The following is a 71,378-nucleotide window of genomic DNA, read 5'->3' on the forward strand; positions in this document are numbered from 1 at the left end:
TCGTCTTTGACGGTGACAGATTGGGGCGCGACAGTCCTTCCCGTAATGTGAAAGCCCAAATACTTCCATGGCGCTGACAGCTGGATCTTTTCTTCAGCAATTTCAAACCCTGCAGCTTTAATGGCCTTAACAGTTTTGGAAAGTGTGATCTGCAGATAAGCTTGTGTTTCAGCGCAGATCAAGACATCATCCATATAATGCAGGATGATCGCTTCAGGGAACAGCTTTCTGACCGGCGAAAGCACCTGGGCCACAAAAGTTTGGCAGAGCACTGGAGAATTTTTCATTCCCTGGGGCAAAGTGGCCCATTGGTATCTCTTATAAGGCTCCGCCCTATTGATGGAAGGGACGGAGAACGCGAATCTGGGGGCATCTCCGGGATACAATGGGATGTTGAAAAAACAGTCCTTGATGTCAATGACTGCGAGCTGCCAATCCCGGGGAAGCATGGAGGGTGAGGGAAGGCCAGGCTGCAGGGGGCCCATGTCCTCGATTACCTCATTGACCCTGCGCAGGTCTTGGAGCAGGCGCCATTTGTCTTTGCCAGGTTTTTTAATAACAAAGATAGGAGTGTTCCAGGGGCTGGTGGAGGGTATTAAATGCCCCAGGCGGACCTGCTCCTCTACTAATTCATGGAGCGCTTTTAATTTCTCCTCCACAAGGGGCCACTGGTCCACCCACACTGGAACATCGGTCTTCCAATTCAGCGGTGGGGAGGTGCGCTCCGCAGTGGCCCATACTAAAAATCCCATGCAGGGCTAGGGATATCGAGGCGGGCACCCCATTGGGACAAAACGTCCCTGCCTAATAACATGATGTTAGATGAAACAACAAAAGGCCGAATGGTGGCAACCTGTCCCTCAGGGCCCTCCACACTTACCAGGTGTTTGCTGCGCATGGAGTTGACAGCTCCTCCCACTCCGGAGATTGTGCCACAAGGAGGCACCAACTCCCAGTCGCGGGGCCACTTTGACCGGGGTATGATGGTGACGTCTGCCCCGGTGTCTGCCATCAGGTCCAGTTTGATGGACTTTCCCTGAAGCGATAAAACAGTCTCAATCATTGGTCTGGATTTGCAAACATTTTGTGTGAGGAAGACAAAATTGTCTTCCCCGGAGTCATGTCCAGCGAAATAGTCCTGTGCTGGTGGATCGGTGAGGTCGGCCACGTCGAGGAGGTACATGGCAGCGAAGGGGAGCCCCTTGGTGATGGTGCAAGGTGGTTGATGGCAGACGACCGAGACGGTGACCTCGGACCCCGGCTGAAAACACACCACTTCAGGAACGACGGTAACACGGTCTGGTGTGAGCCTGCAATCTCCGAGTATTAACACTGTTACCTCACAATTACGGTAAGGGGGTTCCAGGAACCCAGCGGGAACTCTCACCAGGTCCTCATCCTGGAGAGTCACAGTGATGGAGCTTTTGAGGACCCGGTGAGTGTCTGAATCTAAGTTGCGGATTCTACGGAAGAGGCGGAGCCCGTCGTCGTGGCTCCGCCAACCCTCCGGAACTGTCCGCTGGGCCACCGGTCCTCCCGGATGGTGGGGAGGCCTGGGCGCTGTGAGGGGCCACTTGTTGTCCTTGCGCGGCCCCTCCCCGCGCTCCGCGATCCGTTTCCCGCCTGCTGATGGTAGGGCATCGGGTTCCTGGGTATTGGTCTTGGGGAGGGTGTGTACGAGTAGTGTGGTTGCTCCGGGGGCCAGTATGGGCAGTTGGCTTGTATGTGGCCCATCTGGCCACACCCGAAGCACCGGATGGTGTTCATCGTCAACATCGCCTCCCCAATCCCCTTACTTACTGCAAGGGCGACAGTGGTCTCGGTGGAGGCGGCTTTCGTGCAGGCCTCCACCATCTGTGCAATGGTGGGTTCGGGGTCCTGAGGTAAAGTCCTTAATATCTTCTTTGTCTCGGCTGTCGCGTTGGTCATGGCCATCTTTCTCAGGAGCTCTTCCCTCGCTGCAGGATGGTCTATCTGCCGGTCGATGGCCTCCCTCAGCCGGTCCACGAATTTTATGAAAGATTCCTCTGGGCCCTGGGTAATAGCTGAAAAGTTCTGGAGCGGGGTTTTCCCATCGGGGATTTTTAACAGTGCCGCTCGGCCAGCCTCCTTGATGTCATCTAGGACCTCCGTGGGTAACAGTATTTGGTCCTCTGGCTGGCTGAACTCCCCCTCCCCTGCCAGGGCTTCTATGGCTTCCTCTCCCTCTCCAATTGCCTCTGCTAAATTGTGTTTTTTCAGAAGAGGCTTGAGGAGCTTTTTCCATTGAATGTCCCACAATAAAAGCTCGGTGGGAGTGAGCAGGGACTTGGCAATATATTTAACGTCATGCTGGACCAATGTATGGCCCGAGAAAGTGAGGTCCAATACATTCTTAAAGAAAGGAGAGTCTCGACCATAGTCTTTGGCAGCCTTCCTCAGTTCTTTAATCTCCACATATGGGAGTTGCTCCCAGTGTGGCCGCTGCCCCCTGGTCCTCACCACAGGTGCTGCGAACGGCCCCAGATCTTTTGCGAATTCCAAATCCCCATCCTTAATTGCCTCTGCCCTGATCCGGGCCCACCCACCTCCCGGCCTAGGTGTGGGCCGGGGGCTGTCGCTGTCCTCATCCTCATCGGAGGATGAGGCAGGACGAGCAAGGGCTCGGACCTTCCCCTTGGCCGGTGGGCTTCGGTGGCATGAAGCCCGGCAGGCCAAGATGGCCTGCTTCCGGCCAGGCCGACTTCCGGTTCCGGTGGCGTGGGAACCAGAAGAGGCCTGAGGGGCGGCGTGGCCAGGCTCACCCACCGGGGTGTGGCCTTCCGGCAGGGGGTTCCCTCCCACCGGGGCGTGGCCTTCCTGCAGGCCGGTCCCTCCCACCGGGGGCCCACCCAGGGGTGTGGCCATGGGGGCTGGAGGGGCGGGTCCCGACGACGTAACAATCGACGCGGTGGTAGGGGCGGGACCCGACGCAGGGGCGGCACTCGACGGGGGTGGAGCCTGAGGGGGACTGGCAGGGGCCCGAAGGGAGTGAGGAGGTGGAGAGGAGGCGCCATTTTGTCCCTCGGTGGCGGGCTGCTCGGCCATGTGGCCGGCGCCATTTTGTGAGGTGTGGTGACAGAGATCAGGAATCGAATAACATGGTTTTAAACTGGGTACAGGGGTTTGAGGGCTTTGGGGAGAGGAAAGAGTCGCACTGGGATGGCCAGTCCCAGGACGAGGAGAGGACAGAGTGGGGCGGGGAGCAGCAGGGAGACGGTAGCAGCCCTGTGCCTGGTTATGGCAGGATCTGCTGCCCGACCCACCCTTAGGGGAAACCGAGTTAGGAGTGGGGGGGGCGGAATGAGGGTTAGGAGAACCGGGGACCCAACTCTCACCCTTTTGTTTAAATAAAGTGTAAATAGAATGAAAAAGTGGAAAAAAATGCCCCACAGAAAAATTCCCCTTTACTTGTAATGCGTATAACAGTTTCCCAATATTTCCCCAGAAAATAAGAGAAGAAAAATCATCCCTGGAGGTGTCAGGGAAGTTATCGAAAATAAGATTAACAAAAGCCTTAAGGTCCCTCTTTTTAAAAGAAATGTTCCCCGAAACAAGGGAGGATTTAACGTGGAGGTAAAAATCCCGCCGGGCAGGAGACAGGCGGTTGCCCATTCTCACTGCAGAAAAAAGGAAATCCCCAAAGAGACAAAGAGAGAAACGAAAAGGAAAAGAGACAGGGTCGGGTGCCAGACAGGGCACCAGGAACTCACCACAAAGAAGACCGCTGTCAAAACGAAAAAGCCTCTGAGGGGGAGAGGAAGCGCTGCAGGTCTCGTCCCGTTCGGAGTCTGCTCCCAAACTCGAAGTCGAACCAGGACGAGGTGTCTGCAGCCCGCGAGGTAGGCGATCTTCTTCAACGAAGAGCAGCCGCTCGTGGAACTGGCGGCGAACGGCGCTTTTCGTCCTTGGGCAGCCGGATCACAGAGCCGAGGCAGCCGAGGAGACGCTCTGCGGCTGACTCCTGAGAGGGGCCAGTCTGTTCGGGCGCCAGTTGAGGCTTCTGGGTCTCTGACCACTCTGCTTGTCAGAGAGCCGAGTCCTCGGAAGCCGGATAGCGTAATGAAATCTTCCTCTATGAAGGCGGGACGGCTCACAGGCGGCTTTATTTCCAGGAGCGTTTATTGAGGAACAGCAATTCAGGGAGCGAAGGGAAAACAACCACTCCGGGAGGGAGCTCGCTCTGAGAGCCTCGAACAGGGGGCGGAATCGGGATTATAACTGGGACAAGAGAGGGAGGGTCCAGGCATGAAGCGTTCAGTGAAGGAAGGCTTCGGGGGCAGAGTCAGGGTCGAGTGGCAGGGTTATAACCAATGAGGGTAAGGGGAAGGAGCGGCTTCAGGGAAGGAACCAATGGAGGTATAAAGAACAAAGAATTTTCTAGCACCAAGGGATGACAGACATACTGATTGATAACAGGGGAGGCGGGGAACTACACACCTGTCACCTCCCAAGGTAATTGGGGGGACAGTTTCCCAAGTCCCCTCCCACATGCCACAGTTCCCAAGGCTGCCATGGCCTTCAGAGCATGAAGGTGGATTTTGCATCCCTGTGGCCCGATGCCGACTCTCGGGCCAGGAGTCCCCGTGGCTGCAGCAGCGAGGGTGGCTGAAGGGTTCCTGCCTGCCTGGGGGCATTGCTGCAGGGGCCACTGCTGTCAGGGCCCCCTCTCTGCTGGGGACAGCTCTGCTCCTGGGGGCCCTGCCCTGTCCCTGCCCAGGAAGCCCAGCAGTGCCCAGTGCCAGGAGTGGTGTCAGTGGGAGCCCCTGTGCACAGGGACCCCAGCCATGGGGTGGCCGTGCCAGCCCCCCCCAGGCACCTCCAGCCCCGGGAACCCAGAACAACTGGAAACCACAACTGTGCAAACGCTGCATGTGCTCAAGGAATTACAAAGAGAAGTGAGCTTTTGAAAATTAACAGTATCTCTTCTCCAAAGATCGGCAAAACCTTGGATTTACAAACATGTTTTATTGTAACAATCCTTATAACAGCAACAATCTTCAAAACATATTTACATGGGATCCTATAGCCTACCAACCTTCAAAACATATTTACAGAAAAGCTCTAGGCTTGAGAACATATTTACAGAGGGGTCACATCTGTGGCCATCATCTCCACCACTTGTGGAGGAAAGGCAGCAGCAGTGCTGGACTCTGGTGCCAGCACTGGGCCCAGCTGGGCTGGGAGCTGGGCCCAGGGGCTGGCAGGGCCGGCAGGGCTGGCACGGCCCCAGGCAAGCGCAGGGCAGGCCAGGGGTGCTGCTTGTGCCACCACAATCCATGGCCCCCTGTGGGCACCGTGTCCCCGAGCGGGGCCATCCAGCCCAGCCCCAGCCTGGTGTCAGGGGACACACTCTGCCTGTGGGCAGGGCATGGGAGGCATCTGCTTGTCCCGCTCCTGGGGCTCCATCTTCAGCCAAGGACCATGGGCTCCTCCTCATCCTTTTCATCAACTTCCATGTCCTCGATGGTGTCCTCCACATCTACTTCCATGTCCTCGATGTTGTCCTTCTCATCAACGTCCATGTCCTCAGCCGTCTCTTCTGTGTCCACCTCCATCATTTCTTCCCTGTCCAGCACCATGTCCACTTCCATCTCCTCCACGCTGTCGCTGGCAGTCTGCAAGAGGCAGCACAATCTCTTGGTGGGGTTCCTGTCCCACACCATCCATTCCCACATGGCTGCAGCCTGCCCAAGCAGGGTGCCCGTCCCTGGCCTGGCAGTGTACCTGAACTGGGGCAGCAGTGCACATCCTGCTGGGATTGGCTTCAGCGCAGGCGGCAGGAAAAGGCCAGGCGGCAGCCAGAGCTCAGCACTGATGGGCAGAGCGAAGAGGGAGTGAGCGCTGACGGCTGGCAGCAGGTGAAGTGTCTGCTGTGCTGTGATCCAGGTCCTGGACCTTCCACCTGAACACTCTGGGAGCTGTGATGTCACAGAAGTTTCAGGGCCATTCCACATGGGGAGATGGGGACCATGGAATGATCAAATCCTTGAATGGTTTGGCTTGCAAGGGCCCCTAAGGATTATCTGGTTTCAACCTGAGCAACCTGCCACCACACCAGGTTGCTCTGGAGCCTGTCCAGCCTGGCCTTGGATGTTCCTGGGGATGGGGCATGTACAGCTTCTCTGCGCTGGTCCCTGTGACAGGGACAGGCACCCTCACAGTAAAGAACTTCTTCCCATCATCAAATCTCTTCCAACTCTTGCAGTTTGATCCCATTCCCCCTTGTCCTGTCACTGCAGTTTGTTCCTGACAAAGTATGCTCTACCACTTCCCGGTATTTCAGGCTGTTCCTGCAGGGTTACACGTGTGGCTGAACTTGCAGACAGGAGAGAGAAAAGCCAAGCTCCCAGACAGAGAAAATGGGGAAAGTGAAAGCAGGGAAGAGAAAAGAGGAAAAAGATAGATATGGCAGAATTTGGGTTGGGTGGCCTGTGGGATTGATGCCTTTCATCAGAGGCCAGTGTCCCTGGTGCGGTCAATTACCGCCTCTTGCTGAGATTGGTTGCTGGGTTAGGAGCTCAGCAGCGCTGACAGCAGAGCCCTGTCCTTTGTGATCCCTTTGGGATGGCAGTGGAAGTGCCCTGAGTGCACATTCAGTGGCACCTTCATGGCTTCTCATGCCTGGATGCCGAAAGGAAATTGGCACGGTGGCTTCTCTGAATGGCATTTAGTGCTTTGAAATATCTGCAGCAAGAGGTGTGAAGTTGCTTTCTGAGCCTCTCCCTTGGCATCAGCTGTGAGGGCTGAGGGCTGGCCTGAGCCCGGTGCTGTGTCCCGCTGGGAGCAGCCCCACAGCCTCAGCTGCGCACCGGGCACTGCCAGAGGTCCTGGAGATCACCCCAGCCCTGCAGCCACCTCTGTAAAGGGGCTTTAAATGTCAGCGGGTGCTGACTTTCCCCTGGGACCCTTGGTTTAGTTCCTGTGGGGAATTTCTCCCCAGGATTGCGTGGGATTAGCCACAGCCCCATGTGCTGGGGATGCCTGGGCAGTGTGGGGCTCTGAGGGCAGCTGCCCGGGCAGGGGCTGAGCTCGGGGCCCTGTTGGGCTCATGGCCCCCAGCAGCAGCAGCCACAGGGCCCAAAGCCCCCCGGCCCTGCCCAGCACAGCCTGCCCTGCCCCTCCAGCTGGCCCCCGAGTAGGGGACAGGGGCCAGTGGCCGCTGGCAGCAGCAGCAGTGGGGGCAGGCTGAGGATGCCCTGGCTTGGCTTTTGTCTCTTGAGCAATCCGGGCCCAGGGCAGTGCAAAGCAGGCTGGGGAGCAAAGCCCAGAGCCTTTGGAGGCTGCAAGCCTTAAACACCAGCCCCTGCAGCCGCCCAGATCCAGGTGCCACAGTTCCCAAGGCTGCCATGGCCTTCAGAGCATGAAGGTGGATTTTGCATCCCTGTGGCCCGATGCCGACTCTCGGGCCAGGAGTCCCCGTGGCTGCAGCAGCGAGGGTGGCTGAAGGGTTCCTGCCTGCCTGGGGGCATTGCTGCAGGGGCCACTGCTGTCAGGGCCCCCTCTCTGCTGGGGACAGCTCTGCTCCTGGGGGCCCTGCCCTGTCCCTGCCCAGGAAGCCCAGCAGTGCCCAGTGCCAGGAGTGGTGTCAGTGGGAGCCCCTGTGCACAGGGACCCCAGCCATGGGGTGGCCGTGCCAGCCCCCCCCAGGCACCTCCAGCCCCGGGAACCCAGAACAACTGGAAACCACAACTGTGCAAACGCTGCATGTGCTCAAGGAATTACAAAGAGAAGTGAGCTTTTGAAAATTAACAGTATCTCTTCTCCAAAGATCGGCAAAACCTTGGATTTACAAACATGTTTTATTGTAACAATCCTTATAACAGCAACAATCTTCAAAACATATTTACATGGGATCCTATAGCCTACCAACCTTCAAAACATATTTACAGAAAAGCTCTAGGCTTGAGAACATATTTACAGAGGGGTCACATCTGTGGCCATCATCTCCACCACTTGTGGAGGAAAGGCAGCAGCAGTGCTGGACTCTGGTGCCAGCACTGGGCCCAGCTGGGCTGGGAGCTGGGCCCAGGGGCTGGCAGGGCCGGCAGGGCTGGCACGGCCCCAGGCAAGCGCAGGGCAGGCCAGGGGTGCTGCTTGTGCCACCACAATCCATGGCCCCCTGTGGGCACCGTGTCCCCGAGCGGGGCCATCCAGCCCAGCCCCAGCCTGGCGTCAGGGGACACACTCTGTCTGTGGGCAGGGCATGGGAGGCATCTGCTTGTCCCGCTCCTGGGGCTCCATCTTCAGCCAAGGACCATGGGCTCCTCCTCATCCTTTTCATCAACTTCCATGTCCTCGATGGTGTCCTCCACATCTACTTCCATGTCCTCGATGTTGTCCTTCTCATCAACGTCCATGTCCTCAGCCGTCTCTTCTGTGTCCACCTCCATCATTTCTTCCCTGTCCAGCACCATGTCCACTTCCATCTCCTCCACGCTGTCGCTGGCAGTCTGCAAGAGGCAGCACAATCTCTTGGTGGGGTTCCTGTCCCACACCATCCATTCCCACATGGCTGCAGCCTGCCCAAGCAGGGTGCCCGTCCCTGGCCTGGCAGTGTACCTGAACTGGGGCAGCAGTGCACATCCTGCTGGGATTGGCTTCAGCGCAGGCGGCAGGAAAAGGCCAGGCGGCAGCCAGAGCTCAGCACTGATGGGCAGAGCGAAGAGGGAGTGAGCGCTGACGGCTGGCAGCAGGTGAAGTGTCTGCTGTGCTGTGATCCAGGTCCTGGACCTTCCACCTGAACACTCTGGGAGCTGTGATGTCACAGAAGTTTCAGGGCCATTCCACATGGGGAGATGGGGACCATGGAATGATCAAATCCTTGAATGGTTTGGCTTGCAAGGGCCCCTAAGGATTATCTGGTTTCAACCTGAGCAACCTGCCACCACACCAGGTTGCTCTGGAGCCTGTCCAGCCTGGCCTTGGATGTTCCTGGGGATGGGGCATGTACAGCTTCTCTGCGCTGGTCCCTGTGACAGGGACAGGCACCCTCACAGTAAAGAACTTCTTCCCATCATCAAATCTCTTCCAACTCTTGCAGTTTGATCCCATTCCCCCTTGTCCTGTCACTGCAGTTTGTTCCTGACAAAGTATGCTCTACCACTTCCCGGTATTTCAGGCTGTTCCTGCAGGGTTACACGTGTGGCTGAACTTGCAGACAGGAGAGAGAAAAGCCAAGCTCCCAGACAGAGAAAATGGGGAAAGTGACCGCAGGTGTCTTGGTTTGACAAGACAGTAGTTTGTGAAGGAGGGCAAAGCCTCCTGTGCAAGGAGAAGGCAAACCCCCCTCCCTCCAAATTACCAGGATCTTTAAATCAAAAGGCTCTCAGGCAAAGATATGGGAATGGGAGTAACAATTCTTTACTAGGAGAAAACTAGATAACAAAAAGGCAAATGCAATTGGTACAAACAAAAACTAGTGATAATGTCCACAACCTGAGGAGTCGGGGTGTTGGTAGTAGTCTGGTGGAAATGATAGCTGCTCCTCTTGCAGTGGCTGATGAATTGCAGCTGTAGTGGTGATCTTTAGAAGGGTATAGTTTTCCTCTGAAGATCTGGTGGCAGTGGGGCCGGTCTTCCTCTGTGCCGGGGTTGCCTCCGAGCTCCGCCGGAGCTTCCCCAAAAGCCCTGACTACCAAGGCCATTGCAAGGGGGAAGGGAAATAGGACAATGGGAGGATATATTACAATAACATCACTATACATTTTTACATCCACATAACATCTACCTCTTAACTGTGAGAGCCAACTGTTACATGACTCATCTATAACACACAGAACCAGGAGAGAAGGCACTGTTGCCATAACAGCTGAAACAATTCCTAACAAATCTCCCACATATCTGCACATTTATTGGATATGCCCAGGGCTCCTGAGGATGTACATCTCTGACTTTATTCCTCTTTGCATGCAGTCAAACTGGCAGTGTCTGCCCACCAGCAGAAGCTGCTTCAAGCTGGGAACACGCCTGGTGGTGCTGATTTCCAGAGGCTTCTGTGTCCCAGGAGAAGATAAGGAAGGAGCAGACTGAAAGGTGCTGGCGCTGCTGCTGCTCTGTGCCAGAGAGCCCTGGCTGGGCAGGGCACGGCGCTGCAGGCTCTTTCTCCTGCCAGAGCTGGGCACACCTGGGAACAAGGCATGGCAACTTGTGGGGACACCAAGGGCTTTGTGGGGGCTGCATTGCTCGGCACACACCCAGGCCATCTGTGGCACAGAGTTCTGGTGCATAAAAAGATAAAGCAGAGGGAAATAGCTGGGAAAGGTTTCATTTTGACCTTTCTTACCTGCTCAACAGAAGTGGCCAAAATGAGAGTTACAGAGCAGGGCCTGATCCCTTCTCCTGCAGGAGGGGCCCTGTACTGGCTCCTGCCCAGGGCCGGTGCCCATGTGCTAACATTCAGCTGACTGGGAGCAGAGCTCCTGTGGCTCTACAGGGATGCACCAAACCCAGTCCAGTTACCTGGTACACATGCAAAGCTTCATAAAAAGATTAGAGTGGAAAAATGTAACTGTCATGATCACTGTATTTTACTATGTTTACATGCTGTATAGGACCGCAATTTTATGTATTTGTGGTATTTTCACACATTTTAATCTCCGAAATACTGTCAGATACACTTTGATTCCTAATGGAAGGTCTTAAAATATTAATTTAGCCTATAAAATGAAGTTACTGACATTAAATAATATGTACTTTGTAGTCTAGAAGAGCACAGTAATAGTGTGAGTAATTATGATTGCTTAAGCACAATTGGCTTGGGTCTGTACAGGAATGTGAAATTTTGCAAGAAGAGAATATTTTCACTAGGTTTTGTAAAATATTTGAGAAACACTTCTTGTTTGAAATAATATGTTTCTGACAACCTTTTACTTAGGATTTTGAGGAAGGTTCTTACTTTTGAGAGCAGTACAATTTCACATTTTAAGAATAATGTAAGCAGCTGATGAACTTTAGAATTATTGCAGGCCACATTTAGTCTTTCAGAAAGTATTAGTGATATGTATCTGATTCAATGCATCTTTTAGCCAGGTTTTGTCGGTGTAGGAAAGCCTGGTTGTAAAGCTCCCATTGTTGCCATTACAGCATTTATGTGCTGTAAATCATGTAAAAGTCTCCATTTTCCTGATTTCTTTTTTATTACCAAAATAGGGTTATTCCAGGGGCTGAATGATTCTTCAATATGACCCACTTGCAATTGTTCTGTGACTAATTCTTGCAGGGCAGTAAGCATTTCAGTAGTAAGGGGCCACGGATCAACCCAGACAGGTTTATCTGTTAACCATGTCAAGGCTACAACTGGACATTCACCACCCTGCATCACAGTGGCTCCTATTAAAAATCCATAGTAATTCTGTAATAATAGTAATTAAAAATCACAGTAATTCTGAGGGTCTGATGTTAGCTTGTTGGCCATCGGGATGTTCCACATTAATTACAATGGCTGACAAGCCACCTGTTGTAGAACCACCCAACCCCATAAGTCCAAAACTTGCACGAGTGAGAGGCCACGATTGAGGCCAACACAGTCACGAGAGTATTGTAACATCTGCTCCAGTGTCAATCAAACCTGTTACCGATACGGTCCCTGGATGATATCCACTGGCTGTGAGGATGCATGTCTTTTCTGGATGGTTCTCCGTTACTTTCTCAGTCCGGAACACTTGAGGTACTTACCGTATTGGGAACAAAACTCACAAAGGCTACAAGCTGAGTGATGCAAGTTCCTTTCTGAATAGTAATAGGGCAGTCATCAATTCATATCATAGCATGACTCTGTCCTAAATAATCAACATCAATAAGTCCTAAATGCACATGAATACATTTAAGTCTAGTACTTGATATCCCTATCAGAAATGCACTCAATCCACGTCCTATTGGGCCATAGGTGTCATGGGGCAATTTGCAGATTTCTTTTGTCAAAATAGTTACTGTGTCGGTGGTGGGTACATCAATCCCTGTGGACCCACTTGTTGCTCCTGAATACTGTTTGCAAATGGGTAGCTTTGCAGTGCCGGGAAGGCCCATAATTGCTGTTAATGGTCGTCAGGTTATTTGTGTCCCCACACACCCCTTTGTGTTCTTCTTCCCATTTCCCTGCAACAGCTGACCATTTGCATGATACTTACTCTTACACAGTGCCCAAATTTAGCACAATGATTGCACATTGCTGCTTGCATTTGACTTAGATGTTATTTTCTGGGTATTACACTGTGCCTTTACATGCCCTTGCTGTCCACAATTACAGCATTTCGGTGGTGGTCTTAGAACTGCAGCAAGAGCTGCCATTTTGTGCTCTACTGAACCAACTTTTGAGCAAGCAGTAACCATTTCAGACAATGTGGGCTCCCCAGGTAAGGTGTCAATAATTGTTCTGCAGTCTGGGTTTGCACATTCTTTCACCAATTCTATACACAATCTATGTCACAAAGGTTCATTATCTACCTGTTTTTCAATAGCTGCAGCAAGCTGTTCCACAAACTGCAAAAATGGTTCTCTCATCCATTGTTGTATAGTAACATATCTCTGTTTTGGAGCTGCCATTTCCATTGTTTTAATTAAAGCACTCATGCCTATTTGCTGAGCTTGTGTCAAAATTGAAGGATCTCACCTTGCCTGCAAATCTGGGTTAGCAAAAGGCCCAGTGCCCAATAAGGCATCAACACCCACAGCATGAGTCGTGTTGAAGCAGCTGCATATTTGTTAAAGCTGTGTGCTCAGCCACTCACCTCCAAGTTTCTTGAAACACACCATACTGTACTGATTGGAATAAAACTGTAGCAAGATGCATGATGTCATAAGGTACAAGCATACTCATTAATTACATGTATTAATTGCATTACCTCTGAGGAATTAATACCAAACTGAGCCACTTTCAATTGGAGATCTTGCACAACCTTCCAGGCAAAGACATGATGACTGTCATCCTGCCCTGTTCCAGGAACTGCTTTAAAAACTGGAAAAGCCATAGGATTATCACAGGCAACATTTGCCTTAACACTCTACTCCTGAGCTACTTTTGGGGCACCGAATCTTTCTATTAGGTCCCAATTTTTTTCTTCAGCTGCTTTCTTCCTAACAAATTCCCAAAACTTCTGAGGCTGTCATGGAAGCACAGTTACTTGACACAGAGGCAAAGTCCATGGGGCAGTAGGGCTAGATCTCTTAGAAGCTGAACTGTCAACAGTTCCCTGCCCCAACTCAGGTGTTACTGCGGGTGACTCTTCACTTGATTTGCTGTCACTGTCCGGCAGTGGAGGATACGACCTTGCAAACTGTTCATGAAGCTCAGAGGGGGGCGGGGGGCAAATGGCTGGGCTAGAGTGGAGGGGTGTAGGTCTTAGATTCAAAGAAAAAACATAAATTTCTAACCTGGTAGAAGCTTGAGAAAGTGTTGAGAAAGAATGTAAGTAAGTTCTTTATCTCTCTTGTTGTTCACATTGTTTATAATTAGGTTTTACTACTATACGTCATCCACTGCACACCAATAGGTGAGATGTTTTCACTTCAGGACCAATAGAGCTGGTCTGCAGAAAGCTCTGTATAAAAGAGAGATGTATTTTGAAATAAATCAGTTACAGTCTCAGCCTTCTGAACAAAGTCTATTCATTCCCATCCTGCCTCAACAGCGTCAGAGGGGAGCAGGGGGCAGACAGCTGGGTTTGTCTCTCTGCTAAAGACATTTCAGCTAACTGGCGCAGTGGTGCAGTGTATAGAGGCAGCGCTGAAAGCTGCTGTGCAGGTGTGAGATAAAGAGGCTTAGGAGTCTGAGAAGGAGATACTTTGGCAGTCTGCCCGGAAGCCTTAGCAGCGTTCCCAAAAGCTTCAGCATCCAGCCCAGAAGCTCTGGCAACTTTCCTGGAAGCTTTGCTAGCCTGCCTGGTAACTTCCATGGGCACCTGCACCTTCTTCAAGGATGTATTCAACAAGTTCCCCATCAAAGGCCCCATCTGACTCATCCCTCCCATCAGACTCCTTTATCAACCCCAAATCTTCATCCACGTTGTACTCTGCTTGTTCCCGCTGTTTTCCATTACTTTAATGCCTCAAAAGGCGATCTCCAAGTAACAACTAGATTGACAATAGTTTTATCTCCCGCTCAGATGACTTCCCACAGCTTGTCCCTGACTTTTTTCCAGCTTTTAACACTAAATGCTGTGTCAGGATCAGTGGCAAAATCCTATGATCTAGCCCACAGCAATATACTACAAAGGGCATAGTCTGAAGTAGTAATTCCTTTATTTCTTAACAAAGCTTTCTATGTAGCCAAAAGAGTCTCTTCCTCTTTAGATTTATTTCCCATTATTACTAGTTGGTGCCCCACCTGCTTCCAGGTGCCTTGATAGGAGAAAATCAGGTCTGGACTTGCCTGTGGCTTCCACCCGCCACTCTCAGCTGCACCGGCGCCGCCTCCCCCGCTACTCCCCAGCGGGTCAGGGCTGCCAGTCGCTGGGACCCCGCGTGGCTCCAGACCGACCACGCTGCTCAGGCTGCTGCTCCACGCGGTGGGCACCAGCTGTCACTGGTATATACACTGCATCGTGAGGCGGTCGCCACACAAAGCACAGACCACAGGCGGTCTCAGATGGCAACTCTTTATTACCGAACATGGCTGACCTTTTATAAACTTTCTAGTTGTTTATACTTCTTCTACCCCAACTATTGGCTACAAAAAATCAACATAACACCACCGGTGAACAGTAACATGACTTTAGTTAACTTTCTAAAAATGCTTTATCCGGCTGCAGTTCTCTCCTTATCTTTCTCCAGTTCTTCTCTTCTCTCAGCCTCCTTGGTAGCAGCCTTGGAGAGAGCTCTTGATCAGCTTCTTCTTGCCTCTCAGCTTCTTTTCGCTCCTTCAGCTAACAGGCCTGCTGTTAGCCCCTTCCACAGTAATTCATCCATGAGGGGCAGGAAACAAGTAGAGCAGAATAGGATTAAAAAGCCTAGTGATTAATTAGAATTGGTTAAAGTCTGACAGATGATGACACCAAAATTAATCATCCTAGAGTGTAGCCTACATCACACTACTCGCATTTCTATATTCAGGAAACATGTTTTCTTCCTTTTACGCTGTCTTAATTTAAAAGCTGAAAGATTCAAGAGGAATTACTACATCCTCCAATGAGTCCATGAAGTTTCCTCTGAATGATCTCCTTAGTGTTACTGCAGTCTACTATTCAAGTACACAGGGACAACTGTCACAGTAATCTCATTAAAAATGTGTGCTTTGTTAAAATAACCATCACAAAAATCAGTCATAGTAAGGCAGGTAAGACAGAATCAGTATTGATATTGAAAATCTATTATGGATGCAGAGAAAGGCAGAATCCAAAAACTTCAGAAGTGTGTATATAATATACTCATTTAGTTGAAAAAAACTTATACATGTTTATTAGAACAAGTTTGGGGTTTTTTTTAAATCTCATTTTTTCTACTTTGGATAGCTTTACCTCAGCAGTCCACGAATTATTTTTGCTGTATTAAACTAGTGAAACAAGGATATTTAGTCTAGATTTTTAAATTCCAGAAGGAAGTATTATGCAGTGTTACAAATGAAAAGCTACGTTAGGTTCCTAATTTATCAGTAAAATACCTAACTGCAGAATGGTATCAGCAAGAAATTCTATTACTTTGGAAGAGCAGGGTGGTATGTTAGAGAACTCTACCTTTCCAGACACTGGAGAAGGAGTAGCACAGGGGCTGGAATAGCTACTGCTGTCTGCAGGCTTCACTGAGGACTGAGCTGATCTGTCATCTGAGGATTGGCTGGAGAGCAAAATGTCATTTTCTTTGTACTTCTTTGGCTGGTGGAGTGCAGGAGAAGTAGATTTCACCGAAACCCTACAAAGGACATACCTTGAGTTTCACAAGCAGTCACTGAACAACTTACATCGACCTGTCAGCCTACTGCATGACCACATGTATTACAGCAACTACAAAATCTATTAAAGCCTAACTAAACTCATACTGACCATTCATTGCTGTTTAATGCTACTGTTAAACTTCTTCTGCTACTTCTCAAACATCACAATTCATGGACAATATTCCTGACTGCTCTCTCAAACAGCAGCCCCAGGTATGAAATATTTCTCTTTGGGATTACAATGCAGCATACAACAGTATAACACCTTCCAGCTGTACTTCCGCTGTTTCCACCTCCTATTACTAGCAGAAACTTTAGTGATACTTGTATACATAAACTGCAACCTACAGTGAGGAGAAGACCTCAGCATCTTACTTTTCAGCATGAGAGGAGTCAGACAATTCTGTTTCTGTTGAGCTTTTTCTGCTGCTGGTTGACTTCCATGTAGATGCCAAAGGAAATTCTTCAGAAGTCACAGGCCTTGGTCTCTGGCCAATTCCTGAAGGCTGCTGCAGACCTGCAGACTGTTCTTCAGCACTCAGAACAGCTGTAATTGCTCTTACAGTTGTTTCATCAACCTGAGACTGCAGCTTAGAAGGAGCTCGCATACGACGCAGAAACAAGCTGTGCCACTTCTGCCTGAGTTGCAGCAGCATACCAGCAGCCTGTAATAAATTCCAATCCTGTTAAATACTGATGAAAATTAGATCACACAGGCAAGAGAACCCTGTCTTTTCCCTATCAGGCAGCACCTGGCATTCTAATATAAACAGGGCCCACAATTAAAGGCAAGACTAAGGTCTTGGGGAAGGGGAATAATCCATATTTAAACTAAGATGTTAATTTGCTTTCTTTTCCTTGGGTACAAGGTCATTTTGGAAACATTTCATTTAGCTCTGTACTAAACTTAGCTTTGTATTGTAATTCCACAGACTTTTTTTTCCCTTCTTTTCTTTCAAGAAAACCCAGTTTTTTCATGCTTTATGCCCTTCCTTGCAAGTCAGTCTCTACTCATGCACTCTTCAGTCATAGTTGATGGAAAAGAGCTCTAAGTGATATTTTTCTTACATAGACACCTGGTCAAATGTAATGACTAAATTCAGAAGATTATTGTCTAATTCTGCTACCAGAAATGCTTCCATTACAATAAATTTTAAAAAATCACTCTTCTGGACATGACTACGAGAGAGAGTATTATTATTAGAGTTGGTAAAGTTGTGTGTTTCATGACCCATAAACTACCTCCTACCACAGCCACAGCTCCTCAATGACATAAAGACTTCTATTTCAAAGAGGATTTGAAATTTATCCTTCCAAAATCTGACAGCAACTTTCTCTCAGCAACTTCAGCTTCAAGTGCTCCTTTTTTGATCTGATTTTGGTTATCCTCTCAGAGAAAGAAGAACACAATATGCCAATGTGACTGTTCTCTCAGCTCCGGTTCAGATTTTGGCTTATCCCAGCTTGTGCTATGGCCTGATGGAGCACCATGCAGGCAGGACAGGAGGCCAGAAGGAGCAGAAGGGCCCTTATGCTGTCACTGTCACCTGCAGCTTGCTGTCCCTTGCACCCATCATTTTTTGTCTGCCAGTCTCTTCAGAATCTGCTGACTTGTGGAAAGAGACAAAACTGCCAAGCTCAGATATAAAACATCATATTGCCCAGAAAGTTTTTGAAACAGACCCAACAGCATCTGGATTGCTGAGGCTTTCCTGCTCCCTTTTGTGAGAGACAGGACACCCACACCAATATGGAGGAAGAGGGATGAGCACTCTCACTGTTGACTTAGGTGACTATTCTCTTTCTTTCTGCTGACAGGTAAAAGAAGAGAAAGGTATGGGTGATAGGTGATCAAACACTGCAACTTGGATTTTGAATACACAAATTCATGCAACAGACAACTCTGTGCCAAAGGGGATTGAAGCCGTTTAATTCTTAATAAGCTTGTGAAGTAAAGGTTAAATCACAGAGTACCTAGTTCGAGAGACCCAAATGGACCATGACATTCTTGGAGAAAATTCTTGGCTACTCAAATGTTACAAAAACCTTTTCACATCTTTTTACAATTCCTCTACATGAAGCAAACCCAGGAGTAATTTCTTACTTACTTCAGGGTCCAGTTTGAGATGGAGCCATTCATCCAGCTTCAGCAGTGCCAGATCAGCAGATGTCCTGTCCTCATTCTCACTGTCACTGCTATCATTAGATACCCCTCCCCCTGAATTAAAGACAAAAGGTTCATTAGAATTTCCATTTTTTTTCTACTATTATTTCTATACAAAAACCCACATACTACTGTATTACCAGCAATATTTTTCCTTCTAAAATTGACTTTCAATGTAAACATTTGTAAAACTACCTCTTCTTTTCTGCAAATACACTGCAAAGTCTTTGCTCCAGATAGCAGCAATCAAGTAGCCAGACCTGCTGAAGGTCCTACTATGTAAAAACCTGGATTGATATGATGTGACCCAACTCATGTACCTTCACCAGTATTCACAGGCCACTATACAACTTTTGCCTAAAGCTGTTTGCAAAATCACACGTGCCTCTATTTCCTAGTAAAACAGCAGAGTTAAAGACCTAGTAAGAAAAAAAAAATATATATATATGGCTATTAATTAGGATTCTTTATTTTTCTTAAGTGCAATTCAGTCAGCATGAGCACTACTCTAAGGTTCACAGTTTAAAAGCAAGACAGGAAAGCTTTAGAAATAAGTTGGACTTTTAGTCTGATTCAAACTATGACAACTAGAAGCAGTTATTTTTGCTCCCATTCCAACAGGACTCAATTTAAATGAGAAGTAAGAAGGAAATGTATATATATTCCCTATTACTTACAGTTAATAGTACAGTTAACTGAAATTAAAAATTATCAGTAGAACATATCTTGAAAATGTATGTGTTAGCTAGAAGCAACATGACTTGTTTGCCATACTGACTGTTTCTAAATTATTCTGTTTGAATAATCTGGTTCAATGTATCAAATAAAGTAGTCTGTAGAAAAAGAACATGCATACTACACTTCTCAGTACCAGTACTACAGTTCTCATTAGACATTGTGGCTGCGTTCTTTCCTTACAAACTACACTGCAGTTTCTGAGACCCTACAACTGTGTAATTTATGGACTTGAATAGGTAAGGAATCCCAAAATGGAGAGATTTGTTACAGAACCAACAAACTCTTCCTGAATAGCTACAGGAATTATAACAGGCGCTGTTTCCAGAATCAGACAATACATGTATTAAATATTACTGGAAAATAAGCTCTGCATGTCACACGCTGATGTATACCAATGGGAACATCCCAAATCCAGACTCCAGTGTACCTCGAAAGGATGAAGATGCCTGCAAGGCATTACTTGGTAGTCTGGCTGGTCCACAGAAGAGGGCCACGGTGACAGGTGTCACAACAGAGCAGCACCTGATGTTTGCTGTCTTGTGAGCTCTTGTCATTTCATCATATATAAGCCAGTCTGTGGGGAGGGCCTGGATGGCTGCAGCTTGTCCATTTGCTGGGGCAATCTGTGCAAGAGCAGGTAACTGTAATTAATGTAAATTTGAATGTATTTTTCATTTTATCCAGAGACACTGTGGATGCCTCAACCTGGCAGTGCCCAAGGCCAGGCTGGGTGGGGCTCTGAGCAACCTGGACTAGTGGAAGGCGTCCCTGCCCGTGGCCAGGGTTGGAATGAGATAAGCTTTAAGGTCCCTTCCAACCCAAACCATTCTCTGATTCTGTATTTTGAGAATTAAATACATCTACAATTATATACATATAAAAATATACATGCACTTAAAAAAGTGTGAGAGAATTCAATCAGATTCATCAATTATCCTACCATGATAAAACAAAATATGCTGCTTTAAAAAGAAATGTTAAAAAAAAGTATCAGAGAAAAACTTGCTTTTAAGAATAGGGATCATTGTATCTTTAAAACAATTTTATAGCAGGGCAGTTTTTTTGCCTTTTTGCCTTGTTCCATCTAGAGAAAGGACTAATTGAAAGGATGAAAAAATGAATCAACTCCAGTTCTATCAGCTGGGTAGAACAGTATTTTCTAAAGCTGTAGTGTTAAATGCCTATACTGCTTTTGAAGTACTGACAAATAGGAAAAGACATTTCTAAAACACGTGACAGATTTTAGTGCCCTTTTTTTTGAACTATGAATTCCAAGTGTCTTTACCTTTTTATACTGAGACTGACCAAGAACAGAGGTAGGATGAAATCGCACTTTCTTCTCCTTTGGTTCCGTCAACACCAGGCTGTCTCTGTCTACATGCACAAGATTGGGATACATCCCGGCCACTAAGGCACCTTTAATTACAGCCCAGTTCTCAGAGTTAGTATTAACATCTCTAATATCAGCTCCTCCTCTGGCTCTCACGAAACCTGACAAATGAAAGAGACAAAACAGTGCCATGTTACCTTGTGTTTGCCTCTCAAAAGGAGTCAGAAACTAAAGGTGAAATAAATGACTTTTTTGTTGCATTTTTCACCACTGCCAACCTTAACAGCACCAAGAAGAAACCATTACACTGAAATCCTTCCTGATAAGGGGTTTCATACTGACACAGAATACCACTATTTTCTACAATATAAAGACATTTCCTATGGGAATAATTCATTAAAACATGAAATGCAGTGGCATGTGGAGATGAGGGTGCTTTCAGTTAGATCAGCCACAATTCCTCATCTGCACCATACCCTGCATGAATGTGTGCATGACGGTGTATTTCAAATTAAGGAAAATTACACCAGTGAACACGATTTTTGTTACAATTTCTATATGCTTGACTTTAAAACAATATTAAAATTGTTTCCAACTTCTCTACCTGAGGCTCTAAGCTGGCCAAGCACCTGTGTTCTCATTCCTGCAATGATTTCCATTGTGGCTTGGGATAGGAAGTTCTTTTCACAGAAGGCTCTCTCCCATCCGTCACTGCGTGCCTTCTGCCATGCCTGAAAATGTTTTCACATTTGCCTACTAATTTGAAGGACTTAAACTAAAAACTTCATTTTCTTTAAAGATTACATTTATGTCAATAAAATAAATGCAAAACCCACTCTAAAAGTTAATGTATCAAGCCAGATTATTTTTTCTGTTCAACAATTAGATTCTCTTTATGTGCTCACTCCAGTGATGATTATGTCAAGTTAAAACAATAAATAAAGATCATTACATTAAGATCATGATTCAAAGTTCAGTGTAGTAGGATGCAAAGAGGCACATTGTTGAAACATTCCAAATTTTCTAAGGTTTGAAACAAAACATACTACAAAAAGGGTTCCCTCACAAATTTATGAGTCCAATACACAGGAAAGGCACTAGGCAAAAAGAAACAGTCTGCCACTCTACATCCAACTGGTACATCTGCATTTTGCTTGGGTGATGTGCTGTGATTAGTACTCTCTGAAATGAAAGACTACCTGGAAAACCCTGAGCAGGGCCATGTGGTCACTGAACGTCCCGGCAGCAAAACGCTTCCTGCACAGCACGGCTGCACGCTTTTGGGAGGCCAGCGTGGGCAGCACAAAAGGGTCTTGGCAGGCAAGAGCACAGGCAATGGTCAGAACAGGATCCAGGCACTTCAGAACTACAGCATACAACACCATTTTACCGAGGTGTGGCTCTACAGGTAATTCAGTCAGCTGATAACCAAGCTCAGTGAGATCTTCCCAAGGGTCCATGGCATCTATGGTCTGTTCATAAACAAACAAACAAACAAATAAAGGAGAGGGGGATGGGTACAGTGGACAAAATCAATTTACAGTGAAAGCAAAAAGGATGTGAATAATGGACATTAACTAGACTTGTTTCCAAACACTGAAGAAGCAAGTCAAACTATTAACAGAGACAAGACTTTGAAGCACTCTCTTCCCTTGACATGGAAAAACACATCCCCACACACAATATGAAAACAGACAATAAACAAAACTTCAAAACATCCTTAAGTAATTAAAAACAGCTTCAGTACAAACTGATGTCAGTAAACTGCTACACCACAAGTTTGGGATCAAACACGATTACCATCTAAACCTATTCCTTTTCTGACCTTAAGCATATGCACAGCATTTCTCACAGTTACAGCAGGCGGAGGATCAGGAGCTTTCATAAGAAAGTCTACAACTGGACAATTAATTGGAGCAAGAATTTTCGTGTACAAACAGATCTCCTGCAAGGTAAAAGGCAGAACAAAAAAAGATTACCAAGATTTGGAAGCAGCCGCCAAACACATGATTTGTTGCAATTAACGGTATGGTTTGAGGACATTGTATTTTTTTAAAATTATAGTTTCTAACTGAACACGCACCTGAAGCGGCAGTCTTAGAAGTTCTGGAGATTGAAATTCCAACATATTCTGAAATCGGAGCCTGCTGAAGAGACGAAAGCAGACCCCAGGCTGACAGCGCCCAGCCCTTGAAAATAAAATATGGGAAGTTGTGAAAATGAGGATTTCTTTCTAAAAACAAAACCAAAAGCCAACAAACAGACACAGAAACTCAGAATGAAAAAGAAGAGACACTACCATGAAGAAAGTGTTGTTAAGTCACACGCAAAGTGAAAGTTTTCTAATCATGAATTATTTTTAAGAGTGTGGCAAATTTTTACTGTAATTTTAACCCAACACTGAGAAATCTGGAGAAAGAAAAACAAGGCTTTTCTAATGTAAAGTGCTGTGGGTTTTTTGCTAACCTAAGACCAGTCCAAATCTCAATCATCCTTGGTTGTAAGGAACCAGTTGCAAACTTTCTTGCTTCCCCTCACATCCCCTAAAAAGAAGTGATGCTTGGAATAAAAGGTAGAATAAAGATGAAGTAACTTGTGAGTGAATGAGGGACAGCAAATTCTCTCAGTCATATACATCTATGTGCATACGTGCAGCTTAATGCCAATATGATTGATTAAACAGGCATTTGTTGCTATATAAACTTCTGAGCCCTCACCCACAGTGCTGGGAAGAATATAATCATGGCCTATTAAGTCATGGATAGCTTGGAGAAAGTGAAATAGGCAGTCCTCTGCCCATAGACATGATGTGAAAACACCCCACTGGACATTGTGACTGCAGGTGCTACGTGGGAGAAAGAGGAAGGAGAACAAATTAATGGGGGGAAAACAACCCAGACCTTTGGGAAATGCCTGAGCATCACTTTTCTACAACTTGGGAGATTATTCCAAGGAAATACATGCTGACGCCTACTCGTCTGCAGAGAACCAGTGTTAGCCTCTATGCAACACAACACCGGAATAGGCCAGGAACAATTACTATGTTGTGTGGTTTATTCTAAACATAAAGAACTGTGGATATCTGCAAAATGGAAACTGCTATGAGGCACTTATTACCTGCCTTTTCTCTGGATAGCACTGGCTTTTGAAATCCACCCCATTTTTAGCACTGTAGCACAACTCAGTGCATCAAAAGACTTCTAGAAAAACAAAGACAGGAATACAAACTGAAAACTCAATAGGGTACATGAAATACAAGTTACTAGTTATTTAGATTACCAACAGAAGTTTTCTAAAAAGTATGAAATAGTAAGATATACAGCAGCTTCTGACACAAAGGTACCTTCTCAATTTCAAGTGAATTAATGAGGGTATCTCCTTTCTAGTATCTTAATGCTCCACAATTTTTGAAATTCAAGATTTTCAAAGTTTTTTAGACAGATAGCTTACAGAATTTGTCTTAAAATAAATGCATGTTGAAACTTTTCAGAAAGGACTGTTGCCTGACAGGCACTAGCTCTCAGCTAGTAAAAGCTTTTTTTCACTTTACTGTAAAGTAATAAATAAAAAAAAAAAGTTCTCCAAAATTTATGCACTGTGTGTTTTGTGTGTTTTAGAATCACACTAGGAAAATTTAAGGCAGTCCTACCTCTTTCACCTTGCCTGAGTCAATGACAATCACCACATCATTGACTGTTATGCTGGTTTCTGCAATATTAGTAGAAAGAATCTGCAAAGAAAAAAACCCAAAACCCCTAACACTATAATAACTGTAAAAGCAATGGCAAAATAGGTCATTGTGGCATTGGAAAAAGTCCTCTAATACTTGCAATTTTGCGGATGCCAAAAGGTGGACTTTCAAGCACTTTCTTCTGGTCCAAAGTCTGCATACTTGAATGAAGCATGAAAACTTGGTATCTAATGCAAGACAAAAGGGACATTTTAAGGATCCTTAAAAGAAGCAATGAAAAGCCACAGTAACTAAAGGTTTTACCTGTGAGCATTATCAGCAAATCTCTTGTCATCCAAAACAATGCGGTCCCTCAGGCTCACTATCTCATCATACCCAGGAAGAAATATTAAAATTGCTCCTAAAAAAGGAAGTGGGTTTGCAAAGTTAAACAGAAAATTCAAATACATGTCAAATAGCACTCAGAAGGTTTTAACGTTTGTGGATTGCTGAAAAAAGAGCATGATTATCAGAAGTCAAATCCACAACCACTGGTTAGGTATTTACCTACCTGCATCAGAACTATGACAGATGCTGTGAAGTAAGTGCATTATCAGATCCAGATCCACTTTTTCATCATCAAAACTGTGATGGTAAGCTGTCAGTAGCTCTCTGTCCTCTGCACTAAGGTCACTAGCACTTTTTTGGATCAGGGAATTTTCATCCATGTTTCCAAATCCGAATGAAGCGCTGTAACAGGAAAATACACCAGAATCAAGGCTGCCCCTTAGGGTTTGCATTGAGCCATCAACTCAAACTTAGATCGAGACCAACATGACTATTGGTCTTGAATTCTGATGTTTAAGTGTAGCAGAAGGGAATCACCATACTATTACTGTTTACTGATTCCAATGTTAACCCAATGAAGGATGCCACTTTATTTATTAGTGTTAACTTTAGTTTTCTTCAACTTCATTGAAACACAACCATAAGCAAAGGAAAGTATAAAGATACTTCTCGTTTATCTGTTCAAGTAAAAATATTTAAGAGATACGTCTTCTCCAAAAATTCCCCACTAGCAGAAACTACACTAAGAGAAATTATAGTAGAGATAATCTTTACAAAACACTACCTTCAAGTATGATAACTGTAAGTTAATCAGAAAATCATTCTTGAATGGCCTAGTGTACACATTACTTCTGTAAATTTTCTTTAATATGCCTATTGCATATAAAAAAATAGATAAAAACACATTACAGATTTGTTTCCAAAATAAGCATGTGAAAAGAAAATGGTACATAGTATAGAATTAGCAAGTTGTGTAAACATAAACAATATGCTATTGAGTACAAACTCTTTTGCTGTTTATTTTTTTCAATATTCCTATTCTTAAAAAAAGGTATTGCTATTAAGTCCAGATTTTAGAGCATGAAAAGCTAAAACCTGTTCTGATTAGAACACAAATCTCAAATTTCCCATCACAACTCTTTGTATATCATATACAACTCATATTGCAAAACAGTTACAGCTTACCTGTAGGATTCCAACAGATGAACAACCTCTGTCTGTCCAAAGTGCCTAGCCCAGTCCACAGCCATCCTGAAATAGTTGCACAAGTATTTTTATTAGACTTTTCACTTCAAAAGATGCATATGAAGAGCACATCAGGAGAGGCAATTGACATCAGACTTTTGTACCCATTTCTGTATTGACATCAGTACTGTTATTGCTGGATCTGCAACTTCCCATTTGAAAGTGCTTGAATAGGTGTTAACAGCTGACTTTCAGGTGACTACAGTTCTTTACCACAACAGAATGTCAGTTTTACACAGGAGCAAACATGCACGAGGAAGTGAGGAGGAAGAAGGTGCCATTCCTTTAAAAATGGTGCAGAGATCAGACCTGCCTGTTTGCAGTATCCTTGAAGTCATCTCAAGAAGTCACACCTCAGGCATAACATCTGGCTATTTCATGTCTTTCAGAAGCTGTCCTCCTCACTATGCAGTTCACTGTTTTATCTTTAAACTGCATTTCTTCCCCAAGTTATTCAAATGTTAGCACCAAATATCAGACCCCTGGAATCCTAATTCTTATCATTCCATACTACAATTATTTACTGTACTTCCCTGTTTATATGAAGACATACTCCATGACCACAAAACCTGAGTTTCTACAGATTCACAAATATTTTTTACATGCTACAATATATTTAGAAACATAACAGAAAGATCTTCTGATATGTGTAGCTCCATGAAACTAGAATTGCCAAATATTTTGGTCCAATTCAGTAGATTACAGTTGTTCTACTAACCAGTATCTTACATAAGACCTACTGAAACAAAGTTTATAGCTCATAATCAAGACCATGTAATTAAGAATTCAATTTAGAATTTACAGAAAACAATGTGATTATGAGGAGTTAGAAATTGTTGAGGCTGTCAAAATCTATAGTTCTTGCAGCAGTGTGATAAGTTAGCAAATTAATTTAGATGTTAAAGAATTTTATTTCTCTCTCCTATATTGACAAATAAATCTATCTTTTGGTTTCTCTGTTTTTACCAGCCATTAGATGATTTGCAGTGGATACTTGCTCCCATGCTGATCAACTGTTCTACTTGACTCAAAAAGCCTCTCCCTGAAGAAATCATCAGAGCAGTCGCACCAGTTTCACTGTGCCTATAATCAACTGAGAAGTAAAAAAAAAAAAAAAAAAAAAAAAAATCCAGCAAACCCAGTAGAAATGTTATTTTTTCATCTAAATATAGTACAAATACTGCTTTCAAATTCCAGCGCAAAGAAAATTTGTTTCCTCACTTTATCTCTGAAGTTAGTTCATATGAATTCTACACTGTTTTAGAAACACACTTCTGTCAATACTTCAAAACAACAACTAACTAAACAACTCATTATTTTTGCTAGCCCAATCATTTTTTCAGTCGGCATCAGAATGCAAAGGTAACACCATTTGAAACTGGAGATAAAAGTAGCCATAAAAATCTAAGTACATCTGAGGTTGCTTTTTTCTTATGTAATAACACATGAAACTTACCACTGACATTTTCAGTTAAAATAAGATTTAACAGCTGAGCAAACGAATCAGTATCTTCATGCAACCAGATGTCAGAAAGACAGGAATCCATTTCTTTTACTATCCACGGTTCAAGGCAATTCACATCTTTTTCAGTCTGAAAATAAAAAACAATATTGAAAGCTTAATCTTTTCCAAGAGTTGTCTTTATTCTCATACATTACCCACAAAGAATTGGAATGGTTATTTTTCCCAGCAGCAACAGAAACCCAGCACTCAGGCATCGGTTCATGCATTGATTTTGTCATACGCAAGTAGGAACACAATGGCAGTCGAGCCATTTGATCTGAGGAAAAGCTGTGTGCAACCACCCGAACTGAAGAGCACACTTCAGCTAGAGCCGTTCATCCTCATCAAGTAATCTTTAAAATACGTTAATGTCTTGAAAGACTCGACAGAACTTTAGAAAACAGATTTTAAATGGCTAGTAATACAACACAAATATGAACACCGGTAACATCTCTTCTGACAAAAGAAAAAACTTACCAGTTGATTAAATACTGTGTCACTGCCATCATCCAACCATTTGTACTCCTCATTTGTCCTCGGAACTGATTTTTGTCTCCGAGATGTCCCTTTGTTAGTGTTATCTTGAGCTGAACACCACTCATCAAGAGTGTTCTTCTGTTTCTCTTCTAGAATGCAAAGTATTCCCCAAGAAAGTTTTAGAGTCATATTTATTATCCATTGTTTTCTACTAAAAAAGTTAGTTACAGCAGGTTTTACCAAGTTTTACCTATTCAACCTCTTTTATTTAGTCTAGAATGCTACTATCAGTCCAACATAAATGACATGTTTAAGGGTACCCAAAGAGCACCACTGCAAACAAGGGCTATAAAAACAAGGTAAAACCCAACACTTTGCTGTTTAACCCCCCAAACCTCCATTATTCCAAACTACTGCACTCAAAGTATCTCCCTTAAGTAATCACCTTCTACACAATGGAATTCTGAAGACAAGTGATACAGTCCCTGCATGTAACAACTTACTTTTCTACACTAGTGGAAGAAACATCAGAAAACACCAGTGTCCTAACTGAACTATTCTGACCCCAGTGATCAGAGATGAGCACTGTGATCAATACCCAGTTAGGACTGGATATTGAATGTTATAGCTTTGGGGTTTGCATTTTTTACTTTTTCTTTAAATAATCACTGGGATCATTACTTTCAGTTGCCAGGAAAACTTCTGAAGCAGTATCTACTTAATCAACTTAAAACCAATGATGTATAGCTCAAGACTCTTAACACTTAAAAAAATACATCCATGCCTGAAGAAAGCAGTGAAAAATGTTACTGAAGGGAATACCTTGTCCATTTAGTGCAAGATGTACAAAATCATGCCTGCTTTAATAGCTGCACTTTAATTTGCACCCAAAGGTACAGAGCATCCTATGCTTCTTTAGTATTCATGTGGGCAGAGCCCCCAGTTATATATAACTCTACAGCATAATAATTAGAAAAAGATGACATTTATCAACTGAGTGAAAACAGAATGCAACCACTGAATCAAAGTGATTTTTTTTTTCTTTAATTGCATAAAATATTTCCATAATGTAAATATTGAGAGCTTAAAGATACTTGTTGTCATCTAATCACACTCATTTAATCTCCTGACTCTGGAACTTCAACAGAAAATAATTCTGTTAATTGTTTGTTCAATCAATGATTCTCATTGCCAACCCTTAGAATTAACAAGTCCACTGACCTTGCTGCTTTTTTTCGTTGTACTTCACCATCTCTTTGTTCGTATACCCAGTGCTTTGTAAAATGTCCTCCAGAAACATCTCTTTAACTTCAAAAGGTCTCCCTTGGACTAAAATAGAAAAAATCTGTAAAAGATCATATATTCACCAGCTTCACTTACAGAATTAATTTTTTAAAAAAACTACCTTCACTGGAGTTTATTTTTCTCAAAACTGTACAAAATAAAACATTTCCAAAATCAAATGCCACCTTGTTTCGCCTCAACCTCTTCAATTTTATGAAGTGCTCCAGCAGGAGATGTTCATAAGATTGACAGTTATTAACTACAATTTTTTTTAAATGAGAAAAAGAAAACAACCGTTTTTGTTTAGGCTTACAAACAAGAACTTGCCATGTAAGTCTGCCATCTGGATAAAAATGTAATTAATTAATAAGCAATTAATACAGCTTTTTGGAAGGTTCCACACAGAGACAGTACATCTTTGTACTGAACTACTTTCTTTTCATGAGAATCATGTGAGAAGGCAGCCTTATCTCCATGTCCTCAACTAATTCAGCAAAGCTGAGCTTTCTTTACTGAATACTTCTTGACAGATGAGACATCCCAGCGGCCTTTATCTTCTGATAATTTATCCCGATTTCTTTTTCAACAGGACTGTTTTCTAGACCTTATCTGTCGACATTGCAGGATGCTTTTTGCATGAAGATTAAAATCTCTACATTTTGATTTCTTCTTCCTTAACCTGACTCGGGAACACTCAGGATTTTCCTTCAGAAAGAACAATCCACAATTCACATACTTTTAGAAGCTGGTCACAGAGGAAGCCTTCCAACACTGATCACAAACTCTGTGTACTACAGTGATCCACAGCTACAAAATGTAGTTTCTGTGGTCAGGATTTTGTATTGCTGAAGGAGACTCAAACCTTGTATATTACATTAACAGACAAAGCCACTTATTTTAATTCTTAAATTAACAAAAAAAAAAAAAAAACAAACCAAAAAAACGGGAAAAAACCATCTTTTGAATTGTTATTGGCCTGTTACATAACCAGCACAAACACTGTGGTAAACTGGAGAGATTGGGAGAGATTGACAGCAGATTTTCCAACACAAATTGACCGATCTGAAAGAACAGGAAGCTGCAAAAAGACTAAACTGGAAAGTCATACAACAATCACAACTGAGGCACTCCCTTGCAAAAAAAATTCAGAGAACATGAAATCACGTGTAATTTCCAGATTCCCGTCTCCAACAAGCTGCAAACCTTATTCAACTGGGCAGAAATTCAAAACTGAGAACTAAACACTTCCATCTGCAAAAAAAGGAAGGCAAAAAAGGTTTCCTTCTCACAAACATTTGCTAAAATAAACCACTAAGCAATCCCATTTCCTAAAACCATTGAGATTTTTTTAAAAAAGGCTGACATGCAGAGAGTCTACCTGATTGTCAGATAAAGCATTTCTCTTGAAAGCTACTTTTCAAAACACATTAAAGTTGGACATTACTGTTGAAAAAGTAAGAGAATTGCAAGGTGCCAGAGGTCACCCATGCAGAAAACCTGCAAACCAGGAGGGTGGGGCAAAAACTGCAAACCCACAAAAACCCCCCATCTCCCACGCAGTTACATTTTGCCTTTACTAAAGATCAGTCAAATGAAATTAAACCAGCAAATAATGGTAACTTTTCTTTGCATTTGAATGTAGTCTAACTGCAGGTAACTGAGTCTGCAAACAAACTAAGCGAAACTGGATGTCTTTTCTGAATATTTACCTAGATGAACAATTACTAATTTTCCTTAAATCAGAGAATCATGTAATTCTTTTTTCATGTGAAACCCAACCTGCCTAAGCCTGTATTTCTGAACTGAACTTGTACAATTATCTGTGTTTTATCCAGTAACCAGTAACAACCTTCACAAAGCCTGAAGAGTAAGATCCTACTGGAATGCACTGATATGTATCACACTCATGTAGCTCCTAAGTCCTGTATCAGCATGAAGACAGAACTTCAATAACCTCTTCCTACTTCTTCAATTAAGAGTGGAGGGGGGCAGGATGTACCTGCATTTACAGAACTCCCAGGGACTAGAACACTTCACTTTGAATGAGGTGCAAACAGTCAAGAAATAAGAAACCTGCATACAGAAAGAACAAGGATTCCTGTAATTCTCAGTGTATTAATCATGTGCCTTTCCTCAGAATAATTTGCTACAGTTTAGTAAGATCTGTGAGTCTCAGGGCAGGTATACTCAGACTTAAGAGTTAAGATCAAGACTTACTATGTATTACTGGGCAGCTTCCAAAATACCTAATAAAGAGATTTGCATCTAGAGAAGCACTAGAGAGAATTAGTTTTAAATTATTCTGGTTTTGCAGCACATCTCTCAGTTTTATTAGCAAGAAGTCGCTGAACCTATCCCTCTCATGTACTTCATCCTGTAACAAAAGGGGAAAAAAAAGAGATGAAAAACCATCACAGATTCAGGATCACAACTTCTGACAAAAACAAACTTCTCTAAAAAAAAAAAATACATGTTTTGGTGGCACATTACAGAGGCCTTAAAATGTGTGAGTCTAGTTTAAGTAATATGTTTTTTTAAAAAAAACTATCCATAAAGAAACAAAAACGCCTCAAAAAGTTTTTATCCACACTGAGTGCCTTGCAACACTGAAGCTGTAAACACCTTAACTTTAGAGGCTAAAGTGAGTATCTGAAACCTCTCTGATTTTGTATTTGAAGCCAAATTTCAAGAAAACACCACAAACTACAAATCTTATTTTAATAAATTCTCACTTCACCACTGATAAGCATTTAAAGAAATGTATGACACCACAGAATCAGAAAAACAGACAAATTGATTAGACAAGTCATACACAAAGCCTGTAGGTTAAGGCACATAACTGATTAATCATCTTTTTCATTCTTCTGTTTTGATTTATATTATGAATGAAGGAAACAAGGACTCAAAATACAAAGTTTGTAGGCTGACATCAAGAATGTATAGATCATTCTCATGCTTTTTTAACTTTGATAAACAGGCAGGCACCTAAACTTACCTTTTCATCTTCAGTACTTAAATCTTGCCAAAAACATTCTAGTTCCCTTTACTTATTCAATTCCATCATAGGAATATTGACATAATCACAAATGAACAATCTGAATAATTTGCTAACAATTAGACTCCACATTATCTAGAAAACTCTGGGCAAACAAATGGACTGAAAACCTATATTGCTAAAACAAATGGTAAGAGAAATTCTGACACAATCACATTGAACCACATCAAGGTAAGCCTCCCTATGGATTTTCTGCTGACCACAGAAGTTCAGAAAAATTTACACTTCTGTCCTTCTCCACTCCTCCTGATTCCACACTTAATCATTGGCATGGAAATAAGATATTTTTACAGGAAAAACGCAAACACACAGAAAAACACCAAACTGCACAAAACATGCATTCTACTCTTTGAAGTCTTTAAAGTTGATTCAGATTCTACCAAATAAAAACACCTAAAGTGCTCAGCAAATTTAAGTAAAACAAATGAGGACCTCATTTTCCAAAGCAATACATATTGCTCCACCCCACATGAAAGACCACAGGATGTTCACCACAATAACATGGGTCACGGTGGAGAGAGTGCTCTCTCCTGCCATCAGCGTGCCAAGGAGCATGTCATTAGTGCAGAATGTTACCAGCGTCTTTGGAGAAACCCTATGGATCACATCACAGAGACAACTCAGGGGTTTGCACCATTTAAAGCTTTCCATGGATCAAAAATTAAAGCAGCTGCTGACCAGAAGAGATATTACGGTTCTCTCCTCAAAAGATTCATGCGCACCACTTGTTTTTAAACTGTGCCTTTTCCCAGACATTTCCTAACAATTTGTAGTGCTTGTGCCCCAAAACTCTGGACAACAGATTAATTGGAAGAATAAGATTCAATTTTAATAAATAAGGAAGTAAAAGTAAACTGTGAAGAAACCCTGCACGTCATTCATTTTACTAGAAAATTCCATGTGGAAAACCAGGTTCTAATTCCTCAGCCTGTGCTTGGATATAGCCTTTGTACTTGTCTACACGTGGTGGGATGAGCCTGTCTGGACGCCAGGTGCCTACCCAAGCCACTCTATCTGTCCTCTCCATGGGCAGGGGAGAGGAAACACAACAAAAAGACTCCCAGGCTCCAGAGAAAGACAAGGAGAATGTGGGTCTCTCCCATGGGAACGTGGGTCCTCCACGAGCTTCTCCAGTATGGGTCCCTCCCATGGGCTGCAGTTCTCCAGGAACTGCTGCAGCACAGGTCCTTTTCCACAGGGTGCAGTGCTTCAGGAACAGCTTGCTCCAGTGTGGGACCCCACAGGGTCACAATCCTGACAGCAAACCTGCTTCTGTGTGGCTCCCTCCCCGGGGCCACAGCTTCTGCCAGGAACCTGTTTCAGCACAGACTTCCCAGAGGATCACAGCCTCCTTCAAGCATCTACCTGCTCCAACACAGAATCCTTCACAGGAGGACCCCTGCTGCACCGCGGACCTCCACGGCCTGCTGGGCCACAGCTGCCTCACCATGGGCTGCACCATGGGCTGCCCTGGCACCTGGAGGATCTCCTCCCCTCCTGCACTGACCTTCCTGTGTGCAGAGCTGCTTCTCTCACATGCTTTCACCGCTCTTCCTGAACCGCTGCCTCTGTTGTGCAGGTTTTCCTCCCCATTTCCCCACTGTCCCAGAGGCACTGTCACCATTGCAGATAGGCTCAGCCTTGGCCAGAGGCAGGTCTGTCTTGGCTGGCACCGGCTCTGTCACACACGGGAGAGGCTTCTGGCACCTCCTCACAGAAGCCTCCCCACAGCTCCCAAAGCCTTGCCTTGAAGACACAACTCATTACAGCTGACTAAATCACAGGGTCATCTGCTTGATCCTCTGGTTTTTCAGGAGGTGAAAATACTGAAATGTTACAATTCTATACCTGGGGCACAGTTAGCTGTCCCAATAAAAACAGCAATTCTCACTACTCCCTCTGCTACTGCCATCCTAAAAGAGCTGAAAAGTTCCTCTGTACTGTACTCTACCGCTTTTCTCTGGAAGACAGTTAAGCAAACCTCTAAACATCTCCACTCCAAATTTCTTTTGTCCACAGCTCAAAATATTGTTATCTCTCCCTTACAGTGTTTCCCTGGAGTAATTGTATTGATTTTTCTCAAGCTGGATTTTCTGCACTGCTTCCAGTAATTCTACCATTTTCACCTGACTTTGCTCTTCTTCTGCCAGCATAGTACTTCCATTTATTAATCATCCAGCTTATTTGTGACACATTTTCACCAGCTCTTCTAATCTCTTAATATCCTTGTGAGCTTTCATACACATATTTGAATTCTTATTGTGGCTTCATTTTTCAAGTGCTTTCATTTTCACCAGCTATGTGTTGTCTTTGTTCACTCAAGCAACACAACCTTTGGCCATCTTCTGGTCATTCATATCTCAACTGCTGGCCCTTCCCTGAAATGTCATTTCGCTACATGGTGCAAAGATGTAAAAACCCCAACCAATCCATTCATGCTCTGCTTTACAGACAAACTCATCAAGTGATACTGAAATCTCTTACTTTTGCATCACTTCATGTTTTAAACACAGAAGCTGAAGAAGAGTACATTTAATCCAGACTAGACTGATAAATAATGCTCAGCTTCATCAGTCACATTCCAATTTTTTTGTTTTCCCTTTTATGGCTCCTATCAACTCTCACTACTTAACATTAGTTACAGCATGCTGGTTTTCACACCTACCTTCAAAGCTTGCAGACCTTTTGGATCCACACATGTTAAAAGCAGAGGGGGGGGGGAAAAAAAGAAGAAAGTGTAGACTTGATCTGAAAATCAGACAAGGATTTCCATGCATACGCTCCGCAGAAGAAATCAACAGAAAATACCTGAGATTCAGTTCTGTAAGACAACCTTCTACATGAAACTGCAAAACACAGGAAGAAAGCCATCCTTTTCACTCTTACGTATTCCTTACCTGCAGTAACGTATCCCACCTGTGAGGCTGCAACACAAACATACTGCGGTTTCAATGTACACAAGATTCACAAGACCAACACAAGATCAACCGACACTCAGAAGTACCATTGGTACCTGCTCTCTAACCGGATCTGGTAACCAATTGTCTGGCCAATCTTCTCTCTTCTTTCTGCTGCCACTCTTTCAGCCACTGCAACAGCTGCTAAACGTCTTGGCTGAGTACAAAACACACGACAGGGAGTTCCATTCTTGTAGCAGTCATCAAGGATAAATTGAGGGATCTGTAAAGAAGTGGTTCAAATTTGCTTTTTGAAAAAATCACAGCTTTGTTAGCACAGGGAAACCATTAACTGCACATCAATATTGCACACTGCAAAAGACTTTTCATTACAATTATCACAGCAAGCAGATCTGAATCAGCAGAAAATAAATTTCTAAGTATAACCTATTTAGGTTTTTTTAAAAGAAAAACCTTACAGTGCCTCCCTCCTGCTTCAGAGAAATCTAAAAAAAAACCAAAGCCCTGAAGATAATCTCACAAAAAAACAGATTACTCTGGATACTAAGAACAGAACTAGCCTTAGAAGAAAAAGGCTTCTACAAACATCACAGCTACTTTCCCTTCAATATTTTGTATTATTTTAATGAAAAAATGGTATCTACCAGAAAATTGTAAGGAATCATTTATGCTTCTAGTACCTATCTAGAGGCTTAGTGTTTCAAAAGCAAGAAAATTAACTGGAACAACATTTTCAATCACATAGGAAAAGGAAAGCCTTAAAATAGCATCAAAGTACCCCATATCACAAATGTTACACAATTGGCATTAGTTTAGAATAAATACTGTTACAGTTTTTATTTCACTGAAGCAACATACCTGCGTCGTTTTTCCCGATCCAGTCTCTCCTATAATCAAAACAATTTTATTGTCCTTTATGGTTTGGACAATTTCTTCCTCTTTTTCAAGAACTGGTAGTGACTGCCTGAAGGAATCAAACTCTGATTCCCCTCTTTTCCCTGGGACCTGGGGGATACCATCATTAAGTCGACCACTTGTCTTGTTTATTTCTTTGTTTTCTGAGAAGACAAGTTAAAAGTTTATTTATGCAGACACAGAGGAAGGTCACAAAAACACTGCTCAAAAATTGTACTTAAAAATTAACATTGCTGGCTTTTTATGCATCCCTGTGGGTAAAGTGACAAACCCATCACACATTTAGACGTCATATTTATAGCATGTCCTGCAGTGCTTGGAATAGATATTTTTTCAAAACAGTTATTACTTTCATAGGTATTTTGAAGAAAACCAGACTCTTCCAGAGCATTGCTCCAAGTCAAAAAAGCCTACAAAGAGCAAAAGGAGAAACAAAGTAAACCAAAGAATACCAGCCTGGTGTATTTTGGTGGCCTTTGTATCTGCGCCCACATTTCACACCTGCAGTTCCCTCTAGAAATACACGCTGACAGAGTTAAACCTTTAAGCTATTCCACACGTTTGCCTGAAATCATACCAATGCAAGCATGCTGTATCAAGAGCCCTGGCCCACACACAGCAGTGCGATGTGTTAGAAAGCAGTGCCTAAGTAGCCAAAAAACGGGGACATCTTCTGAGGGAGCTACTTCACATCCATCATTGCAAGTGCTACTCTATAATTCCTTGAGAATTATTCTCTGGCAGAATGAAAAGCTTGCTGTAAACTCAGTTATACATATGTAATGCCATTAACAGATTCATATACTAAATTTCAAGCTCTGTTGTACCAAGAAAAACAGACTAAGAGATCAGGAGAACTAAAAATACATTCTTGAGATGCAGAGAAAGGCAAATATTAGACTGTTCATTAACTTATCCCTTACACTCCTAAGACATTGCATTTCAGTACTTTTATTACAGCTTCCCTCTGTTCATATAACAATCCTATTAAACAACAAAAACAATTGGAATTAACAGCAAAGAAAGCACGTCGAGAAGAGACACCACGTATCAAAAACATGCAATTAAACAAGGCATACTGGTACAAATGTTTTCTGTTCACTACACCCATCTCTGCACACAGAAACACAGTGCAATTCTGCCACTTGTAGCTGCTAAAGCAATAATCTAGATGAAAACCTTGCTTTAAAAAAAAAAAAAAACAAGATTTCGACAGAAGTTTGTCTCTCAGTGAACTCTTCCATATTCAAGAAATCAAGTCTGGACAGTAGTCTCTTAAGGACCAAATCTATTTTGTAGAGATGAAGAAATAAAAACTGAAATTCTTGATTTATCAAGGACATTAATTTCTATAAGCACAACAGACAACCTCATTTTCTCATATAGGCGTTCTTATGGCATCACAGTAACACTGACTCTTCAACCCCACCTCATAGTTACTTCTGTGAAGCCACATTTCAAAATGTGCTTCCAAAAAGATTTGGCTGGAACTGGCTCAAAGATTCTAAATTAACACAACACAAGGTGGACATCTCAATGTGCATGATATGACTTCCCAAGTTCCTCACAGCACCAGTTATAAAAGACCTTAAAAGTAAGGAAAATTAATGCATTTGTTTGAAGGTGTCTGTTAGGACACCAGAGGGGACAGAGAGGTTTGTTTTGTCACTGGGTTGCAGGTGGTTTCGAGTGGTGTCGATGGACAAGTCCAAATCAGAACACATGCTGAACGTACCAGATTCAACAGCACAGGCACTTCCTCGCTCTGTCCTTGGCAGGAGCTCCGCGCGTTCCTTATTTGTGACGGGAAAGCGCTGAATTAGGCTCCGGACGGCGTGTTTCGTACAGAGAGCCAAGTCACAAGTCATGACTGCGTGTGCCTCTGACACATCCTTCTTCCTTACAGTCAGGTATCGATTGGCTCCTTTTCTGTCAGGGGGGAGGGAAAACTTATTTTAGGAAAAAGGAACCTACTCTAGGTTAACTTTTATCTGTCAGGGTATGAGATGCTAAGCAAAATCTTTAGAAAAAAAACAGAAATCACAGTGAGAACCTTTTTTAATGGAGCCATTAAATCCACAAAGTATAAAATCAAGCTGTCCCAAAATGCATGTCACAAGCTTTTCCAAGCATGCATACAGCAATGAACAAAGATGCTCATTTCTGTAGCTACTTTTACACTTTTTTCTCTAATACTATTCCTTGCAACACAGTTGGGTATGTTGAAAACATCAATCAGGTTATCATTAGTCTTGAAATTCTATCCGTCTGCACCAAAGAACTGAAAACTGTACCCCGACTCACCCTTTGCTTTTAGATACCAGTCCAAGAGACTGACAGAGCCGGTGAACAAATGTTCTTTCAGTACTAGTGAAACTAGAAGGAAATTCCATCTCTAGAATGATAAATAAGAATGAAAAGACAGTAACAATGCAACAGGCAGTAATCTTGACATCTCAATGTTACAGAACACAGAATTGTTAGGATTGGAAGGGAGACCACCCAGTGCAACCCCCCTGCAGGGTCACCTGGAGCAGGTGACACAGGAACACATCTAGGGTTTGGGATGTGTCCAGAGGGGGAAATTCAACGCTTTCCCTGGGCAGCAGTTTCAGTGCTCTGCCACTCTCAAAGGAAAGTAGTTCTCCCTCAAGTTCAGGTGGAACTTCTTCTCTTTGAATTTATGGCCATTGCTCCTTGTCCTGTCACCAAAAAGCCTGCACCGCCTTCCTGGGACTCATCTTGGAGATATTCATATGCATTAGTGAGATCCCCTCTCAGTCTCCTCTGGGCCAAACAGGACCAACTCCCACAGCTCTCCTGATGAGAGACCTCCATCTCAGTGGTCTCTGCCGGACCCGCTCTATCAGCTCCCTGTCTCCGTGCTGGGAAGCCCAGAGATGGACACAGCACCCCAGCCGTGCCTCACCAGGGCCGGGCAGAGGGGCAGGATCCCCTCCCTGACCCGCTGCCAGCGCCCTCCCCACACCCGCAGCTGCCCCCGGGCCGGGCCGTGCCGCGCACCCGCCTCGTCCCCGCTCCGGAACCGCTCCAGGGCCAGCTGCGCCGCTATTGCCACCACCTCGTCCACGCCGGCGGCCCCGAGGGGCTCGGCCCGGGCGCGCACCGCGGCGGCGGCAGCCCCGTCCCCCGCAGCCCCGCCGGGCTGCCGCCGCGGGACCCGCCCGTGTCGCGACATGGCCCCGACACGGCCCCGCGCGGCCCCGCACGGCCCCGACACCGCCCGGACCCGGGGCCGCAGCCGCTCGGCCCGAGGGCGCCGCCGGGGCGGGGCGGGGCCGGCTGGAGCCGCCCGCAGCCGAGCCGGCCCCGGCGGGAGGAAATTGGCGCTGTTCCCGCCGCTCGGGGGGCACGGCTGCCCGAGGAGCGCGCTGCGCGTGTGGCTGCGGGCAGAACGCGGCCCTGCTCCCTGTCCCGTCATGAATTACCTGCTTTCATGGCATGGCATGAAACGGAGCTGTGGCGAGGGTCATCTCGGCCCTCAGCCTCCTCACTCGGTAAAGTGTTGCTTGCCCTGCTTTTCCTGCTGTCCTTGGACTCCACGCTGAAGACACGAGCTAGAAACTTAACCAAATCCCCTTGGGCCTGACACAGGCCTCGGTACTGAAGGCTGCTGCTTCGGAAACATGATTAGGTCAGAAGGAGAGTACCTGGAAGAAGAACAAACTGCACAGAGCTCTGTATAAAAGAGCGATGTATTTTGAAATAAACCAGTTATAGTCTCAGCCTTCTGAACAAAGTCTATTCATTCCCATCCTGCCTCAACAGCGTCAGAGGGGAGCAGGGGGCAGACAGCTGGGTTTGTCTCTCTGCTAAAGACATTTCAGCTAACTGGCGCAGTGGTGCAGTGTATAGAGGCAGCGCTGAAAGCTGCTGTGCAGGTGTGAGATAAAGAGGCTTAGGAGTCTGAGAAGGAGATACTTTGGCAGTCTGCCTGGAAGCCTTAGCAGCGTTCCCAAAAGCTTCAGTATCCAGCGCAGAAACTCTGGCAGTTTTCCTGGAAGCTTTGCTAGCTGGCCTAGAAGCTCTGGCAACTTTCCTGGAAGCTTTGCTAGCCTGCCTGGTAACTTCCATGGGCACCTGCACCTTCTTCAAGGATGTATTCAACAAATCCCCCATCAAAAGCCCCATCTGACTCATCCCTCCCATCAGACTCCTTTATCAACCCCAAATCTTCATCCACGTTGTACTCTGCTTGTTCCCGCTGTTTTCCATTCCTTTAATGCCTCAAAAGGTGATCTCCAAGTAACAACTAGATTGACAATAGTTTTATCTCCCGCTCAGATGACTTCCTACAGCTTGTGCCTGACTTTTTTCCAACTTTTAACACTAAATGCTGTGTCAGGATCAGTGGCAAAATCTTATGATCTAGCCCACAGCAATATACTACAAAGTACAGGGCTCCTCCTGCAGGAGAAGGGATCAGGTCCTGCTCTATAACTTTCATTTTGGCCACTTCTGTTGAGCAGGTAAGAAAAGTCAAAATGAAACCTTTCCCAGCTATTTCCCTCTGCTTTGTCTTTTTATGTGCCAGAACTCTGTGCCACAGGTGGCCTGGGTGTGTGCCGAGCAATGCAGCCCCCACAAAGCCCTTGGTGTCCCCACAAGTTGCCATGCCTTGTTCCCAGGTGTGCCCAGCTCTGGCAGGAGAAAGAGCCTGCAGCGCCGTGCCCTGCCCAGCCGGGGCTCTCTGGCACAGAGCAGCAGCAGCGCCAGCACCTTTCAATCTGCTCCTTCCTTATCTTCTCCTGGGACACAGAAGCCTCTGGAAATCAGCACCACCAGGCGTGTTCCCAGTTTGGAGCAGCTTCTGCTGGTGGGCAGACACTGCCAGTTTGACTGCTTCCAAAGGGGAGTAAAGTCAGAGATGTACATCCTCAGGAGCCCTGGGCATATCCAATAAACATGCAAATATGTGGGAGATTTGTTAGGAATTGTTTCAGCTGTTATGCCAACAGTGCCTTCTCTCCTGGTTGTGTATGTTATAGATGAGTCATGTAATAGTTGGCTCTCACAATTAGGGGGTAGATACTATGTGGATGTAAAAATGTATAGTGATGTTATTGTAATATATCCTCCCATTGTCCTGTTTCCCCTCCCCCTTGCAATAGGTTTGGTCATGGTTTGTTCCAATGTGCCCCCATACTGTATTGGTTTCTCCCTGAGTTTTCCCGCCTTTCCCCAAGTGTCGGTTTCCCTGGAAGGTGCCGAGTCAGTCCCCTGCCCCCTCCCAAGTGCCTTGTCTGTCACTCGGTGCCCCTTCCCCTACCTCTGGAAACTTCCATCCAGGGCACCGAGTGATTGGATGAGGTCCTGGGACCTCTACCCTGTCCATCCCTCACTGGATCCCCCAGATGTCAATCCCCACAGAGTCACTCCTGTCTGTTCCCCACTGGCTGATCGGCCCCCCTCCCTCTCCCTGTGGAACCTGTTGCCAGCACCTCCCAGTTGCAGTTGTTGGCTGGCCCCCTCCGGTGCTGTTGGGTCCACAGGACCTCAAAAACATCGGATTTTTGCCCCCAACAAATGCCTCTCCTCATTTCATCGTCGTTGGAATCAGCAGCGACCTCCGGACCCACCAAGCAGTCTCCAAAGCCCCGCCGGGTACAGCGGAGGGTGCTTCACTCGCCCTACTCGCCCCGCAGGAGAGCTAGCCGGGGCTGAGGACAGGGGTCTGGGGCGGGGAAGCGGCAATTTGGCGCCCGCCGGGGGGCCAGAAGAGAGCCTGACCCCACGGAGAAGGACCCTCGGAGTCCAGGAGACCCGTGGATTTATCCTTTTGGCCGTCAAATTACCCCGGTGGGAGCAGACCCACGTTTTAGTGGGCGGCGCTCCCGGGGAAGGCGCCGGCAGCTCCGGCCGGCACCACCGGAGTCGGTGCCCCCTTGGGCGTGTCTGCAGCCTGGATTTTTCGTTTCTGCTTGGACGTGGCCGGACCCTTTTTGCTGGTGAGTGAGGGGGTCCTTGGGGCTTAGATTCCTGCTTTTTTTAAGGGTTTTCCTTTTCTCCCCAGGGTTGGGGGGAGGGATTCCCTCTTTGGGGGGGGTTTTCTTGCTCCCTGGGTGTAGGGGAAAGACCCCACATTCTTTTGTTATAGCTCCCTTTCCCGGGGTGTGGGGAGCTTGAAGGGCAGGTGGTCTAACTTGTTCAGGGTGGTCTTCTCTTTTTTGTTGTAATTCTTCTGGCTGTAGACTTTGTGGCACACCTTAAAATCTGTCGGCATGGGTGCAAAGCTGACCCTGCCACAGAGGAGACTGTATTCCAAAGTTGTGGGCATCCTAGTTGGGGGGGATAAAAAGTTTAAAAAATCAGATGTTAAAAGGTTTGTCCGGTGGGTGTCACAGAGCTTCCCAGATACTTCTGCAACCATATTACACCAAGTCCCTTTCTGGGACCAGGTTGGAAGGGAAATCCTCAAGCAGGGGGATCCTTCCTTGTCCAAATTTAATTATTTGGCACTGCATATTAGGGATATTATTAAAAACAATTATGAAGCTCTGCCACAGCCATGGGCTGACAAACCAAACCCCAGTTCTAAAAATCCTACCCCTCTCTCCTCTCCCTCTTTCCAAAAACCGGGGATTCTTAGGCATCCTGGCTATGTCCACAGGCAGATTCTGGCCCCTCTGAGAACCCTCAGGACCCTTACCAGGACAGTGCTGGCACTCCTCTAGACTCTCCCAGTTCCCCTGTTTCCCTGCAGTGTACAGTCCCATCCCGTAGACATTCTGTAAGCTTTAGTCTCCCTGATTCTGTTCCCAACCCCTTATCCCACAGTCCACAAAATGGTTTCCCCTCTTCTCAAAGGACACAAGATGGCAGGGACCGCAGGGCTTTTCCCCCCACGTGTGCTCCTTCTTTCCACAATCCCTTTCCAGCCTCTTCCCGAAACCCCTTCCACTCCCCAGATTCTCCCTCGCACTTCTCTCCTCCACCCACCTCAGTCACCTCCCCTGTTGAATTATTTAACATCTCGTCCCCCAGCTCCGCCTCTGGGGGAGCTTTCCATCAGCCGCTCCCCCTGGCCCTGACTCTGCCTCCTCCTCCTCCCCCGGTTCCCACGCTTTGGGGTCACGTCAGGGCGGCTGGGGGGAGGGTGGGAACTCTGGCCTGCCCCATTCCCTGCCTGCCTTCTCTGCTGCCCCTGTCACCTTCACCCCACGGCAGGGGGGCAGGCCCCTCGCACAGTGCTCCCCCATTCCACAAAAAGCCATCAAAGACCTCTGCAAGGTCCAGAAGGAATTTGGCCGTGAAAGCGAGTTTTTTAGAGGGATGTTAAAGGCAACACATGCCAGGACCAGTAGGCTGTAGAGGGCCAGGCATGCAGGCTGGAAGAAAATGCATTTTCAGGCATTCCACAACAAATACAAAGGCATAGCTGGATCTTTCCTAATTTCCAACTGAGAGCTTTGAAGACCTACAAACTCAGTTTTGCAGAGAGAACATTTCTTGATGACACCATGATGACACCAGACAGGGATGAATACTTAAGAGAGCAACTTCCTGCAGAGTTGACTAAGCCCGTTTTAATGAAGTCAACAGCAACTTAGGTTCCTATCCCTAAAAAACTTCATGATACTTCCTTAGAAGATGCTGTTGTAGAAGTAGAAGGACAATTTAATGCGGTATTTGCAGCCAAATGGGCAATTTTGTGGCTGGGCAGCTGCGTGGGCCAAAGGACCCCAGGGTGCCGGTCAAGAGCAGCTGAAGGTGGCCAGTGCGGTTATCATGCTGGCATGGTAGTGTGGAGGAAGGTTTTAGAAAGGCCTTGGGAATGGTAAACTGAAGTAAAAGATACATTTATGTACGCTCCACTGTTTCGGGAAAGTCCCACTTCAGCATTCCTCTGTAAACCCCCTTCTCCCCACCCCTGAGAAATTCCCATTGGATCTGGCCCCTGGGGTGGTTCTGATGTGCCTTAGCTAAACACTGTCTCTATTTTTTAAGACCTTATCTCTTAATTTTGTTGTATAAAACTGTATTTGGGCAATAGCCCGGGGCCTTTTGTCCCTGCAACTCTTCAGGCAATACAATCTATCTGGACAAGCATACCATTGGTCTCTCTTGGTCTCTTTGTCTCGAATCCTAGCGGCGACTGAGGCAACGCCGCAGCTCGGACCATGCTGACCCAGACACTGCCTGGTAAGCCCAGGGCAGCGGGACCGCGGAAAACCCCGGCCCCGGAGGGGACAGCTAGCCGGAGAGTCCCAGGGGGCCAGGGAGGGACGGGGGAGAGCTGCGAGGAACCCCCGAGAGCAAAGTGGTGGTCGAAAGAGAAGCAACAGGCCAGCGCCTGGTCAGGTAGCCAAGAAGGCCGAGGGCATCGTGGCCTGTGTCAGCAGCAGTGGGGCAGCAGGAGCAGGGCAGTGACCGTCCCCCTGGGCTGGGCAGCGCTGCGGCCAGAGCTGGGAGTGCTGTGTCCGCTTGTGGGCCCCTGTGAAGCAGAAAGTCCTTGAGGGGCTGGAGCGTGTGCAGAGAAGGACACGGGAGCTGGGGAAGGCTGTGGAGCGCAAGGCCAAGGAGGAGGTGCTGAGGGAGTTTCAGCCTGGACAAGGAGAGCCTCGTGAGGGACCTTCAGGCACACTTCCATGGTTCCATACGTGACAGTGCTCACCACCAGGGCTGTTTCCCTGCCAAACATGCCCTCAGCGCCTCCAAGTGTTTTAGCCACCAGAGGAGGGGACACTTGTGACTTGTGGTTTGCTGCTTTGCTAGGAGGTGAAGACCTGCCCATTTTCTTGCTTTCCAACAAGCAGAGATGCTTCTGCACAAACATTCCTGCCCTTTTCACGCACAGGATGGCATTCTGATCCACTTTGAGTTTCCATGTCTGCTGCAGCAATAGAAAAGTCCATGCTGGCTATTTCCTACTTTTCCATTTCAGAGCTTTAAAGAGACAAATGCTCCTTTGTGCAGAGGCACAGTTGCTTGCTGATAGCAGCCAGAAAGGACTATCAAATGCATAGAGTGCATCAAATAGAGTTCTGTTGAGTTAGGCCATTTTAATCTGGTTGGAGTGATTTAGATTCCCAATGCTAACAAAGCAGATAATTCCTCCTTCGACGAGGTAGTTGCGGATACGAGGAGAAAGGAGGCTCTAAATGATAGGTAATGGCCTGTCCCTCATGCTGCTTCTCTCTTCCACAGATGGCAGAAGGAACAGCAGTCTCTGTCCCGGCTCCCTCTGCTCCTGGAGAAGAAGCGAAAGAGGGGGAAATTGAAGAGAAGGACCACGAGGCTCCATCAGTGGTCGCACCGAAGCGTGAATTTCCTGAGCCAGTAAGTGCCAGTTGTGGGTGGTGCTGTCTTTAGTGCAAGGCAGAGCTGCAATTTTCTGAGCAGCCAGCTCTTGCTGTTGCTAGCGGAGGATGCTGAGTGCTGGAGTCCTGCAGGACTTAGCCATTTCCTGCAGGCAGTGACAGCTAGAAATTGGCCCTCAGCTCACTACAAGGGCTTTTCCCTACCAAACACTCCCTCACTGCATCCCAGTGCTTTAGACGGTGTCATCAGGGACACTCCCTGCTGCTTGTTGGTTGAGTTTTTATTTTGCTGGTTTCGTAGAAGAAATGTCCTGTTGATGTTGTCGTTTTCCAACAAGCAAAGATGCTTCTGCACAAGGTTTCCTGCTCTTTTCCAGCACTGCATCGATGAGATTCAGATCCAGTTGTAGTTGTCCATGTCTGCAGCAGCTATAGCAAAGGCGTAGCTGTCTGTTGCCTACTTTTCCATTCCAGACCTTTTAAAAGATAAAAGCTCTGCATTGCAGAGACAAGACTGCTTGCTGATGGCAGCCAGGGAGGAATATCAGCTTCGTATCCATATGCAGTTCTGTTGAATTGGCCTGTTTTAATTGGATCTGTGTGGCTTAAAATCTTTTTCTCTGGAATTTTATGACCTGTCCTTGGACGATACGGAGGTAGATGTGAGAAGGAAGGAGATTATACGTGATAGGTAATGGCTTGTCCCACATGCTTCTCTCTTGCCCCAGACCACACAAGCAGCATCAGTGTCTGCCCCAGCTCCCTCTGCTCCTGGAGAAGATAAAGAGGGGCAAATTGAACAGCATGACCGTGAGTCTCCATCAGGGGTCAGAGCAGAGCCTGAATCTTTGGAGCCAGTAAGTGCCAGTTGTGGGTGGTGCTGTCTTTAGTGCAAGGCAGAGCTGCAGGTTTCACTTTTGCATTTCCGAGCTTTCAAGATTTAAATGGTCAGTTACACAAATAGATGATTGCTACCTGATAGTAAGCAGGGTGGAATACTTTATTCAGAGCAATTTGCATTACTGGTGTATTAGCCAATGTAAATACCATGAGAGTGCGTTGGAATCCCATTGCAATTAAAGTTTCCCAGTTTTCCTTGGGAGAAAGGGTGGCATATGTGAGGAGCAACGAAGTTATAAATGAGGCGTAATGGCCTGTCCCTCATGCTTCTCTATTGCCACAGATGACCGAGACAGCAGCAGTGTCTGCCCTGGCTCCCTCTCCTCCTGGTGAAGAAGCCAGAGAGGAGCCAGTTGAGGACTGTGACCACGAGGCTCCATCAGGGGTCACAGCAGAGCCTGACACTTCAGAGCCAGCAAGTGCCAGTTGTGGGTGGTGCTGTCTTTAGTGCAAGGCAGAGCTGCAAGTTTCTGAGCAGCCAGCTCTTGCTGTTGCTAGCGGAGGATGCTGAGTGCTGGAGTCCTGCCAGGAGCCAGCGATTTCCTGCAGGCAGTGAGGTCCGGCTAGAAATTGGCCTTGGAGCTGTCACGTTGAGGCAGCAAAGCCTGTTGCCTCAGGGTGAGCGCCTGTCTGCTCGGCTCAGTGAAGCTCTGTCTCGTGGTTTCTGCAGGGCCATGGCCAATGGCACACAAGGTAGTGCTGGAGGTCTCAGGGCATGGTTTGTTTGCTTTCTCTTTGGGGAAACGTGTGTTTGGCTGGTGAAATTGCTCTGCAGCTTTCTTCAGTAATTCATCACTTGAGTAATTCTTCACAGTTCCTTTAGCCCTCCTTTCTTTTCGCTTTTTCATATGCTGCAAGGAAATGATTTGGTTGTCCATGAATCTGTGGGGGACAATATTCTTTCCTCTCTGGCCAAAGAAACAAAGTGTGTAGTTGTGAAAACCAGTTGTGAGGCAAAAAGCACAAGGAGAAAGGTTCCGTAGATGCATTTTTCGGTGTAGACTGCAGCTCTGGAAAGTGCATCGGAGCCTGGAGGCAGGGTGAAGCTGCAAGTGCTTGACTGCAGTCTAGTGTGGCTCAGAAGAGGAAGAACGTCTTGAAATGGCGGATGCCATGTTTTTAGTGCAATGAGCAACTTTGTGGCTCGGGCAGTCAAGAGCAGCTGAAGGTGGGCCAGCGCCTGGCCAGGTAGCCAAGAAGGCCGAGGGCATCGTGGCCTCTGTCAGCAGCAGTGGGGCAGCAGGAGCAGGGCAGTGACGGTCCCCCTGGGCTGGGCAGCGCTGCGGCCAGAGCTGGGAGTGCTGTGTCCACTTGTGGGCCCCTGTGAAGCAGAAAGTCCTTGAGGGGCTGGAGCGTGTGCAGAGAAGGACACGGGAGCTGGGGAAGGCTGTGGAGCGCAAGGCCAAGGAGGAGGTGCTGAGGGAGTTTCAGCCTGGACAATGGGATGCTCATGAGGGACCTTCAGGCACACTTCCATGGTTCCATACGTGACAGTGCTCACCACCAGGGCTGTTTCCTCAGCAAATATCCCCTCACTTTATCCAAGTGTATTTTCCTCTGGCATTTGTGGCTCTCCTGTGTTTGTTCGTTTGGTAGGAAGAGAAGTCTTCTTCATTTTCTTGTCTTTTAGCTATGCAAGTCGATTTTCCTCCATCTTTTCTGTCCTTTTCCTGCACTTCTGGAGATTCTCCTTGCTTTTTCTTGTGTAAGAGGGCCCTTCTAGAGGATGCAGTGTTTTTGCATGACACATTGTTTGGGACAGGGAGCTGTTTTGGTGCCAGGCCAGTCAACAGGCCCTTGCTCTTTGCTGTCTTATTAACAGTCCCTGTGTCTTTTTGCAACCCAGGGAACCAGTAGGTGTGGTGTTTGGGAATTGAGCAGTAAATCAATGCCCTTGCATTCCAGCTGGTCCCCAGAGATCAGAGGAGCTGGGAGGGGCTGGGCTTTATTTCTGCTTACAGCCCCTTTAGCACTGTCAGTGTGGTCAAGTCCATGAGAAGCACTTGGCCAAGTACAGATGCTGCAAGAGTGCAGTTCCCAGTGCAATGCTCTGGATCTGATTGTATTCCATAAGGATCTAAATGCTCTAAATTCCCTGAGAGTGTGGTTTATTGAAGGAACAGGAGAGCAGTCTCAGGATTGCTGCTGACTGGGGCAATGGCTACCGAGTGTTGATGTGTATAGGAATGGAAATTATAGTAACAAGAGATTGTAAGAGTGAGATCTGTCTGTCTGTCTCTCTCTCTCTATCTATCTATCTATCTATGTAACATTTACATAATTGAATCTTCTTGGCTCTGGTCCAAAGCAGTTGGAGGTGCAAAGTTCACCTAAAGCATCCCTTTCAGGAGAGGATTAAAGACATATTCCATTGACTAATTCAGGCAGAGCTGTTTCCTCCTCCAGATGTGGTGTTTTTTTCCCCTCAGACATGGTTTCCTCCTCCAGCCTCTTCTTCTTGAAGTCCCCAGTTAATGCTTTAATGTTCTGCCTGTCCCAGAGAGGTGGAAGAATTCCATATTTTAGGTGGTGAAGAGAACATGAACTCCAGAAGTGTCTCTCACAAGGGCTGAGCTCACCCAGGAAGCCACCTGCAGAGCCAGGATGGAGCTGTGGGACAGGGTGGGGTGTCAGTCACTACTGAAAGACAAACAGAGCATGGAAGAAGCAGAGGGAGGTCCTCAGCAGACCCTTGAGAAATGCCACAGCTTCCCTATCAGCTGCCTCAGAGGCTGTTGGACCTTCAGCCCCTGATTGCAGTGCCAGGGTCACTTTGGCATCTGTGCCTCCCCACGGGCAGAGAATGACCCAGGAGAGCTGCAGCACTGCAGTGCTTTGGGAACGTGTGAGCCCATCAGTCCTTGAGTCTTGGCCCACAAATGTCATATGGAAAGTTGAAACCCATCTTCTCTTGCTTTCTGTGCAGGTCCTTCCAGAGAAAGAGCAGGAGCAGCCTGCTTTGCCAGAGATGCCATGGCAGACTCGGGGAGAGCTGCTCCCAGCCCGAGAGCAGGAAGAGCAGCTCAGGCAGCAGGTGAAAGAGCCACAGGAGAAAGGCCAGGTAAGCCTGACTCGCCAGGTGTCAGAGGGAAGGGCAGGAAGAGGGGCATAAAACGGAGGCACTGAAAGCACAGAGCCTTGGAATCTGCCAAAGTCAGCACTGGGACAGGAGGGTTACACTGGAAGCAGAGGTGGGTAGGGCAGCACAAAGAAGTGGCTGAATAAATGTGATTTTGAGGCTGCAAGAGGAAAAAGCTGAGCCTGATGGCAGCTCCCAGTCACTTGCTCTGCATTTGTGTGTACAGAACATCAAGGCAGAGTCACAAGCAGAGCTGCCCGGAGCTCAGAGTGCCATCGTGGACGTGAAGAAGGAGAACAAGGAAGACACGAGAAGAATTGAAGAGGACATGAATCTCCATCAGCAGAGGGGCGATCAACAAAACCAGGTGAGTGAAAGAGTGGCAGCCACTCCACTCGTGAAAGATCCTCTCTCTTGTATTTTACAGAACTTGAAGGAACAGCTGGACACAGAGTTTCAGAAAGTTCACAGTAAGATGAAAGCAAAGGAGAAGAGGCAGGAGGAAGAAATTAAAATCATCAGAGAAAAGCTTAATCCTCTCCCTCAGGCTCCACAAGAGCAAGTGAGTGAAAGAGGGATAGCCACTGCAGTCACCAAACTGGTGGTTTCTGCCCTTCTTGCCTTTCCAGTGCAGAGCTGCAGGGAGTGAGGTGATGCCGCTGAGTGCCATCCTGCTGTAGTGTGTATCACACTCACTCTGAAGGATTTCCTGGTGTGCTGAATCTCCCCTGCTGCCCTGGACAGAGGGACTTGTCCTTTGGCCTTGGTGGGCCCTCGGCGTAGGGACGGTCCGGCTCTCCCCTATCCCTCACTGGGTTTCGTTGCCTCCCTTCCCGGGTGGGAGTGCTCGAGGGTAGGGGAAGAGCGGGGGGGATAGTCTTCTTCGTTTCGTTGTAATTTTCCGGTCGTATCTCCTGGGGCACCCTTTAACATCAAGCGATGGGTGCAAAGCTCTCGGTGCCCCAGAAAAGCCTGTACGTCCAAGTTGCGGGAATCCTTTTAGTGGGTGGGATAAAAGTAAAGAAAAGTGAAGTTAAACGCTTTGTCAAATGGCTGTCTCAAGCGTTCCCCGATGTTTTGGCTGCAAAATTATATCAAGTCCCCTTTTGGGACCAAGTCGGGAGAAAGATTTTACGTAGGTCAGATCTCTCTCTCGCAAAATTCACCTTATTGGCTTTACAAATTCGTGATATTGTTAAGAACAACTACGGAAACTTGCCACAGCCATCAGACAAACCGATCCCCAGTTCCGTGAGTGGGTGTAGTACCCCTAAACCTCTTTCCTCCCCCTCTGCCCTTAACTCCCCTTATGGCGGGACTGGCGCCGTCCCTGCCTCTACCCGTTCCCCCGCTTCCCCGAAGTGTACAGCCCCATCCCGTAAAGGTTCAGTTCAGTTTTGGTTATCCCCAGACCCTAAAAATCCCCCCTCTGCCCCTTCTCCCGAGTCACCACAAAATGGCCGCCCTTCTCCCTTTCTTCCCCGGGCACAAGATGGCGGAGGCCGCGCAGCTTTTCCCGCCACTTGTGCTCCCCCCTCCCATAACCCCCTTCTTCCCGCCTCCCAAAGCTCCGCCCCTTCCCCGGACCTTCCCGCCCACGTCCCTCCTCCACCCTACCCTGACCACACCCCCAGTGACGCGGGGTTTACCCCGCCCCCTGACTCCGCCTCCGGGGAGGGGAGCTACCATCCTGCCACTCCCCCTGCTCCTGGCCGCGCCCCTTCCGCCCCGCCCCCTGGTTCCCACGCTCCGACTTCCGGTTCCCACGACATCGATTCCGGAAGGGGGGGGCGTGGGAACCCCGAACCATCTCCACCCCTTCCGGCCTTCTCTGCCGCGCCGGTCACCTACACACCGCGGCAGGGGGCCGGGCCCCTTGCACAGTGGTCCCCCATCCCACAGCACGTTATCAAAGAGCTCTGCAAGGCACAGAGGGAGTTTGGCCGGGAGAGCGAATATTTTCGGGGTCTGCTAAAAGCAACTTTCTCCGCGGCCGAATATGTCCCCGCAGACATTCGCACCCTCATATCATGCCTCATCTCGCATGGGGAATTCCTGATATGGGAGACCGAGTGGAAGCGGGAGATCAGGGATGTTCTCCCTGACCTCTGGGCCTCTGCAGAGACATCCAGGGATGGGGATGGGGCGGTCATTTCCCTCGACCACCTGTGCGGGGAGGGAGATTAGAAGGAGGGGGCCAAGCAGGCGGACAAGATCCTGAGGGGCGCGCTGCAGGTCAGCGCGAAGGCGGCAGAAAAGGCTTTAGTAACGTTAAGATCGCGCGAGGCAGCAGTTGATTTTCTGTCTATCAAGCAGGGGCCGTGTGAACCATTTGTGTCATTCGTGGATCGTCTGCACCGGGCCATGGAGGCTCAGGTTCCAGATGAGCGGTTGAGGGAGGGGATGCTTGCCACAGTGGCCAGGCAGAATGCCAATGAGCCCTGTCGGCAGGCAGTCCTGAGCCTCCCTCTGGAGCCTGAGCCAACCCTGCAGGCAATGCTGCAGGTCTGCGCCCGGAAGGTCACGGTCCCTGACGAGGACCCACGGAGGACCCCTCAAGTGCCATCGAGGAGGGTGTCCTTCGCCGCTGCCCTGACGCTGCCGGCGACTCCATCCGCCAACCGCCGCCCGCCAGGAGCACCCCCGCGAGGACCCCCGCAGCCAGAAACCTGTCACCTCTGCGGATAGGGGGGACACTGGGCCTCCCGGTGTCCATTGAAGGAGGAGTTCCTGCAGTACAAGCAGCAGCAGGGGAGGTCTACCCCCAACCTGGGGGCTAGACCAAAAAACTAAGTTCTGAGCGCAGTCCCTCCCTGCGCCAAGATAAAAGTTTGGTGGGGAGTTTCCCAACGGAGGAGGGGAGGGACAACAAAGTACATCTAACCCCACCTGAGGACATTTTTTTACCGGACAGGACACGTAGGAACCGGATGGACAAACCGACCTACATGCGGGAAGATGTTAGTTTCATCTCCGCAGAGTGGCTTAACCGGCCCCCCAGTCAGCCCAAGCCCGTTCTTAATACCTCTCTGGGCTTCTCCCCATGTAGGTTTGCCCTGACTACAGCTCTTCATCTGACCACCGACGACTGGATTGCCACCCCAGTCGAGGCAGTGGACCCGAGGACCTGGGAGAACATCCACTGTAAGTACATCGTCCTTGGTGACACAAAACACACGCCTCTCGACATCACCATTGCACCCTCCATAACACCGAGGTACACAGGGCAATTGGTGGTGTGGCTGCAGTGCTCCCGTCCCCCGGCTTTCCTTCCCAAGGGGCATATCATCGCCCAAGCTATACCAGTATCTGGGGCTCCGGTACACCCTGAGGACTTGTGGCGAAAGTCAGCCAAACAAGACTATCAGGTGTGCCGGGCCCAGGCGATCGGGAAGGAAAGGCCAAAATTGGGGTGTTACATGTGGAAGGGCCAGGAGTTCAAACACATCAATGGACTCCTGGACACAGGGGCAGACGTCACGGTCATTCCCGAACGGGATTGGCCGTCGCATTGGGAGCTGCAGAACGTAGCGGGCAGGATTCAAGGTGTGGGGGGCACACAATTAGCTAAACAATCAAAGAACATCGTAAAAATTGAGGGGCCGAATGGGCAATCGGCATATTTACGCCCATTCGTTTTAGACTACATGGAGCCCTTGTGGGGGAGAGATCTAATGGCCCAATGGGGGGTCACAATTGACATACCGACCCCTCAGGTTTTTCGGGCAGCGACCATTGAGGAGCGTCCCACCCAGAAACTAAATTGGCTCACAAATACTCCAGTATGGGTGGAGCAGTGGCCGCTTAACAAACAGAAATTAAAAGCGCTCCGGGAGCTCGTGGAGGAGCAGTTGGCCAAAGGGAATATCCAAGAAACTACATCTCCTTGTAATTCCCCCGTCTTTGTCCTCAAAAAACCGGGCAAAGACGAGTGGCGGCTTCTTCACGACCTCCGCGCAATAAACGCAGTAATTGAAGATATGGGCTCTCCCCAACCTGGGATGCCGTCCCCAGCGATGTTACCCCAAAATTGGAATTTGGCTATAATTGACATAAAGAATTGCTTCTTTCAAATTCCCCTACACCCTGATGACGCGCCACGGTTTGCCTTCTCGGTTCCCTCCATCAACCGAGAAGCCCCAATGAAGGGGTACCATTGGAAAGTACTTCCGCAAGGCATGAAAAACAGCCCGAGTATTTGCCAGTGGTATGTCTCTTCATTGCTGTACCCTGTGCGCGCAGCCACGAAGGGCGTGATCATCCATCATTATATGGATGATATTTTAATTTGTGCCCCCAATGACGATCTGCTTACACATGCGCTTGAACTGACAACCAGTGCGTTGGTTGCTGCAGGGTTCGAGCTGCGCAAGGACAAAATTCAGAGGATGCCGCCCTGGAGATACCTGGGTTTGGAGATCGGTAAGCGGACCATTGTGCCGCAAAAATTGGCAATTAAAAACACAATTCGGAATCTCGCAGACGTCCAGCAGCTGTGTGGGTCTTTGAATTGGGTGAGACCCTGGTTAGGTATTTCCAACGAAGACCTAGCCCCTCTTTTCAATTTATTGAAAGGGGGGGACGAGCCTAGTTCTCCCAGGGAGCTCACCCCAGAGGCCAAAGCTGCTTTAGAGAGGGTCCAGGAGGCCATGTCTGCCAGGCAGGCCCACAGGTGTGATCTGGGCCTGCCCTTCAAATTCATCATATTGGGCAGACTGCCACACCTCCATGGTGTGATTTTCCAATGGACAGACACCCTAGGAAAGGGCAAGGATCATGACAAAAGGGATCCACTCTCAATCATAGAGTGGGTGTTCCTGAGTCACCACAGATCCAAAAGAATGACACGGCCACAGGAGCTGGTGGCGGAACTGATCCGCAAGGCAAGAACGCGGATTCGGGAGCTGGCAGGTGAGGACTTTAGGTGCATTCACATACCTTTAAAATTAGAATCGGGCCAATTCACAAAGGCCATGTTGGAACACCTGCTGCGAGAAAATGAGTCCTTGCGGTTTGCTCTAGATAGCTACGCCGGAGAAATTTCTGTTTTGAGACCGGCCCACAAAATTTTCGATTCGGAGGTCCAATTTGAACTAAAAGTAACTCAGATTCAGAGCAAAAAGCCCTTGAAGGCTCTGACAGTTTTTACTGACGCGTCCGGAGGGTCCCACAAGTCAGTGGTGACTTGGAAGGATCCTCAGACTCAGCGGTGGGAGTCGGATGTCGCTGTGGTGGAGGGATCCCCACAGCTAGCTGAGTTGGCCGCAGTCGTCAGGGCTTTTGAGAGGTTCTCTGAACCCTTCAATTTGGTCACTGATTCGGCTTATGTAGCAGGTGTAGTATCTAGGGCACAGGATGCCATCCTGCAGGGTGTTACCACCGAGGCCCTCAATGACTTGCTCTCTAAGCTGGTTAGGCTAATCTCCCACCGAGAGCAACCTTTTTATGTAATGCACATAAGGTCACACACCGACCTGCTGGGGTTCTTGGCCGAGGGCAATCAGCGTGCCGATGCTCTCGCTGCCGCCCCCGCGCAGCTGGCGCCCCTCCCGGAAAAGTTCCAGCAAGCAAAGATCAGCCACCAGTTCCACCATCAAAATGCGCCTGGTCTGGTCCGGGAATTCCGCCTAACCCGGGACCAGGCCAAGGCCATCGTGGCAACTTGCCCGTCCTGTAAGTCGCTCCCCTTACCATCGGTGAGCGCAGGGGCTAATCCCAGGGGTCTCCAGTCCTGCGAGGTGTGGCAGATGGACGTTACTCACGTCCCCTCCTTCGGGAGGCAAAAGTACGTCCATGTCTCCGTGGACACCTTCTCTGGGGCAGTTTTCGCCTCTGCCCACACAGGGGAGAGGGCAAAGGACGTTGCGAAACATCTAGTCCAAGCCTTCTCTATGCTGGGCGTCCCCAAATTAATCAAAACAGATAACGCCCCCGGGTACACCTCCAGGGAATTTGCCAGCTTCCTGCAACAATGGGGGATAGAACATAAGACCGGCATCGCCTATTCCCCCTCAGGTCAAGCCGTGGTAGAGAGGACTCACCAGAACATCAAGCGGATGCTGAAGCAACAACTTTCAGCATCCAAGCACGAGTCCCCCCAGGTCCAGTTATCGCGGGCCCTGTTCACGTTAAACTTTCTAAACTGTTCATTCGACTGCCTCAACCCCCCTATAGTGAGGCACTTCGGTGCGTCGGAGCAGAGCCAGGTCAGGGAAAGGCCGCCAGTTCTCATTAAAGATCCAGAGACCTGGCGGCAGGAGGGACCCTATGACTTGGTCACCTGGGGACGGGGATACGCTTGCGTATCCACGCCCTCAGGCCTAAGATGGGTCCCTTCCAAGTTCGTCCGGCCCTACGTCCCCAAGAACCCTGACAAAAGACCATCTAGTCCTCAAGTGGGACACGCAGCCCTCCGCAGGCGGAGGAGGTCCCTTTCCCCTGACCCCGAATCCTTTTCATATGACCTTCCCCTCCCATTCCTCGGCTCCATGGAGTCCCTTTTTCTTTGGCGAATGGACCTCCCCAGTAATTTCAAGTATTAATTTTCATTTCAGTTTATTTTCCAGAGTCACACACGCCTACCGTCGATCCACCCAGCATGTTGCCATCACTGTGCCTCATCCTTCTGGGCCTCTCCATCGCCCCACATCTCCTGCATTCTTGGATCGTTCCTCAGCTGCCCGCCAACGTTTGGACAACCCTTGCTAAATCACTGAATCAAGATCATTTATGTTTATCAACCTCCTCTGCTGCCAACCCTTTCCTCTCCTGTCTCGTGGGGATCCCGTACCCCCTAAAGAGTTTTCCCTTCACCTTACCTTCCAACACCTCTGCTCCGCCCACTAAATCCAGAGCCAGTATCTTTTTCACTCACACCATGAAAAAGCCTGAGCTCTGGAGGAAGTGGGTTGGAGCACTTCCCCTACTAGAAAAAGACCCTGAAGAATTAGAATTACTTAGATCCTCATTAGCCTATACCTGTGTCCATTTTTTCGTTTCCGATAATCCTTTTGCTCATCCTCAAAGAAAGATAGTTCAAACCATCCCTGAATACCTAGCCCGAAATTGGTGTGAACAAGTCCTTCATATCCCTGGCTTTTCCACCCCCGACAACCAACCCCACGCTCTCCCCAAGGGTGTATTCCTGATCTGTGGTAACAGAGCGTGGGCAGGCATCCCCCCTCACCTGGTCGGAGGGCCTTGCACATTCGGGCAACTGAGCTTGTTTACGCCCAACAAAACGCACATAGCTCATTGGAAACAACTAAATTCGACGGGTCAATTGGCACGCAAAAAGAGAGACACAGATCTTGTTGATTTAGACGAAAATTGCAAAGATGAAGTCACACATTGGTCCAAAACTAAGAGCGTTGTCACCACCGCATTTCTTCCGTAGTTGTCAATAGCTCAAGCATTCAACGAATTGGCCGGACTTGAATGCTGGGTAGTTAAACAAGCCAATATTACGTCGGCTGCCCTTAGCAACCTCCTTACAGATGAGGAAACAACGAGACAGGCCACCCTACAGAACCGTGCAGCTATTGATTTTCTTTTATTGTTACATAATCACCGTTGCGAGGAATTTGCAGGATTATGTTGCATGAACTTGTCATCAAAGGCTGAGGACGTCTGGACGTCCATCTCCCGAATGCAGGAGATGATCCACCATATACAGAAGGAGTCCGCCGGATGGCTGGACTCCCTCTTTGAAGGATGGGGCCTCGCTGGGTGGATCCGCTCCTTAATACAGACAGGCATCGTGTTGCTGCTGGGGCTCATCGTGTTTGTAGTCGGCTTCGGGGTAATCAAAAGACTTTTGATGAAGACCCTCACGAACACCGTCAACGTAAATCACGCCGTGACAGCCGACCCCGGTGAGCTCCAGCCCCTCAACACCGAAGGGCAGCAAAAAGAAAATCAAGCTGAAAACGATGTCTGGTTTGATGAAAGAACCAAGGACTCTGACTCCCCTGTTTAAAGACTTATGTTTTACCTCCCTCTCCTTCTTTTCTGTTAAACAAAAAAGGGGGAGATGTGGTAGTGTGTTTTTCTTATATTTTATGTACAGTTTTATATATTTGTATTTCCCAATGGTTTGTCCCTGTTTCCCCCCTATTGTTAAGTTGGTACATCCTTTTGTTCTGGTTTCCCGCCTGGTCCTCCCTTCCCGCCTTCCCAGCACCTGTCAGTATTCCACTATCCCCTCCCAGGTGCCTTGTCCGTCACTCGGTGTTCCTTCCCCCCTATCCAGAAACTTCTCCTCAGGGCACCGAGTGATTGGACGAGGGCCTGGGGCCACTCCCATACCCGCACCCCATTGGGCCAGGCGGAATCACCCCACCTTGGAGCCACTCCCTTCCCCGTTCCCCATTGGTTCTCCCTCACGGTTCTCCACTCCCACACCCCTCCCATACCCCATAAAAGTCTGTTCCGAACCCCGCCCGGGGTTCCAGCTTGTTGGTGTTACTTCTCCACGTTTGGCCACGTTGGCCCATTAATAAAGAAGGTTTTTACCCCAAGCTGGTTCCGGCTTTTCCATCCTTGCCGAGGCCTAGCCAGCGACTAAATCCGGACCCACAGGACGCCTCCCAAACCCCTGTTAAGGGAGCAGCGGGAGGCGCCTCTCTGCCCGTTACTCGCCCCAGGATTCAGCTAGCCGGGGCTAGAGTCGAAGATCCACGGGCACCTGGGGACGAGGAAGCGTGGCAGCAGAGTCACAAGCAGAGCTGCCCGGAGCTCAGAGTGCCATCGTGGACGTGAAGAAGGAGAACAAGGAAGACACAAGAAGAATTGAAGAGGACATGAATCTCCATCAGCAGAGGGGCGATCAACAAAACCAGGTGAGTGAAAGAGTGGCAGCCACTTCACTCGTGAAAGATCCTCTCTCTTGTATTTTACAGAACTTGAAGGAACAGCTGGACACGGAGTTTCAGAAAGTTCACAGTAAGATGAAAGCAAAGGAGAAGAGGCAGGAGGAAGAAATTAAAATCATCAGATAAAAGCTTCATCCTCTCCCTCAGGCTCTACAAGAGCAAGTGAGTGAAAGGGGGATAGCCACTGCAGTCACCAAACTGGTGGTTTCTGCCCTTCTTGCCTTTCCAGTGCAGAGCTGCAGGGAGTGAGGTGATGCCTCTGAGTGCCATCCTGCTGTAGTGTGTATCACACTCACTCTGAAGGATTTCCTGGTGTGCTGAATCTCAACTGCTCCCCTGGACAGAGGGACTTGTCCTTTGGCCTTTTGGCCAGCAGTCATCCAAATTGATTCCTGCTGGCCTGTTCCTGCTCTCCTTGTTTCTTGAGGTGTTTTTACAGGGGAGCATGGTGACCCAGAGGGAGGATTGAAAGAAGCTGTCTGTACCCCTTGTAAATCTGTTCTCTCCCTTTCCTCACAGTCAATGACTCTTGACTGACAGAGATAAGCCGTAGTCTCTGACTGCTTTCTTCTGTTTAACTTGAGGTGAAAGTGTTGACATCTCACCGGGCAGCCTACAAAGACTTCCAGCAAATGGGTGGCAATGAAGAGCCCCAGGCTTGGCATGAGGTACAGGAACTGTCCCCACCAAAGCTGCTACAGGTTGAGCATGACCTGAAGATGGTGCAGGAAAAGAGGACACAGTGGGAGGAGGCAGAACATTTGAACAAGGAGCTGCAAGTGTGTCTGAAGCCTTTGGAGGGGAAAAGGAATCCTTGAGAGGAAGTAGAATGGTCATTGTGGCAGTGACCCTTCAGAAAATCCATGAAAATGGAACATGAATCTGGCCATGAACTTGAGTAGAGCTAGCCTTTGGTTTTGACCCATCCAGTTTGAGAAGTGGACATCAGAAAAAACCCATATAAGAGCCCTGCATGTGGCTGAGAGCACCTTCCTAGGGGCTTGCATTTGAAGTGGGATCTCAGGCTTATCTCTGCCAGGGACCTTTCTTACATGAACTCATTTCTTGTCCCAGATCTACAAGGGCTTTGTCAAACCTGCTGCAGGAGCAGCATTGTCTAAAGGAGCCTTTGCTCCCCAACCTGAGAAGTGGAACCGGGGCCATTTGCTCATCTCCAGCGCTGCTCAGCCACAGGAGAACAAGGATGACTCCCTGGAGCAACTGAGTACGTCGGCTGTATTTCTTCTCTGAGGGACAGTGTATTGTGTGCATGTTTCAGCATAGCTGTACCAAATGGTTTTCCTGAGTTTGGTGTCCCAGGGACATTTCGAGACATTTCCCCATGGGAACTGCTGTAGAAAATCAGTCTCTGTGCTGGCCACTTGTGCTGCAGAGCTGTCTGCCTGGTTGATGTTGTTACCCAGGAAACCACAAGAAGTTCAAAGCTCCAAGCTCTGGGGCTGCCTTTTGCATTTCCTGGAAGCTGGGGTCCTTGCTTTAAAGTGAGCATCTTGCATTTTTTTTTCCCTCAGGGAAAATAGTGAACATGGAAAATCTTGTGGGGAAATATTCTGAACTGGAATATATTGGCAGCGGGTGAGTCCAACCACAGTTACTTCTCCATAACCATGGGCCAGGTGTTTTTCTGGTGGAATATCTATGCAGTGTGAAGTCAGGCCAGCTGCAAACAGACATCTATGGCCATGTTCACACACTGGGGATACATTGTCCCATCTCTCAGTGCTGCTCAGAATTTGTGAGTGTGCCCTGAAGGTGTTGTCAGAGACACATCCATACTGCCAAGATCTCTTGCCTTCAGCAAGGAACAGGACCTGGAAGATCTCCTTGTCTCTCAAGTGTGGGACAGTTCTCTGTTAATTTTCTTAGCATTTCTGTATCTCTCCAAATCATACAGCCACACTAATAAAAGGGCAAGAAACTTGCTTGCCTGAAAGAGCAACCTACTGCCCCATAGCTGTCAGATAACAGTTCTCAGGAACATTTCTTTCCAAGAGTTTGCTGAAGGGAATTCTCCATGGTCAGGATGAAAACTATGAAAACTGCACAGTTTAGAACCTGAAACCTGAGATGAAAGAAGGAGCTCTCTTTAGGAGCTGAGGCAGTAAACCCCAACACTTCAGGGACAGACCCAGTGCCCATGCACTTGAGAGGAAAATGCATCATCTGCCTTCTGGCAGAGCCCTCCTGCATCCTGCAGGTCTTGGGCATTTACAGCAGAGATCTCCTGTGTGGGCTGGCTTTCACTGCACGATCTAAATGGCTTCTCCTTTCTTTGCTGCTTTTTTGTTTCTAGGACTTTTGGATTTGTGGTTAGAGCACTCAACAAAGCCACAGGAGTAGAGGTAAATGTCAGCATCCCCCACAGACTCTGCTGCACTCAAGGGCTTTCCCCTCTGGTGTGGGCAGCTGTGGCCAGAGCTTTGGGTAGAGCTGTGCTGAGGAGGCACAAGAAACACAGACTGGTACCAGGCTGCAAAATACATTGGGGACAGTCTTTGTCCTTCTCAGCTGCCAGAAGGAAGTCATGCAGGGCAGCAGTTCATTTCAGAGAAGGATGTGCTCACTCGCTCTCAATTGCTAAAACAAAGGTGGTGCCTTAGAGCATCTCACTGCTCTTTGGGGCTACAGCTTCAGAGTCCTGAATTCTCACTTCTGGTTGCCAGCAAATACATCTGAAAGTTACTGGTAGCTCTTTAGCCACCTGCAGTGCTGCACTTGGGAACTGCACAAAGGGAGAGATCTGCAAGGCATCCCTAGAAGCCGAAAGCCCTGCCCATAGCCCAGGATGTAGCCACAGAGTATTCAGGCATGGATTACTTCTTCTGAATCGCATACAAAACAGCAGGGAGTGGTCTCAGAGGTTTGTGGGTGATAGTTGAGACACCACTGTCACCAAGTGTTCACGGCAAAACCTCAGCGGCCACGTGTCCTGTTACTGGCCCCCAAGGGAGCGGAGCAATGGGTTATTGCAATGTCAGTTCCTAATTACTGCAATGCCTGATCACAAGGCAGTTTGGCACAGATCGCTGTGTCATTGCAAAATTACTCGCTCCAGGTGGTCTCGTGCCACCAGCTTCTCAAGTTACTGGTTTTCAATGTCATTTTAGGTGGTCATAAAGAAAATAAATCTCCAAGGACCGAGGAAGAAGGAACTAAAAGTCAATGAACTCATGGTCATGAAGATAAATAAGAATCCCAACGTGGTCAACTATTTAGACAGGTGAGTTGTTGTAAATGTTTACATACTGCAAACATGCAAGGATATTCAGTGGCAGAAAATAGAGCTGTAATTATTGGTGAATTATTACTGCTCTGCTCATGTCCAATGGCTGGGAAGAGAGTGCATCTTGTCTGCAGGAGTATTCCCTGGCACACATAGTTTGAAAATTATTCAAAAACCTGCATCAGTCATATCTAACTAAATCAATAGGCTGTAAATTCACAGCCACCACATTGTTTTGGGGCTTGATTTTTTTCAACAGTCCTCTTACATTTGGGTAAACTAACATGGATTTTCCTTGGATTGTGTCCCCTCTTTTCCATTGCTTTGCATGCCAGGAAGACTAGGTGGTTATTTCCAGAAACATGCAGTGGGACAGGCTTTTTTATCTGTTCCTAAACTGCAGTTTTTACTTGCTGGCTATTTAAGGCCTCTCCTTTTTCAAAGCTGTGCCTTTCTTCTTGAGACAGGTTGCAAAAAATGCACAGCCTAGAGGGAATGTCTATTCCCTTTATTCTGTCCTTGTCACAAAGGGACTTGGAAATAAGAATCAAGAAAACAAACTAACCATGCATGTTTACCTCCATGCTCTTGTTTCCTTCTTTTAGCTACCTTGTGGATAATCAATTCTGGCTGGTTATGGAGTTCATGGATGGAGGCACTCTGAGCGATGTCATCAGCAAGACCTACCTGTCTGAAGAGGAGATAGCAGCCATCAGTCGGGAGGTCAGGGATCCCACCTGTGCTTCAGAGGGCTTGGGCAGGATTGTCTGGGAAACAGGGGCTCAGAACAGAGAGGTTTCATGTATAAAGCTTTGTTTCCCTAGTGCCAGTATGCTATGGGCAAGTAAAAGCATCTCAAGGGAACTGCCTGCCAGTGCCCCTGCACTCACTGTACTCAGTTCTTGTACTCTTATCTCCTGCTGTTGTATTCTCACTCTGCCTCCTGTATTTGTATTTGCTCTTCTCCACCTTGCCTCCTTCTTCAACCTGTCTGCACTGCCTTCCTTGCCTGTAAAAGCAAAGGTGCTGGTGGCAGGATTTGAAATGATCAGCTGAGAAAAAATAGAGACTCATTTCTCACAGTCCTCAACTGAAAAGGACAGTAGTGCAGACAAAATGCTCTTTGCTTCAGGAAGGTGACTGATGTTATACTCTAAGTCTGTGCTGAGGCCAGCAACAAAACCATCGTCATGCAGCCTCCCACCCAAAAGTGATCCACTTCACACCAGAGAGAGGGACTTTTGCTTTCTTGGCCAAACCCCTCCTTTGCCCTCTGCATGGAGAAAGCACATCCACTGCAGCAGCAGTCATCCTGGCAGGTTTGCAGGGGACAGTCTACAACAGCAGGTGCTGTTGCTCTTTCAAAAGCTGACATGCCTTTCCCTAGAAAGGTCCTCCTCTGCAAGTGTTGCAACACAACTCTTCCTCTCAATGGCATTGTGTTCTGCCATTACTCGCCATTCCCATGCAGAGGGAATCTTTTAGAGCTGTTTCCTTTCTGGTGTGATGAAATCACATCACTAATTTTTGTCCTCCTGTTTCTGTTTTCCCTCTCAGTGCCTGCTAGGATTGGATTTTCTTCACTGGAACCACGTGATCTACCGAGATGTGAAGAGTGACAACATTCTTCTCAGAACCAATGGCTCTGTCAAGCTGGGTCAGTATATTCCTGGTCAGGTGTAGCGTTCAGGGATGTGGGGTGAGGGGCTGCTTTGAGTGGCTGCCAGCTCCCCAGAAATGGTGCTGGTGGCAGTGCAGGGCCCCATCGCTGTGAGCTGAGGGCACAGTTGTAATGTGCACAGAGGTATAAGGAACCACGAGAAGTCAAGAGTGGCGTTGGTTGGTGTGTGTCCCTTCCAGAGGGAGGGAGCCACAAACTAAAGCTTCAGGGGAATAAAGGCCACTGCTGTGAGCAGCGTTAAAAAACCTGGGATTTTTTGGAAGTGGCCCATTTCATATGTCCTTGGCTAAAGCCCCAAGGAAACCGAGCATGGACAGTTCTCCAGGAGATTCAACAACACATAGACTGAGAGTGGGGAATTCTTTTGCTTGGTTTCCTAACTTGAGCTGGCTTTCATGGTATGTTTGTTACTCCACAGCTGACTTTGGCCTCTTTGCTCAGCTCACCCCTGAGCAGCGTAGACGGAGCTCAGTGGCCGGCACTTCTGGCTGGATGGCGCCTGAAGTGATGACAGGTCAACCGTATGGCCCCAAAGTGGACATATGGTCTTTTGGAATTGTGGGCATCGAAATGGTGGAACGAGAAGTTCCTCACAGGAATGAAACTCCTGTTTCGGTAAGGTGCAAATACTCCCTGATCCCACCTGTCTTTCTCACCTGTCCCATGTCCTGTGTGCCATTGGACAAATCCCATTGCCATCTGCTGGCACCACATCCACCAAGGTCCCCTTCTAAACATGTCCCTGCAGCACATCAGCATCTGCTGTACATTTGGTTGCATCAGAAGTGAAGTGGCAGTTCAGAAACCTGCCATTTTGGCCTCCAGCCTGCCTGACATTTCTCATTTGCTTTTTGAACTCCGTTGGTGCTCTGTCTCTGAAGGGCAAGAATTTTTCAGTGGAGAGGTTAGACATGTGATAAATATCCTGAGAAACTGAGGTCAGACCTTCCCAGATTCAATTTTATCACAGAGGAAAAAAAAAGTAAAAGAAAAAGAAAAAAAAGAAACAACCACCAAAGCAATGCCCAAGTAGTTTTGTGTAGGAGTGATAGTGGGTAGGATGGTCGGGATGGAGGGAGACGAGACATCTTTGAAGCCAGGTCTTGGAACTTTCAGTTTATTGCAAAGGGCGTGGGTGCAGGGCCCTGCTTGGAGCTGCCAGGCACAGCTCAGAGCAAGCCCGAAAGAGGAGCCCAAAAGAGAGATCTGAAAGAGTGAGGAAGTTCCTGTTACAGTACAATAAATCTTCTTCTGGGCTGAATATTCAAAGTTTCACTAACCAATCTAGTACAAGATACAAACACTAGAGCATTTAGCTACAGCCTATAAGAATCATTACATTACCATATTCTGTTACATTTTAAACCCTAAAAACTAGTATTTGGACCCCTTCTGCCAAGTTAGTAGGGTCTGCTCTGACCCTTGGACCTGTCTGCCAGCAGAAAGTATAGTTTCATCAAAAGGGGATTACTTTCAGCTGGCCATACCACTGTTTTCCAGTTGTTCATTAACTAAGGCTAGTAACTATCTCAAAGCTTACTTTCATTTCAATCTCGCTTACAGTTTCCATATTCTCAAAATCTTTTGCCAGGCATACATATTTGTAAGGTTTTCCCGTATCATCTTCCCCAATAGTTTTGCTTTCTTTTTCTTATTTTCAACCACAGCACATCAAGTTTCCTCCATACTGTAGCATCTTTTCCAAGACCTGTGGGTGTTCAAAACTTCCAGGCTTTCAAATCATCTGTACATTGTTCAGTCATGTGTGTGGGTGGATAAGTTGAGGATGTGTTTTTCTCTGACTGCAGTAACACTAAACCCTTGGCTGTTTCTGGGTACTTTAACAAGTTGATGAGCTTGCAGCCCGGTGCCTGGGGCTGGGACCCAAGGTGGGCGGTTGATGCCGGTGCTGTGTTCCTTTACCACAGGAGCAGGGCCATCCCTGGCTTGCACAGTTCTGAGGACAGTGAGGACTCCAGCACCCCACCATGTCCAGTGGCCGAGCTCAGTTGCAGATTAAAGGGATAAAACCCCCTTTGTGACCTCTGGACATGCAGGAAAAAGAAAGAAAGCTGCCATAATTATTTATACTCCAGGGGAGTGTGCTTGCTGTTTTAGGCTTGGAAATTTTCCTCTGAGTTGAAGAGGATAATAACACAGTATTTTTGGTCACCATCTATTTCAGTGCCACCAGCACAGAGTTGTTACTATTGTGATGGGCATTTTTATGGAGAACAGGCTGCAGTCTGGTGTCATGGAGAGCCTGTCAAAACCTCCCACTTCTTACCTACACTGTTTGCGATGGGGACGCCATTAATGCATTGACTTCTTCTTCAGATTTGACCTTGAAAAGGTTTCCTTTTGCCACATAAAGAGGCTGAAACTTGCAGCTGAGAGACAGAGCTGCAGGTGGCTCCTGTGTGCTCAAGCAAGCATTTTTATCCCAATACATTTGTGCAGGCATCTTAAAGGGTCTGTGTTGAATATGAGATTCCAAATGTTTGTTTCCTTACTTTGAGGAATACCTGGTGGATTTCTTTTCTTGCCTCCCATGTACCACTGTTTTCTAGAAGAGGACAAGAAGCTCAATGCGTTTTGGTTTATGACCACTGTGCTTAAGGGACCAACAAGCACTGCAGAGATGCCTTTCCTGTACTAATCCTTGGAAATAGTAGAGTTAGTTAGTGTAGCAGAGTCCATCTTCCAAAAAGCCTGTCAGGGTGGTGTGAATCCTGCAAGAAGGAAACATGCTTTGCTGATGTAGCTCCCACTAATTAGGTCAGTCAATGAAATTGACTGCCAAGGCACAATCAGCGGGATGTTGGAAAAGCCGTAGCTTTTTGTTGGTAAAGGAAAGTCATCTTTCCTTTACCATCTGCATCTTACCAGAACCTGCTCTGCAGAGTGGAGCTTAAACACTGGGCTCAGGGAGAGCAGTTACAGATGGGAAAGAAGCAGGTGGAGCCTTGTGTTTCCTTTTCCTGCAGGCTGAACTCCTGATAGCCAGAGGAGAGAGACCACAGCTGCAGCAGCCCAACCGATCCTCACCTCACCTGTGTGACTTCCTGAGCTGCTGCCTGCAGACAGACCAAGAGCAGCGCTGGTCTGCCAAGAGGCTCCTGCAGGTAAAATGCCAAGGGGCTGAGGTGAAAGAGTGTCCGAGAAATGGGCTCCTCCTCCACTCCTCCTCACCTCCAATCTTGGTGATGTTCAAATGAAAACAGTGAGGAGTGCTAGACTGGGCTGGGCTGGCAGGGCTCTGCAAAGTCCTTTGGTCCAACTGTCCTGAAATGAGCAGGGACATCTCTAAAGAGATCAGATTGCTCAGAGCCCTCTACCACCTGAAGTGGAATGATTCCAGGGATGGAGGCACCTACAAGCTCTTGGGACAACCTGTGCCAGGGAGACACCATGCTCTGAGTAAACAAGTTCTTCCTTAGACCTACTCTGATTAGATCCCCATGTGTTTAAAACTATTCGCCCACACTCTCTTGTAACTGGCCCTGTTAAAAAAGGTGTTCCCCACTTTCTTCAAAGCTACTCTGAAATCTTGGAATGCAGCAATAAATTCTCCCTGGGGCCTGTTCTTCACAAAACTGAATAACTCCACCTCTCTGAGCATTTCCTGAGAGGACAAGTGCTCTGTTTTCTGGCTGTTTCTCTTGCCCTGATTTGGTGGGGTGTTCAGTTTTATCTAATGGCAAAAGAACTGAAGTACAATAATGCAGGCTAGAGAGACATGAAATGGTGGTGGAGGAACCCAAGGCTGCCAGTCCTGGCAGAGCACTCTGGAGAGATTTGGCTGTGGGCAGGAGGGGCTGTGAGGGACTCACTGTGAGCCTCTGAGGGGTCCTGGTTTGTGCCCCCCACCCCACCCTTAGAGGTTTCTGGCACACAAACAGGGAGAGCTGAGAGGGACTTGTCCCAGCCCCATCTGCTGCCTGGCACGCTCAGGCAGAGGGGAACTGGCCCAGGCTGACTGCCAGGTTGTGTGGCAGAGAGGGAACTGCAGGACCCAGCACCACTCGGCTGGCCCTGCTGGGAAGGAAGGTGCCATCCAGCACAGGAGGGGCAGGGCATGGAAAGGCAGACACTGCTCTGTGTGCCTGTGGAAATTAGCACGGTGCCTGTCTTTCCAAGACAGGCACCTATGGGAGTCATTGGAGCTTCTTGAAAGGAAGAAACCCCGGGGACAGAAAGCACCATTTCTAGGGCACTGGCAGGGCAAAAATCCCGGCAAGATGGAGAAACCAGAGTAAATGGATGAGTGGGATTCTGGGCCAGGTTTGCCTGTGATGGCAAGGTCCTGCACATGACGACTAGGGAGCAGATGGTCCCGTTGGTTTACTTTCTGGGTCTTTCTAGGAGTTAGAGGAATCCTGATTGAGTCTGTGACGCACTGAACTTGGAAACTCATGGTTCACTGTTCTTTGTTGTTTTTTTTCCTGTGGATTAGCATCCATTTGTAACAGCAGCCAAGCCAGCATCCACCCTGGCACCACTCATCAGCTCAGTGAAGAAGAAGAAGACAAAGAAGTCAAGAATCTAACAATCAAGATATTACCACCAAGTTAGAGTAGGAATGTAGAGTAGGACTCTAGAGTAGGATTGTTAAGTAGTTTTGTAGTATAGGTTTATAGATAGGATTATAATTAAATAAAGTTTTCAAAACATCAAGTCATTTGGAAGATTCCCCTTCTTCTGGCCCCTTTACAAAACATTTCCTTCTGAATTGCCAGTTGTCTTTTATTGGTGCTAAGACATCCTTATGGCTCCTTTGGTATGGTTTGTAAGTGGAGAAGGCTCTTCTTCATTCATCCTCTCCAGACCACACTGCCTTTGGCATACGGCCCATGGGCCCTGTTTGGCACATCTGTGGCACTTCCAGTTGAGCCAGAAAGGGCAATGGCATTTGCAGGAAATAGCAAAGGGTGAGTGGGGCAGCCAAAACATCCTGTGCAGATGCAGGCCTTCAGCTGTGACTCGAGTGCATTTGGGTGCCTGCCACTTGGATTTGTATCACAAAGGGCAAAGTCTTTGGCTGGAGGAGAGCCTCGCTCAGCGGAGAAAGCAGAAAGATCAGAGAGGTGCTCTGAAAGGTCTCCTGCGGTGCAGAGCTGTCAGCGAGTGTGAGCTGAGAGCGGGCCCGGCCCTGCCCGGCGTGGAGCCGCAGCAGAGCCCTGGCAGAGCCCGGAGCAGCCTGAGCCTCGGCAGGGCCAGGCTGCAAGGAGGCCCTGGTAGCTGCAGGAGGCACAGCCCGGCCCTGCGTGCCTCTTGCTGGCAGCGGGCGCATCCTCCGCTCTCAGAGCCCAACACAGCCGGCTGCTCCCGAGGGCAAGCGGAGCCCTGCTGGGCACAGCCCAGCCCGGAGGCATTGGCCCTCTGGAGTCTGCCCCAGGAGAGAAAGGCCAAGGGCAGCCGAGGCCCGCTGGCCTGGCTCAGCATTCCCACTCTTGTGCCGCTGCCCTGCGACTCCTGGCAAAGGTCAGCAGTGTGTGCAGCACCCTGGGCACCGGGGCAGGGAGCCGGGCTGCTCGGCAGGCTGGAGCACAGGGCAGCGTCCTTCGGGCACGGCACTTGTGCCAGGGGACCCGAGGCCAGCGGGAGGCAGGGACAGCTTGTCAGCTCACGGCTGCAGGAGCCAGTGCCTCACACAGCTCTGGGAGGCAGCGCCCGCAATCCTGCAGCTCTGCACTGAGCCACAGCAAAGCTGGGAGCTGCAGAGTGCTCTGCAGAAATATTCAGGGCCGGCAGGCCAGCCTGCTTTGTGCTCCCTGGCACACAGCAAGCGCTGTGCCACGCCGCAGCTCGGAGCTACTGGGAGAGAGGGACTCGGGGATGCGCCTGAGGCTTTTACTTGAGTTGTGAACTGGTTGGAAGAGAGCAGAAATATTTCAGTAGGCAATCTGTGTTTTCTTCCTTAATTTCTGAAAGAAAGTCACAATGTGTTGCACACAGGTAGGGGTATCGTCAAAGAAAGGCCTTACAAAATCAGGCCTTGCTGTGCTAAAAATGAGCCGCTGGCCTGTTGTGTCTTCTACGTGCAGCTAGCTAACTTCCCATGTGAAAAATCATGACTGCAGTGAGCACAACAAGCTCTTGTGGGAAGAAAACTGTTTGCATCTGTAATAATCAGGAAGTCTGTCTAATGAGAGTCCACAAAGGAAAAATATAAACACCTGCATAAAACAGAGAGTCTTAGTAAATTCACACAAAAACACCTAAGCTGTGAATTATGTGGCAAGAAAACAACCAGTCAATTGGAGTTGAACATGAGGTCTGTGAAAACGGTATAAAAATAACTTGTGTGAATAAAGAATTGGCTTTCCCTGCATGCAAAAACTGAGTCCCGGCTGCTGTATTGACACAGCAATGTGGCTTCACTCAGCAAGAGCACTTGAAGGGGGTATTGATGAAATGCTTGTGTTTGATTCCCAGAGCACAGCAAGGAGAAGTGTTAAGTGTATTCAATAGGGCTTAAGCTTGTGAATTCCTTTAGCTTTAACAGGCAGTGCTGAACCCTGTATTGCCCCATTGCAGTGCCTAATGTGTGCAAGTGCTATTTTAGCCTTGAGAATAAAGAGAGTGGTCCTGCTCAGAAGGTAGCTGGAATGCATTCAAAGGGAAGAAGTGTTTTTAGGAGGCTCTTGACCAGCAAAGGAGAATTTGAGGAATGGAATATTTCCCAAATGATTGTGTCAGGAACCAGAGCCATGTCCCAGGTCCTGCCATATTTGATCCATGTTTGAGCAGGTTGACAAGACAATGAAGAAAAGCGAATTGTTTAATGGGTGGGAACAGGACCCTTGACAGAGAGACAATGAATTGGTCAATCGGTTTGAAAGGGGAGCAATGCATAATGGAGCTGTTGTTGGCATGGCCTCGGTATCAGGAGCCACCATGGCCTCATCTCATATGCCAGCCATGTGTGAGCTGGTGCTGTAATGGGGAAAATTGCACTCCTGAGCAGGAGATATAAGACCTGGTTCTGGGCTGGAGGGATGAGAAGGATGAGATGCACACCTTTTGATCAAGGGCATGTCCTGGAAGTGCACTGCCTACCTGCCCCTGTCGCCGAGCACCTTTTTGGCAATCCAGGGGTTGGTATTATTTGCTACTGCAACTAGTGGAATAAATTTGCTTTGGAAGTCCAGTTGTATTTTAGATTATTTTGTGCATGGGTCTCCTCTTGAACCTGTGGCAACGACCACCAGGGTCCTTCAGGATACTCCTACTCCTACTCTGATGTCAATAAATTCTGAGCAATTATTTAAATACGTCAAATACTTTGGAGTAATGTTTAGCCTGTGAATTTCAGCAAAGTATTGAATATGTCTTAGTTCCATGGATACAAACTAGTAAGTGAAATTGCTGGGTGTGCAGGTGTTAGTGGAGTGATTCCCTATGCACCGAGTACTGAAATAAATGAATGCCTCCTTTCCAAGCCTGAGCTGGCAGCAGGGATCAGACCCTGCTCTGTAACTTTCATTTTGGCAACTTCTGTGAGCAGGTTTCCCAGCTATTTCCCTCTGCTTTATCTTTTTATGCGCCAGAACTCTGTGCCACAGATGGCCTGGGTGTGTGCCGAGCAATGCAGCCCCCACAAAGCCCTTGGTGTCCCCACAAGTTGCCATGCCTTGTTCCCAGATGTGCCCAGCTCTGGCAGGAGAAAGAGCCTGCAGCGCCGTGCCCTGCCCAGCCGGGGCTCTCTGGCACAGAGCAGCAGCAGCGCCAGCACCTTTCAATCTGCTCCTTCCTTATCTTCTCCTGGGACACAGAAGCCTCTGGAAATCAGCACCACCAGGCGTGTTCCCAGCTTGAAGCAGCTTCTGCTGGTGGGCAGACACTGCCAGTTTGACTGCATGCAAAGAGGAATAAAGTCAGAGATGTACATCCTCAGGAGCCCTGGGCATATCCAATAAACATGCAAATATGTGGGAGATTTGTTAGGAATTGTTTCAGCTGTTATGCCAACAGTGCCTTCTCTCCTGCTTCTGTGTGTTATAGATGAGTCATGTAACAGTTGGCTCTCACAATTAGGAGGTAGATATTATGTGGATGTAAAAATGTATAGTGATGTTATTGTAATATATCCTCCCATAGTCCTATTTCCCCTCCCCCTTGCAATGGCCTTGGTAGTCAGGGCTTTTGGGGAGGGCCGGCTTGTGACCAGGAGGTGTGGATAAACAACACCTGACCTCCAGTCAAGATGTAAGAAAGGAATCTCCAGCAGTGGATGGCAAAACTTTGAGAGAATTTTGGTGCGATCAAGGGTATAAAAGGCAGAGCATCCATTTTATAGCTGAGCTGTTCTATGTAATGGTCATAGAGAGTCCCAGTGCTGCAAGTTTTCCTTATTCAGTCCTTTGTTAAGATTTAATAAACCTTTAAATTTTTAAAAGTGAGGGTTGTTTCTCAGAAGTGCAATGATTTGGGCCATTTTCTTGGTCTGGTTTCCTTAGCTTGGTTCCCATCTGAGTGCTCAGTTGGGGCACAGGCTGTAGATGCTTGGTGCACTCCTGGAGTTACTCTTGGATCCCTTGAACGACAGGGTTTGGCCCACAAGGGGAATTTGTGCTGCTTTCTGACAGAGGAGAACTTCCCCGGCTATTTTGCGTTTGCTGTACGGAAGGTTGGTTATTGCTCTGCCTAAATTCACAGACCAATATAGAGTGCTTGCATTGTGATGTCAGGGCATGGTTGCCATGTGGTCATGGTGACAGCAGAAGGTTGTCTTGGTGCACGGAAGGCCTCAGTGTCAGAGCAGCCCTAGGGCTCGCTCAGGGCAG

The 71,378-nt window shown here is 47.4% G+C and overlaps 1 protein-coding gene across 1 annotated transcript; it reads right to left on the minus strand.

The window, feature by feature from the left end:
- Nucleotides 1–13,225: 13,225 nt before the first annotated feature.
- Nucleotides 13,226–38,730, minus strand: LOC144248361 (3'-5' RNA helicase YTHDC2-like). Its single transcript, XM_077790448.1, has 28 exons — nucleotides 38,556–38,730; nucleotides 37,836–37,926; nucleotides 37,267–37,460; nucleotides 35,475–35,674; nucleotides 34,712–34,878; nucleotides 32,191–32,293; nucleotides 30,861–31,017; nucleotides 28,581–28,688; nucleotides 27,360–27,508; nucleotides 26,835–26,970; nucleotides 26,345–26,471; nucleotides 25,319–25,384; nucleotides 24,357–24,535; nucleotides 24,110–24,206; nucleotides 23,946–24,033; nucleotides 23,765–23,845; nucleotides 23,233–23,315; nucleotides 22,199–22,304; nucleotides 21,941–22,060; nucleotides 21,315–21,587; nucleotides 20,720–20,846; nucleotides 20,071–20,276; nucleotides 19,213–19,408; nucleotides 17,992–18,101; nucleotides 16,259–16,548; nucleotides 15,687–15,861; nucleotides 13,917–14,040; nucleotides 13,226–13,335 (listed from the first exon to the last, which is right to left on the minus strand). Exons 1-28 carry the CDS (start codon nucleotides 38,728–38,730, stop codon nucleotides 13,226–13,228), a joined length of 4,038 nt encoding a protein of 1,345 aa, XP_077646574.1.
- Nucleotides 38,731–71,378: the final 32,648 nt, after the last annotated feature.

Source organism: Lonchura striata, chromosome Z, assembly GCF_046129695.1.
Source record: "Lonchura striata isolate bLonStr1 chromosome Z, bLonStr1.mat, whole genome shotgun sequence".
Lineage (NCBI taxonomy): Eukaryota > Metazoa > Chordata > Aves > Passeriformes > Estrildidae > Lonchura > Lonchura striata.

Bases quoted from the DNA above. Each gene is read 5' to 3' on its own strand.
- LOC144248361 (XM_077790448.1), bottom strand. From the start codon at position 38,730: ATGTCGCGACACGGGCGGGTCCCGCGGCGGCAGCCCGGCGGGGCTGCG. The intron at 37,461-37,835 runs GTGAGTCGGGGT...CCCCCCTGACAG, and splicing joins CTGGTATCTAAAAGCAAAGG to AAAAGGAGCCAATCGATACC. The intron at 31,018-32,190 runs GTGAACATCCTG...CTTTTGTTACAG, and splicing joins CCGTGACCCATGTTATTGTG to GATGAAGTACATGAGAGGGA.